Here is a 64,308-nt window from a genome sequence, read left to right as displayed (position 1 = left end):
AAGGAAGGAAAGGAAGGAAGGAAGGAAAGGAAGGAAGGAAAGGAAGGAAAGGAGGAAAGGAAGGAAAGGAAGGAAGGAAAGGAAGGAAAGGAGGAAAGGAAGGAAAGGAAGGAAAGGAAGGAAGGAAGGAAGACCAACCAACCCAAGACTAGGTAATTTATAAAGGAAAGAGGTTTAATTGACTCACAGTTCTGCATGGCTGGGGAAGCATCAGGAAACTTACAATTATGGCAGAGGGGGAAGCAGGCACCTTCTTCACAAGGCAGCTGGAGAGAGTGTGAACAAGAGCAGGGAAAACTGCCTTATAAAACCATTAGATCTCATGAGAACTCACACACTATCACAAGAACAGCATGGGAGAAACCGCCCCCATGATCCAATCACCTCCCACTGATCCTTTCCTTGGCACTTGGGAATTATAGGGATTACAATTCAGGATGAGATTTGGGTGGGGACACAGCTAAACCATACCACCAGCTAAGCTAAATTTTCCAGCTTCCTTCCAATTAGGTGTAATTGTGTAACTATTCTCTTATCAATAGAATGTCAGTGGAGGTAGTTTGTGCCATTTCCAAATTGGGCCCAAAGATATTTGATGTGTCTTCTCACACTCTCTTTCTTCTTTCCATGGCTGGAATCCGATGTGATGGTGAGCAAGTTTTGATCAGAAAGCTAATGACAATACCCCATAGAGTGTAAGTAACTCAATGGAAAGCTCTTAGTCCCCTGAAGTATCAGAATTTTCTCGCTGATTTGGAATAATTATCTGAGATCTCTTATGTGAAAGAGAATATAAATGTTCTAAAAAATTAGCAGATACTTCTATAGCATTGTCATATAACATATATTAACTCTAAATGTTATATATAGTAACTCTTTTAATATTCTTACCAATGCTAGGTAATATTATTACCTCAATTTTAAAGATTTATTACCACCTGAAGGTAGTAGTAACTATTATTACCTAATTTTATTTTTAAACTAAGGCTCAGAGAAGGCCAGATTTGCACAGTTAGTAAATGACTGAACCAGGATTGAAATCCAGAAAATTAGACTCCCAAATCTGTGCTTTTACCCACTGTGATGCACCACCTTCCAGCAATGTCTATGTCCTTTAAACCACTATATCTGGAGTCTTCATTATGACAGCTTAGCATGACCTTAAAAATACAGAAATTTGAACCTAGATAAATACATGGTTAGAGCAGAACTGAGGAAACAGATTTCACACACACGCTGCAAAAATGGGGACTCTTGTACTGTCATCACAAAATATTTTGTGAAACTCTCTCTGGCTGTAACTTGAAAGATTGATCATTTACCCAGAGAGCAACCAGAATGTTGATGTGTGTTGGCCATTCCTTGATGCTTTTAGCAGAGGTCAGTAAAAGAAAAATTGTGTTTTCAAATGAGAACTAGTAGGACAGGCATGGTGGCTCATGCCTGTAATCCCAGCCACTTTGGGAGGCCGAGGTGGGCAGGTCATCTGAGGCCAGGAGCTTGAGACCAGCCTGGCCAACATGATGAAATCTCGTCTCTACTAAAAATACAAAAATTAGCCGGATGTGATGGTGTGTGCTTGTAATCCCAGCTACTTGGGAGGCTGAGGCAGGAAAATTGCTTGAACCCAGGAGGCGGAGGCTGCAGTGAGCTGAGATCACACCACTGCACTCCAGCTAAGGTGACAGAGTGAGATTCTGTCTCAAAAAAAAAAAAAAAAAAAAAAAAAGAAGAAGAGAGAGAACTAGCAGGTATAAAGGAAAAAGCTACAGAGAATGCCTACAAATATGGTGCTATGAAAGGTGTTATTTCTTCTTGACCATGTATTCTGATGACCTCAAAAGAGACAGCATTTCAATGAGAGAGAGAAATGGGTCACGGTAACCAGGAAGTAAAGTTGGCTTTAATGCCATGCTCTGAAATGAAATCTGGGTGACATTGCTGGCACATGAAACCAAACAGACCCAGAAGCCTATTGAGTTTCTAAGGTATTGATATTTCAAAAGCAACCAGAAGCATGGCCTGAAAATGACTTCACACTCTCAGACCTATACCTGTAGGAAATGGACACTAAAATTACACGGTCTTTTCAAGACCCACTTCAGAGGTGGCTTTAAAGCATAACAGACTAGGAAGAATTTCCGAAGGGCAAAATTTGAAATCATAAAGAACATGGGGAAGTACACCATGGTCAGGACAGGGAACCGTCTCAGTTCCTCTCTGGTGGAATAATCTCATTGCTATGCAATGTGAAAAGAAAAGAAATAACTTTTCACTGACTATCAAGTCTATTCCCTTCTTCCTTTCTTTTCCTAAGACTGCTTATTATAGTTATTCTGATCACACTCTAGACGGTAATCTAGATGTGTTGGTGGATAATAATTTTGTTTTCTAGGTTTCCACATGCAGCCCTAGTGGACCTAATGTGGAGGTCAGAACATCACCCAGAGATACTGTACTTTGAAGTGGGTGCAGAAATTGGATGGGGGTTGGGATTTTATCCCTTGGTGAGGGATGAGGGAGTCAATGTGTGAGAGAAGGGTGCAGATGGCTATTTGGTGGTCAAATGGCAGGCACAGATTGCTAATGGCTCACTAAGATTTATTTTCTCTTTTTCCTTGAACATATGTCTCTCCAGTCATTTGACATTACCCATTTCTTTTTTGCAATGAGTTAGGTATGGCCAGGTGGCTAGATTTTACCATTAGAAGGGAATTTGAAGTGCTGAGTACCATTGCTGGTCCTGGGCTTTAAGACATTGGGTACTTCTCCTTTACATTCTCTCTAGTGTTTCTTCTTCCAGTTTGACGGAACACAGACACAGTAGTGACCTAAATTCAACCATGCAGATAACCGCAGTCACCTAGGAATGGTTAGAAACATGAAAGAGCCACTCACTGCTCAAGATTCACTCTCTATGCAGTCCCTCAATGCTCCGTCCCTGGAGGCATTATGAACTCCACCAACAGCTCCCTTGCCTTCGGGCTTCTAGTTCAGAGGGTGGAATAAGTTAAGTCAGGATATTTATTCCCTCCATGCCCTCTGTGCTGAGCTGTCACAGGTTGGCTTCATCTTTCTACCAACAGCCACAGCATCTACTGGGAGGGTCTCCACTTTGGCTACCCTCTTCTTGTGCCAGTATCTGCTTCCACTCCTTATTCCTTCAAACCTAGACATGGAAAGAGCTCTTGGCCTTCCCCTCACCTCTCCTCTTCTATCCCATTGCTAGCACTGGAGTATTGTATTGTGTCTTGTTAATTTCCCTTAGTTTCCCCATCCTTATGTCAATAGTCCCCTTAAAGAACTTCCCTCAATAGCCCTTTTGAGTGTACCTTCTTTTTCCTGAAGGATCTGATGAGTGGGGTCTCTGAATGACCCCCTCAAGAGAAACTCCCCTACTAATAACTCTCACAAGAACTGTTAGATGAGAGAGAAATAAACATCCATGTTTTTTAAGCCACTATATTTTTGTTCTATGTGTAATAGTAATTTCATCTTACCCTAATTAATAGAGTATGATATGTTTTTTTCTAAAAGTTTGTCCATTTCATTAAATTTTCAAATTTGTTGGCATAAAATGATTCATTGACTCCTCTTTCCCTCTCTAATGTCTATAGCATCTGCATGTTTTTTCATTTCTAAAATTGGATATTTGAGCCATTATTTTCTTGATTGTCTCATCACATGGGTATTAGTTTTTATCAATCTTTTTAAAGAATGAAATGTTAAGGTTTGTTGAATCACTCCATTATATGTTCATTTCTATTTCATTAATTGTACTAGTTATCATAGCAAATTACTTTGGAACTTAGCAGCTAAAAATAATCAGAAATGTTTATCATAACACATTCTTTCTGGGAGCAAGGTGGAAATGGTGACCTTGGCAGTCACACATCATCATTTCTAGAGTATCCTATTGGTTACACAGGTCAGCCCTATTTGATGTTGGAGGGGGATATGCAAAGGCATGAATACCAGGAAGTGAGGATGTTGGGGTTCATGTTGGGGTTCCGGTATTGGGGTTAGAGTAGGTAGTTAGGCAGACATGTGCAGGGAAGGAGGGCCTCCCCCTCCCACTGCCCACCACCAGGAATGTCAGGTGACTATCAGGTGATGGTCAGGTAGTTATCAAACTATCTCACTAAAATAATAATTGGATGCAGCTGGCACCAGATAAAGCCAGTCTCCCAATAGATAGAAACTACCTGAAGCTGGTGATCAGCAGCTTCCTGATAAGATCTCAGGATCTTGGCTTTGGTGAGTGGGTCCAAGCATGCGCACTAAGAGGTAAAATGGCAGAGTTTAACTGGTATATAACTGCCACTAGGAACACTTGATTGGTAAGGGAAAAACACCTCAATAAGCATATGAACAACTTCAGTAAACACACTGCACATGCGGCCCCTCCCAAGTGCTGGCAGGCCACTGTGCATGTGGACAGCCTACCCCAAGGGAAGAATCAGGGGAGAAGAAATGCAAACCCCAGAATCACACCAATGTACAAAACCCCCAAGTCAAAAGTCAGATGAGGCACTTGGATCTCTTAAGTCACCCACTTGACCCTCTTCCAAGTGTACCTTACTTCCTTTCATTCCTGCTCTAAAACTTAAACTCTCACTCCTGCTTAAAAACTTAGGCCTCGTCTCTCACTCTGCCTTATACACGTAAGATGAATTCTTTCCTTTGAGAAGGCAAGAATTGAGCTGTTGTAGAGCTGTACAGATTCACCAGTGCAAAAATACTTTGCTACCATGACTTGGATACGTTCCCTACTGGTAAGACACCTCTCTATGCCTCGCCTTCTTAGGCTGGAGGCATCCAACCCCCATACATGGTTTCCTTCTCCCCTTTCACTCTCCTGCTTATTAATTAACCCCCAGAATGGTTCCTCTCAGTCACAGTGGCTCTGGTCCCCATAGCTGATCTCTCAGCTGGCCCTGATGGTGGCTCACAGGGGTGAATAAAACCTTGGAGACTGTACCAAGTAGACCTGAGACACTAACGGTTCTCCTGGATAGGAGGCTCATGAGATGGGTAGGACTAAAGCCTAAGACTGTGCAATGTCTGGGGTTTCCTCTGTTTTTCCTACTAAAATTGGCTCTTTCCCTAAAACCAACACCATCTATTCTCTATTCTGTTTTCTCTCTGTGAACCCTGAAATGGTCTTGCATACCCACCAGAGGGCGGGGCAAGTCTGCCTTCTCCGGACCCTCCCCGCTTTCACTTTGCATGCCACACGACTTCCTTCTCTGCCTTAAACACACACTCCCGATTTATTATTTATATGCATGAAGCTCTTGCTGTGTTTGCACAGCAGCAAAGAGATGGGCTTCCTTGTGGATGTCTGTTGGCTCATTTCTGGGACAGACACCAGAACCCTGACTCTGCCAGCTCCTTATGACTTACCATATGCATTTTGTTTATGTTGTGCTTCAGGGCCAAGTTTTTTGGTGTCTTTTGATGCTGTTTATCCACTGCATAGAATCTTATTCTGTGGCTTTTAAAGGACTCCATCTACTTCCTTTTTTTTTTTTTTTTTTTTTTTTTTTTGAGTAAGCAACCCTTTGGGAGGAAGGAAAATTCTACCTTTGCCATTTGCAAACCCTTATTCCAAGCCCCAAGTCCTCTGGAGTTTCCTCCTTTATGTCAAAAGGACAAAAAAAATGCTGTCCTTTTGAATCCAAGGGATGCTGTTTTTGCAAGCACATGAAGGTTTTCCATGGGAATTCTTCTTCCTTCTTCCCATTTTCTCCTGTAGCAGAGGGATTATCTTGTCTGTTGAAGCATTTGTTCTCCATGTTACCCTGGGAGAATAAGGAACCCCAAATACAAATTTTTCCCCATTCTTCCAATCACTTCCAGACTCTTCTCAATAGGTATAAGGACCTTCAAGGCCATATTTGAAGGGAGGGAAGTCCAACCCCTTGCAGCAGTTGGCTGAAAACCAGTCTTCTCATCTACTTAAAACACATCATTCTCAGCAAACTAACACAGGGACAGAAAATCAAACACTGCATGTTCTCACTCATAAGTGAGAGTTGAATAATGAGAACACATGGACACAGGGAAGGGAACATCACACACTGGGGCCTGTCAGGTCGTGGGGGGCTAGGGGAGGGATAGCATTAGGAAAAATACCTAATGTAGATGACGGGTTGATGGGTGCACCAAACTACCATGACACATGTATACCTATGTAACAAACCTGTATGTTCTGCACATGTACCCCAGAACTTAAAGCATAATTTTTTTAAAAAACCAAGACCTTCTTTGAAAGCCTGAAGAATAATTTCAATGTTTTTACATTTAATTTGCCTTTTTCATTAAAGTTTATTCAAATTTTATGCCCCCCAAAATAGGAATATCAGAAAAGAAATAATCATTTTGTTGCTAGAATGCTCCAAGTGAGAGTCACCATAAGGTCATGGAGACAGACATAGGCCAGTCCAAGGCTACAGGCCCAACAGACAAAAGTACTCATAGGACAGAGATGAAGGCTGGTCCCAGGCTATAGGCACAGATTACCATTAGAACAGAGATGAAGGAAAGCAAGGTTAGGGGTTCCCAGTAAGACCAGTTCATTCTGGACTCCAAGGATTAAGAAGGGGCCCCCTGTTTACTCCAGTATCTCCTCTGTTCTCAAGTGGGTAATCATGATGAGATGGGACCAAGGTTAGGGGTACTTGGTGAGACTGGTTTATTCTGGAACCCTAAGAACGAATTGGGGGATGCCCTGTTTAGGAAAGGATAATAAAGAAATAAGAGGGAATGCCTTCTCTTTTCTTTTTCTCTCCTCTGTTCTCTCTTCACAGATGGGTAATTGCATCTCCATATGACAGGACATACCCCTAGATGCATCCTCAAGAACTGGGAAAAGTTTGACCCCCAAACCCTAAAAAAGAAGAGGCTAACATTTTTCTGTAATACAGCCTGGGTTGAATACAAGCTCAGGGACCAGGAATCTTGGCCAGAAAATGGGATTATAAATTTTAATATGATCTATTCACCGGATTTGTTTTATTGGCAGCAGGGAAACTGGGCAAAAATCCCCTATGTCAGGGCTTCATAGTCCTAAGAAACAACCCTGACTTTTGTCAGCCTTGTAAAATGGATCCAGCGATGATAGCAGCCAGTCAGGCAGCCCCCTCTGGTTGGTTTGGGAGACCATTATTGTGTTTATCCAGGGCGCAAGCCCCAGAGGAACCAAGGGCAGAGCTTAGCTCAAACTCCACTGCTCCTTCTACCCTATTATATCCAAGTTTCCCAGCCCAGACCATTCCCTTCCCTAACCAGGACCATCCTCTGGACACCACCCCCTTAAGTTATGCCCCTTCAAGAGGTTAGCAGCCCCAGTGGAGCCACTAGAGTCCAAACTCCATTCACTATGCAAGACCTGAGCCAAATTAAAATGGAACTAGGGAAGTTTATGGAAGACCCTGACAAATACATGAAAGGGTTCCACAAGGCAGGCTTAACGTTTAAACTCACCTGGAGGGACCTCTCGGTCATACTAGGGAAACACTAAGGGAGAACGTGACTCCATTAAGGAAGTGGCCCAATAATTTGCAAAGGCAATGCATATGACTGACCCTGGTGGCTACTCTGGCGGTGGGGGGTGGGAGTGGGGGCACAACAGTTTCTCAGGTGGACCTCATTTGGGATTACAATACCCAGTGGGGCATGTGGACAAGAAGCCACATATTCCTCTATCTGGTAGAAGGAATGAAAGCTAGCAGAACAAAACATGTGAACTACAATGAATCAGCCTTAATAGATCAAGGCCGCCTTGAAACCTCCACTGCTTTCCTCAGGAGGCTACAAGAGGCCCTAATGAGATATACTAACCTAGACCCAGAGACAACAGAAGGGCAACTGGTCCTAAAGGACCATTTCCTAACTCAGGCAGCCCCAGATGATTTGGAAGAAACTCCAGAAACGAGCATTGTGTCCCAACACCCCTATGCCTGACACCCTCAAAACAGCTTCCTCAGTCTTTTACAACCAGGACCAGGAGAAGAGGAAAGGGTTCAGGAAAAGGAGAGCTGAAAGGAAAAGAGGCAGCTCCAACTATTGGCTGCTCTACGGGTCCATTAGCCCCCTCCAGGTTGCCTCAGACAACTATCCCAGGTAACTGCCATTGGTGCAGGAAGCCAGACCACTGGAAGGTCAACAGCCCCAATGGAACAGATGGGAAAAAGCCCCGCATGGTGTGCCCCTCTGCCACAAGCCCAGCCACTGGATCTGATACTTCCCTGAGGGCCAAAGGGCCTCTGGGACAGAATCCCAACCCCTGATGACCTTGAGCTGAAGGGGCTCTATGCTCTGGCCAGCTTCTGGATTGAACATCACTATTGAGGGGATGGAGCTAAGGGCTGCTTCAGATGTGGCAGGTAGGACTAAGATTTCTTTTGGACATAGGAACTGCCTGCTTAGTGTTTACCTCTTTTTCTGGGCAATTATCCTCAAATCCTTCCAGGCAATGGGGGTAAATGGGATGCCCATAATATAGACGTTTGCTCCTTCTTGGTGCCGTCTGTAGGAATAAATAGTATTTTCTCATTCATTTTCAGTGATGTCAGAATGTCCTATGCTCCTTTTGGGTAGAGATATTTTGTTTAGACTAGGGATTCAGTTAACCTTTCCTCCAGGGCCAACACCCCCTTTCCCAAATGCAATCTTATTCCTCAAGGAAACCACACACAAGGATGAACTGCCCACAGACCTTCCAATTAATCCAGAGGTCTGGGCCCCAGGAATACCAGGAAAGGCCGTAATGGCCACGCCTATAGTAATTCAGCTCAAGGCTCCTTCTAGTTATCCTTGCAGAGGACAGTTTCCTCTTCAGTTGGAGGCCAAAGAGGGACTTCGGCCCCTGATTTAAAAATTTCTAAAACATGGACTAATATGCTGTAACTCACCCTATAACACCCCTATCTTAACTGTTAAAAAGACTAATGGAGAATATAGGTTAGTCCAGAACCTGTGAGTCATAAATGAGGCAGTAGTCTGAACACACCCAATGGTCCCCAACCCTTACGTAATTCTAGAAGTACCTCCAGATGCTCAGTGGTTTTCAGTCTTAGACTTCAAAAATTTCTTCTGTATCCACCTAGACCCATCCTCCCAATTTATATTTGCGTTGGAGTGGGAGAATGAAAAAGGAAGAAGTTAACAGCTCACCTGGACAGTGCTTCCACAAGGTTTCAGAGATAGTCCCCATTTGTTTGGGCAAACCTTGGCTAGATATTTGCAAGACCTAAGTCTTGATGTGGGAGAGCATCTCCTACAGTACGTGGATGACCTGTTAATCTGCTCCCTAACAAGAGAGTTAGGAATCCAACATCTAAATTTCCTTGCAGACAGAAGGTACAAGGTGTCCAAGGCCAAGACACAGCTACTAAGACAAGCAGTCCAATACTTGGGGATAATCCTGACCCCCAAAGAACACAAGCTTTCTACAGAATAGATATAGGCCATCCTTAGAATCCTTACTCCAACCACCCAAAAGCAAATTTGAGCTTTTCTGGGAATCACAAGATATTGCAGACTTTGGACACTGGAATGTGGTGGAATTATTAAATCCTTATATCAGGCTTTAAAAGAAGGGACTAATAGGGAGTCAATCTCTGGGAAAAGAATCAGGAGCAAACCTTTAGGTAGCTAAAAACTGCCCTCTCAAAAGCCCCAGCCCTTGAGCTACCCATACTAACCAAACCATTTCAGTTTTTCATCACTGAAAAGGCAAGGTATAGCACTAGGAGTTCTAACTCAAACCTTTAGGCCAAACATGTTGTAGGTTACTTTTCAAAGAACCTAGACCCAACAGCACAACAGTGGCCACATTGCCTCAAGGTAGTGGGTGCAGCAGCCCTTCTCCTCAAGGGGGCCTTCAATATCACAATGGGACAATCAATCTGGCTCCTAATGTCCCACCAAATAGACCCTTTATTTGATCTAAAAGGATCATAATGGCTCACTGACAACACATTGCGAAAGTACCAAGTCTTGTTGTTGGAAAACCCACAGGTAACAGATGAGCAGTGTTCCACCCTTAACCTAGGCCCCTTACTGCCACCACCAGGAGATGATAACTCAACATATTCATGCTGTGAGATTCTTAATAAAATTTTTGCCAGCTGGGAAGATTTAAAAGATCAGCCCATAGATAATCCAGACAAAATATGGTTTTCAGATGGCAGCAGCTTTGTCAGGGATGGAACTAGATATGCAGGGTATGCTATAGAGGCCCATCACCAAGTTGTAGAGGCCAAAGCTCTGTCCCCAGGGACCTCAGTGTAACTAGCTGAATTCATCACACTAACAAGAGCCCTAAAACTAGGGGAAAGAAAAAGAATAACCATCTACACAGATTCCAAACATGCCATCTTGGTATTTCATGCCCACATGGCTATCTGGAAGGAAAGAGGATACCTAACAGTTCAGGATGCTCCTATTAAGTATGGGCCTCAAATCTTAGAGATACTGGAGGCTGTTCACTTGCCCCAGGAAGTAGCAGTAGTGCATTGTGAAGGATACCACAGGGGCTCCTATGAAACTACACAGGGAAATAGGTTAGCTGACAAAAACGCTGAAGATGCAGCCATATCAAATGATACCTTCATGGGAGACTTGTAACCCTCTCTCCCCAGTGAACTTCCCTTTCTCCAGTACACTAAGGAAGAAATAGACTGGGCCACCCAACATGGGTATAAAGAAGAAACCAATGGATGGTACAGATTGGAAGAATTTTTCCATCTACCTCCCAATGGAAAGCCTCCCAGTGAAATCTTTCCATTGGGAGGTAGATGGAGAAATTGAAAGAGAGATAAGAAATTGGCAGGTAGGTGGAGAAAAGTGTGGGGAATCTTGGTTGATGGGAGAATTGGTTGTGGGTATATGTTTGGTAAGTTTATTGGTTACAGTCTACAGTGAGAGTCACACTGCAAACTGTACTGAGAAGAGCCCCTACATCTATTCCATTTTCTTCTCAGCCATAATGCAAATAGGGGCTATTCCCATTAAAGTGATATTAGAAAAGATGGGTCCAAAAATGGAACCTCCCAATAGAAAGTCATTAAGAGTTTTTACAACTTCTGCCACCTTGCAAAGGACAGTCTAGGGCAAATTTGTAAATAAGTGTTCAGTGGGTAGGGACTAAACAAAACCATTCAACAGGTTTGTCAAGCCTATACCCTGTGTACCATAAATAATTCCCACAGAGGGAAGCCCCCTCCATTAATAAGTCCAATCCAGAGGAGAGGTACATACCCTGGGGAGGACTGGCAAATGGACTTCACTCCCTGCAGGCTTCAGGTATAAGTACCTCTTGGTCTGTGTAAATATCTTCACAAAATGGGTGGAAACCTGCCACACAGGAACTGAGAAGGCACAGGAGGTAGCTAAATTCATCCTAAAGGAACGCATTCCCTGGTTTGAGATACCCAGGTCATTGCAAAGTGACAGTGGTTCATTCTTTATTTCCCAAGTAACTCAACAGGTTAGTAGGGCCCTTAGTAGGCCTTTAGTAGGTATAAAGGCATAAAGTAGGCATCGCTTTGCCTGGCAATCGCAATCTTCAGGAAAAGTGGAAAGAACTAAACAAACCCTCAAACACATCCTCAATAAACTGTGTCAGAAAACAGCACAGCCACGGGTGAACCTCTTACCGTTAGCCCTCCTTCGGAAGCATATTGTCCTTCAGACTCCCTTGCAATTAAGCCCCTTTGAGGCCTTTTATGGTAGGCCTTCCTATATTCGGACTTATTACTAGATGAAAAAACTGCCAAAATCACCCACAGTGTCTCTTCTTTAGCAGGCTTCCAACAGGCTTTCCAGCAATTTTGGCTACAAAGAAACCCAAAATCAGAAGGGGAAAAAATATCAGCCTCTGTATCCTCCAGGCTCACTAGTTCTCATTAAAGCTTGGAGGGATGAAGCTCTGAATTCCCAGGTAACTCCAGTGTGAAGGGGCCTCTTCACCCCCAGAGCCATTAAAGTACCAGAGATTGTCAGTTGGATACATCACACCTTAGTGAAGCCATGGAAAGGCCCCAAAACACCAGATCGGGAAGCAATGCCCTCAGCTCCAGAACACACTTGCGAGGCACTGGAAAATCTGTAATTCCTCTTTAAGTGAAAGATAAGTAATGACCCTCAACGTCCTTTCTCCTCAGAGTAAGATGATCTTAATATTAGAAATCTTACTCGCAATTGCTCTGATTATTATCACTATTTTAACCCTAACTTGTACACCACTAGGCATTCCAGGGGCAGCTTTCTTTGTGACCAGTTTCTCTCTTCACAGTCGCCTTAGGTTGCCATGGGCATGCTCCTGCTGGTTCTCAATCTCACCCCTTTACTGGCAGCACACTACCATCCTGATTTGCCATTATTGGAAAAACCTCAGTAATTGCTCCAAAGCACAGGATCCCCTTACTCCACCAATTGCTCTTCTGCTAAAACACCAGGGAGAGCTTATCCAGCCTCACCAAGAGATTGGACAAGTATAGAGGGAGAACTGCATATTTTCTATCAATGGGAGGCTAATGGGAGATGTTCGGGCCTGCAAATAGCCTTCTTGCAAAAGTAAAGCAAGATTTCCCTGGTATCTGCAAGGAACCTCCCAATTTTTGATCCATCTTTTCTAATATCACTTTAATGGGACTAGCCCCTATTTGCGTTATGGCCAAGAAAAATGAAATGGATGTTCGGGCTCTTCCCAGTACAGTTTGCAATGTTACTCTGACCGTAAATCCTAAGCAACAAACTTACCAAACATATATCCACAACTAATTCTACCATCACACAAGATTCCCCAAACCTTCAAATATTAACTTTCCTCTGGGAACTTTGCTAGATAAATCCACTCAGTTTTGCTAGGGACACCCAAGCTCCTTCAGTAGTCACAATTTCTCATTCTGGCCTGCTGATACAACCAATGCCTGCAAATTACCAACCTCAGCTCTACAGAAGAATGGGTTCTATTGGACCAAACTCAAAATTCTCTTTCTTAGGAAAATAAAACCAAGGGAACTAAACAGAATCAAAGCCCATGCACATAAGTCTTAGCAGGCATGACTATAGCCACCAACTACCTGCGTGTGTTGGCAGCCTTGGCATGTATTGGAGCTGTCCTCACCCCCTTGTTTCATTTTTACATCTCTACTTATCTTAAAACCCAAGGAGCCTTCTATGTTTGTGGCCAGTCAGTTCACCAGTGCCTCCCCACTAACTAGACTGGAACTTGTACTATAGGCTATGTATCCCTAGACATCTTCATAGTCCCTGACAATCTCTCTCTTCCAGCACCAATCTACAGGCATTCTATCTACAGGCATTCCAATTAATTCTCCTTCTCACAGGACTTGGTTTTATAGCCAGTATGGGAACCAGAATTGCTAGAATCACAAAAGCCTCCCTGACCCATAGCCAGCCCTCAAGGGAAATAGCCAAGAACATTGATGCCATGGCTAAAACCTTAACAACTGTGCATGAGCAAATTGACTCTTTAGCAGCTATAGTCCTCCAAAATGATCAGGAATTAGATAAGTTAACGGCAGCACAGAGAGGAATTTGTTTAGCCTTAGATGAAAAATGTTGCTTATGGGTAAATCAGTCAGGAAAAGTACAATATCAGACAACTCCTAAATGGAGCCTCCCGTTTACTGGAACAAGCCTCTCAGGGTTGGTTAGATTTGGAAGGAACCTGGAAATGGTTCTCCTGAGTTATTCCCCTTTTAGGCCCACTTGTTAGTCTCCTAGTTTTGCGCCGTTTTGGGCCATGTCTTCTAAATCTAGCAACCTGATTTGTCTCCTCACACCTTCAGGCCATCAAGCTCCAGATGATCCTCAGTGAGAGATACCATCCTCTCAATATTCAAGAGTCACACTTCTGTCTCCACTGCTCCGTGTCCTCAGCTCCTAGAGGCCCAGCCTCTGTGGCCCTGTTACCTTCATGTATTGGAAGATCCACAATTAAGAGGCCAGGACTCCCTGGAAGCCAAAAATGAGTCTCACTCTGTTGCCCAGGCTGGAGTGTAGTGGTGTGATGTTGGCTCACTGCAACTGCTGTCTCCCGGGTTCAAGCGATTCTCCTGTTTTAGCCTCCTGAATAGCTGGGATTACAAGTGTGCACCACCACACCTGGGTCAGAAAAACTGGGAAAAACACAGGCTCTTCCACTTAATATTCTCCTTCTTTGGCCAAAAACATTGACATTATTGATAAGCTTGTTAGAAATTCAAAAAATTAGACTTTATTCCAGATCTTCTGGGAAAAAACCCTGTATAACAAGGGGCCATTGCAATTCAGAGACGTGGCCATTGTGGCCATAGAATAGTCTCTGGAGGAGTGGCATTGCCTGGACACTGCACAGCGGAATTTATATAGGGATGTGATGTTAGAGAACTACAGAAACCTGGTCTTCCTTGATATTGTTGTCTTAAGGCCAGACCTCATCACCTGTCTGGAGCAAGGAAAAAAACCTTTGACTATGAAGAGACATGAGATGGTAGCCAACCCCTAGGTTTTGTGTTCTCATTTCACCCAAGATCTTTAGCCAGAGCAGAGCATAAAAGATTCTTTCCAAAAACTGATACTGAGAAGATATGAAAAATATGGACATGACAACTTATAGTTAAAAAAAGGCTGTGAAAGTGTAGATGTGTGTAAGGTGCACAAAAGAGGCTATAATGGACTTAACCAATGTTTGACAACTACCCAGAGCAAAATATTTCAATGTGATAAATATGTGAAAGTCTTTCATCAATTTTCAAATTCAAACAGACGTAAGATAAGACATATTGGAAAAAAGCTTGCCAAATGTATAGAATGTGGCAAAGTTTTCAACCAGTCCTCAAACCTTACTACACATAAGAAAACTCATACCGGAGAGAAGCCCTACAAATGTGAAGAATGTGGCAAAGCCTTCGAATGGTCCTCACATCTTTCTACACATAAGATGATTCATACTGGAGAGAAACCCTACAAATGTGAAGACTGTGGTAAAGCCTTTAACTGCTGCTCTAACCTTGCTCCACATAAGAAAATTCATACTGAAGAGAAACCCTACAAATGTGAAGGATGTGGCAGGGCCTTTAAGTACTTCTCTTCCCTTACTACACATAAGATAATTCATACTGGAGAGAAACCCTACAAATGTGAATGAAGGCTGTGGCAAAGCCTTTAACTGCTCCTCTAACCTTATTACACATAAAAAAATTCATACTGGAGAGAAACCCTACAAATGTGAAGAATGTGGCAAAATCTTCAGTTGGTCCTCTATGCTTACTACACATAAAATAATTCATACTGGAGAGAAACTGTACAAGTGTGAAGGATGTGGCAAAGCTTTTAACCAGTCCCACAACTTTTTCTTCACATAAGAAAATTCATATTGGAGGGAAACCATACAAGTGCGATAAATGTGGCAAAGCCTTTATTTCCTCCTCAAACCTTAATAGACATAATTCATATGGGAGAGAAACCCTACAAGTGGGAACATGTGCAAAGCCTTTAAGCTCTCCTCTACCCTTACGAGACATAAGATCATTCATACTGGAGAGAGACCCTATGAGTTTGATGAATGTGGGAAAGCCTTTAACCAGCTATCAACTTTTACTAAATATGAGAATTTATATGGCACATAAACTCTACAAATATAAAGAACGTAACAAAGCTTTTAGGAAGTTCTCAACCCTTATTATACATAATTCATACTGGACAGAAATCCTACAAGTGTGAAGGATGTGGCAAAGCCTATAACAGGTCTTCTTTTTTTCTTTTTTTTTTTTGAGACGGAGTCTCGCTCTGTCGCCCAGGCTGGAGTGCAGTGGCCGGTTCTCAGCTCACTGCAAGCTCTGCCTCCCGGGTTTATGCCATTCTCCTGCCTCAGCCTCCCGAGTAGCTGGGACTACAGGCGCCCGCCACCACGCCCAGCTAGTTTTTTGTATTTTTTAGTAGAGACGGGGTTTCACCCTGTTAGCCAGGATGGTCTCGATCTCCTGACCTAGTGATCCGCCTGTCTCGGCCTCCCAAAGTGCTGGGATTACAGGCTTGAGCCACCGCGCCCGGCCTATAACAGGTTTTCAATTCTTTTGTTTTGTTTTGTTTTGTTTTTGAGATTGTTTCACTCTTGTCACCAATGCAACGATCTTAGCTCACTGCAAACTCTGCCTCCTAGGTTTAAGCCATTCTCTTCCCTCAGCTTCCCTAGTAGCTGAGATTACAACTGCCTACCACCATGCACAGCTAATTTTTTTATTTTTAGTAGAGACACGCAATTTTGCCATGTTTGCCAGGCTGGCCTTGAACTCCTGACCTCAGGTGATCCACCTGCTTTGACCTCCTATAGTGCTGGGATTATAGGAGTGAGCCACGATGCCCAGCCACAAGTTCTCAATTCTTAAGAGACTTGGTGATAATTCATGCTGAAGAGGAACTCTACAAACCTAAGAAATGTGACTGACAGTGTTTTTACCAACACCTCCAACTTCTCTATACATAAAAATAATTATACTAGTGTGAAACCCTAGAGATATATAAAAGGTGACAAAGCCTTTATATGGTTGCCACACTTGATTGTAGGTAAGATAATTCATACTGGCAAAACTCCTACAAGTGTGAAAAATGTGGCAAAACTTTTCATCAGTTCTTATACCTTATTTCACAGGAAAGCTAGTATCCTTGAGAAAAATTGTACAACTATAAAGAATATGGAAAACCCATTAATTCGTACTCACATTTTACTCGACATAAAAAGTTCCTTTTAATAAAAGCATTAACAATGCAATTACAGTCAAGAAATCTTTCAGAAAGTATAAGCCTTTAAAGTGAAGAAGAGTATTGGGAAGACAACTATTACAAATATAAAGGGGGTTATAGTACATTTGCTTGTATCACAGATCCTATTGCACACATTTTTACTAGAGGAAAACCCTGTAGCAGTTGCTCAAGCTTTATTCAACATCAGGGAATTTATATTGGAGATGAGTCTTGCAAATGTAATAAGTTTAGAAACACTGATTTTTTTCCCAGAAACTACAGCCTAGAAAACACCAGAGAGTTTATACTAAAATATAAATTTGCAAATGCGGTAAATATAAAAAAAATTAATTCAAAATAGAATGTATTTAAATATCAGAGAATTTACAGTAGAATAACTAAGGCACTGACACTTCAGACATTACACTAAATCAGAGTGTTGGGTATAAAAACAAATCCACAACTACAGTTTTTAGATACATGATTTGCATGTAACTTTAAAAGGAGTGGATTTTTGGAAGCATTGTAATTACATTGAAAGTATACTTGTTTCCTTGAACAAAATTTTTTTTAGAACTGCAAAAAAAAAAAAAAAGACTCACACTTCTACAGAGGACCACTAGACTGTCCATCAGTGAGACACGAAAGAAGCGAAATCCTGCCCCTGTCTCCCTTGGACCTCGCTGGATACCACTTTCAACAACCCACAAAACCACCCTGCCCTGACAGCAAGAGGCCAAGACCCACAGAACAATCATCACTATCCTTCTGTCAGCAGGAAGTAGTTACGAAGACTGACCTTTCTTTGTCCATTTTCCCAAAGAACTGGGTTAGGAATGTTAGAGTAGGTAGTTTGGCAGACACGAACAGGGCAAAAGAGGCACCCATCCCGCCGCTGCTTCCATGAATCTCAGGCGACCATCAGATGATCAGGCGATCAGGTTATGGCCAGGTGGTTGTTAAGCTGACTCACTAAAATAGTAATTGGTGGCAGCTGATGCCAGGGACAGGCAGGTTCCCAGTAGATTGAAAACACCTGAAACATGATCAGCAGCTTCCCGATAAGGTCTCAGGAGTTGGGTGAGTGGGCCCGAGCATGCACACTAAGAGGCAAAATGGTGGAGTTTAACTGGTATACGAGCTTCCTCTAGGAATGCTCAACTGGTAAGGGAAAAATGCCTCAAGTGAGCACACACAAAACTTCAGTAAACACATTGCATATGCAGCCCCTCCCAAGTGCTGGCAGGCCACTGCACACGTGGAGATCCCACCTTAAGGAAAAATCAAGGAAGGAGAGCTGCAAACCTCAGAACTACGCCAATGTATAAAAACCCCAAGTGAAGGATTGGATGAGGCACTTGGGTCTCTTAAATTGCCCGCTTGACCCTCTTCCAAGTATACTTTCTTTCCTTTCACTCCTGCTCTAAAACTGCTTAAAATAAACTCTCATTCCTGTTCAAAAACTTGCCTTGGTCTCTCACTGTACCTTATACCCCTTAGGTAAATTATTTCCTTTAAGGAGGCAAGAATCAACTTGCTGCAGACCCATATGGATCCACCACTGCTAACAATCCTAGAGCTAACTACCATGTTAGTTTTTTTTTCTGATGTTTACTATTTCCCTTCTTGAACTTTCTTTGATCTTACTTTGCTGTTTTTTTCTATCAACAAAAGGATGACATTACCTCTTTAATATCAGTCTTTCTTCTTTTCTAATATATTCATTTAAGAGTATAAATTTTACTTAAATTTAATTTTGGTTGTTTCCTATAAGACTTTATCTGTTGGAAAACTTTCATTCAATTAACATCACTTTCTTATTTCCATTTTACTTCTTTCTCTTTTTTTACTCACGGATTATTTAGAAATGTTACATAATTTTTCAACATGCAAATTTTCTAGGTTTGTAAAAAATTGAATCTAAGCTTGATTGCATTGTAGTCAGACAATAGATACTATTATCAAGACTCGCTTGATAGCCAGGTATATAGTCAATTTTTGTAGATGCTCCTTGTGAGCTTGAAAGAATGTGTTATCTGCATTACTGAATTACTTGGCAAAAGGTTCTATATAATTCTGTTAGGTTAAGTTTGCTAATTGTGTGTTTTAGGTGCTCTCTATTCTCACTAATCTTTTAAAAAAACTTTTCTAGTTCTACCAATAAACAATGAATGCAAGTTAAAATCAACCATGATGACAGTATGACTCTTTGTATTTTTCTTGTAGTAGTTCAGCAAATTTTTGCTTTGTATATTTTAAGGTTGTATTAGAAGGAAAATGTACACTTAAAATCACTCTACCCCGTCTCTACTAAAAACACAAAAAGTTAGCCAGGCGTGGTGGTGGGTGCCTGTAGTCCCAGCTACTTGGGAGGCTAAGGTAGAAGAATGGTGTGAACCCAGGAGGCGGAGCTTGCAGTGAGCAGAGATCACGCCATTGCATTCCAGCCTGGGCGACAGAGTAAGACTCCATCTCAAAAAAAATAAAATAAAATAAAAAAATAACAAACATAAAAAGAAAATCACTATATCTTCTGGGTGGTCCCTTCTATCCGTGTTAAAACTTTTACTCTCAAAATCTATTTTGATTGATAACAGTATAGTTCTTCCCACCCTTGACTCCTTTTAAGGTCTTTGAGTTTGATATTCTGCAATGTCACCAACATATGGCTAGGTATGCATTACTAAGTCTCAGTATGATTAAAATATTTTCTCTACCCTCCTCTTTTCTTTTGTTCCTTTCCTTCTGGGGATCCAATTTGTCCTATGCTAGATCTTCTCACTTTTGGCCTCCATGTCTTTTTTAGAGTTTCCATCTCTCAGTTTCTCTGTGTTACACTGAGTATAATCTCCCATGAACTATTTTTCATTTCACTAATTATCTTTACAGATCTGCTTCATTTCCTGTTAAATTCATCCATTAAAGATTTTTGTTTCTCTCTTTCATTTTCTTTTCTTTTCTTTTTTTCTTTTGGTCCCTAATGTCCTTGACACAACCCCACATTGCTTCCTAAAAACTGACCTCAAAAACTTAAGAATGAATTCAGGTCCCTTGCCAATAATTAGCCAAATGCATCACATAATCCATGACTTTATTTGAGCCTAAGCATGTTTTGGCCTGTCTTTATTTGCAACCTACATGGCCTCACTAGTCATCCACCTTTAGAGGGTGTATTTAGAGGCTTTGTGTGGGGCCAGGTGCAGTGGCTCATGCCTGTAATCCCAGCACTTTCGGAGGCTGAGGCAAGTAGATTGCTTGAGCCCAGGGATTTGAGACCAGCCTGGGCAATGTGGGGAAACCCTATTTATATATATATATATATAAGCTGGGTGTGGTGATGCACACCTGCAGTCCCAGCTACTCAGGTGCGGGGATTGCTTAAGCCCAGGAGGTCAAGGCTGCAGTGAGCCATGATCACACCATTGCACTCCAGCCTGGGTGAAAGAGAGAAATCCTGTCTCAAAAAAAAAAAAAAAAAAAAAGGCTTTGAGTAACTATCCCAAGGCATTTGAGTCCTGAAGATTAGAAATCATCCTCATAGCCTTTCCAATGGAGTAACACTTTTGGTGTGCTTTGAAATTAAAAAGTGGAAAATGTTTCCCTCAGATTGTGAGAGCCTTTACAAATGTATATTTGAACAATTTTTAAGCTGCTGTACCTCAATAATAAAATGTTTCCCGGCTACTCATTAAGTTTTAAATTTCAATTACTAGATTTTCATTTCTAAAAGTTCAATTTTATATTTTTCAAATCTGCTGCAATTTTTTAATATAATTTACTGTATCCTGGGTTTAAAATTGTCTTTTATTTCTTTAAACTCTGTAGGTATAGTTATTGAGCCTCTATTTGATCATTTCTGTATTTGGGGTCTCTGCAAGTCTGTTTCTGCCATCACTTGTTTCTGCTGGCTTTTGTTTCTCCTGCTCTATTTCTTTGGTTACTTATTTATTTATTTATTTATTTACTGTGATTTGTTGCTCATTGCTTAGATAATTATTTGTTAGGTTTCTTAAGATCTAGGATAAAATCCAGAGAGGATATGTGTTTGTTTCTGCCAGGTGAGTAAATATACTACAAATATGGTATGACTTTATACTAAATTTATAGCTTGAGTTTTTTTTTTCCATTCAATTAGTGAGAATTTGACTCAAAATCTGAGTGATGATAAGCAGATGGATATCATCAACAATCTTGAATTTATTTCAGCAATATTAAACTAATCAGCAATATTAACTTTATTTCTTCTACTTTTTTCAGTCTCAAGACAATTTTCATTTTAGGTTTCTGGGAGTGGAAATATTGAACGGGTTTATATTTATTTCAACCTTAGATGAATATTGAGCCCTTTGGGGTCAGAGGGTTTTGGTTTTATAGGCATTGGTCCCTTATTAGACTCCTCACTTTAGGATGAATTGGGATTTGGCTTCTGTTCCCCTTGCCCTCTGAGACATTAATACCCAAAGCACAAGATCAATCAGTTAAGATGCCCTCAGGGCAAGAGCAAATTCATCTGGCTTACCTTTCTGGATTTCTGGTTTCCTTTAAATTATGATTTGCTGATTCCATATTATCTTGTGATATATTTGATGCTTTCAAAAATATTTTATCTATTATCTTTTGTTGTTTATATTAGGCTGTTTTGTTCTGAATTATTTAGCCTGCTGTATTGCCAGAAATCAAAGATGTCTCTTTAAGATATAAAAAAGTTTATGTCATTTATTTTTAAAAGTTCTACTAGACTTTGAATTTATTGATTAATTTGGAGAGAATTTGTATCCTTATAAGTTCACCTTATCCAGGAGCCTAGAATATGTATTCATATATCCAACATATTTTCTAGATCTTTTATTAGAGTTTGAACATTTTCTCCATAGAGGTCTTGTGTACTCTTGGTTAACATATTTCTTTATTAAATGCTGTATAGCTTTTCTTGCTATTGTGAGTGCTATCTTCTCTTTGATTCAAATTCATAGTTTTCATTGCTATTAAATATTATTATTTAGCTTGTATCAGGCAACACTGTTGAGTATCCTAATGGTACATCTCTTGGTTCTATTGTTTTACTTTCAAGTAGGTGATTATGTAATCTACAAATAATAGTTCTATTTCTTCCCTTACAATTCTTACAGTCCTTATTTCTTTTTCTTTGTTTTTTGAGACAGGGTCTTTCTCTGTTGCCCAGACTAGAGTGCAGTGGAGTGATCACAGCTCACTGTAGCCTTGACCTTCTGGGATCAAGTGATCCTCCCACCTCAGTCTCCCAAGTGGCTGGGACTACAAGAATGTGCCACCATGCTGGTTAATTTTCTGTATTTTTAGTAGAGATGGGATTTTGCCATGTTGCCCAGACTGGTGTGGAACTCCTAGACTTAAGCAATCTGCCCTCTTTAGCTTCCCAAAGTGCTGGGATTACAAGTGTCAGCCACTGTGCAGAGCCTATTTCTTTTTCTTATCTTATAGCATTGGTCAGGACTTCCAATCCTATGTTAAACAACAGTCATGGTAAAATAGAGAATCTTTGTCTTATTTCCAAACCCAAAGGAAATACCCCAGCATTTTGTGAAGCATTAGTTCCTGCATTTGATCACTTTCCCCAAAAACTAGAGTGGTTTCTGCTACCTGAAACTAAAACCTGTTTGATGCCAAAGGAATATAGAATGAGAATTTTTCTGTGATTATAGAATCAGCATCGAAGGGCTCAAAGATAAAAACAACAAAGCACAAAGTACCCCACATTCTAAAAATAGCTGAAAATACTTGAAGTCAAATATCACAACCAAAGCTTGTTTGTGGCTCCTGGAAGAGTTCACCTACCCCTAATCCTCACCCTTGTATTCCCAATTCATGTCTCTGATAATTAAGCAGAAAGACTGGGGAAGAGAAGATAATTAATTATCAAAATACAGCATTTATTGTGAGGAGTGATTCTTCTCCTTCCCAAGCCAAATGAAGGAAGAGGCTCAACATAATCACATAAAGATTGGGAGTGCTTACACAAAGGGAAAGTTGGTTGAGATAACTGTCTAGGCTGCAGGCCTGTTGGTAAACCTGTGCCTCCCTATGAAGGGGAGAAAAAACTTATTGAAGGGAGATAACAAGGCAAAGAGAGGAAGATAGTGGGACAATCAGCAACCCTATCCTTTGGAAAGAATGGGTAAATTGCCTACTCCAGGAGGAATCCAAGCTTCAACCATCTTGCCAGGGCCTCTCCCAAAGAGAGGACACACTGAGTAAGGGGATCCCAGTAGCTGAAGTTTGAGAGTGACCTACTTGGAGCAAGAGCAGGGGTGAAATGTAAAAGAGATTATGCTGGATCTTCCACTGGCATTTCCAGGAGAGGGCCAACTTAATAACCCATTGGTCTTAGCCATAGAACAAGCAATAAAAGATAGTAATCACATGTCCATTAGCAAAAGACTTTAAGTCCTTTCCACTCTATCCTGTTCCAATTCTGATAAAGCTAAAACCATAAAGTGTATCAGAACTTATTATTTTCCAAAGCCTCATGTAATTGTATTTTTGAGTCCCCACACATTGTTTGGAAGCACAAATCAATATATAAAGCAATTCCAAAGCCCCCTCCTAATCCCGGGAGTTTTGTCTAAAATCCAGGAGGGAGAGCTAAAGCATCATGGGAGACAGCTGGTCTTTGATGTCACCGTCTAAACTTTGGTCTCCATTTGAATCAAATGACTACTTATTTTCTTTTTCCTGACAGAGAAACCTTTTTAAGTCTATCAGTTCTTTCTCTGCTAACCCCCATTACCTTCTGTGCACATGGGAATTTGCTTCTGAGCCAAGTTCAAGTGCAGGTGTGATGCCATCCCCAGTAAATCACACTAGCATTTCTTCTCTGTTTTTCCATCAGGCTGAGCACAGAGAATCCCTAGGGCTTTGTGACTTTCCCAGGCCCTCCCAGGGAAAGGACACATTAGTCCCTCAGCAATCAGATCACCCAAATTTCCTGAGGGGTTTTATCCCCCAGCCTTTCTAACTTGGCCTGAGGAGAAGGCAGAGCAGGATCAATTCTCAGGAACTCACCAGCATCTAAATTATCTTTGTTTTTTCCTATCTCTCTTTATTCTCCCCTAGTCTGGTAAACATTATCTAATATAGTAAATATGAGGGTTAGGGACTAAAACAAAGACTATTATATTCTTCAAAACTGATTCTACTTATTTTCTTAAATTATGTCTTTATTTTTTTTCTGTGTTCTCTTGATAGCTAGGCTTTTGAAATTTAAAATCTGATAATTGACTATAGCATTCTGCTGAATGTTTATTCCTCTTTGAAGCAATGAAAACTATAAAGTCTTATAGTCAAAATCACAATGGGTTACAAGGGGGAAAAGGGAGAATTTTACCCTGCAAAACTTTTCAGCAAACTTACGTATAACTGAGCAATGTAAGGATGTAAACTGGTCTCCCCAAATCTCTATCCCCAAAAGAGAAAAAGCATCAACAAACCACTCCCGAATAAAAGTCACAAACAGGGAAGGGAGGTGCTTGGGTGCTCTTACTTTCATTAATGGTTTGTTTGCTAAAAGTTGTACTGGTTTTGGACCAAAAAAGGACACTTCTATTCATTCTCATCAAACTAAGTTTAAGGTTGGTCTTTATGATAGTACATTAGGCCAGAACCATTCTACTCATTTCAGATTCCTTAGGGCCAAATTTACTGGAGATTGCTTAATAAGTGTTTATTGAATTAACCAGAAGAGCAGGCTAAAAGCAGTCAAAGACAACTGCCTTAAGGCTTCATCTAAGATTCAGAGCCCAGTAGGTTAGCAAAACAGTTGTCCCTCAATAACCGTGGAGGATTAATTCCAGGACTCTGATGGATGCCAACATCCCTGAATGCTCAAGTTCCTAATATAAAATGGCATAGTATTTGCATATGATCTATGTACATTCGCCTATGTAGGTAATATCTAGATAACTTATAATACCTAATATCGTGTAAATATGACGTAAATATGTGTTGTACTGTGTTGTTTAGGGATTAATGACCAAAAAAAGTCTGTACATGTTCAGTACAGATGCAACCATCCATTTTTTTTCCAAATATTTTTAATCTCTGGTTGGTCGAATCCACGGATGTAGAACTCACAGTTACAGAGGGCCAACTGTACTTTAGATACAAGCATCAATACAAATAACAGCCTATTACAGATAAGCCCCGTCTGCCCTAAGGTAGCCTCTGAGGCCCATCTGTCAGATTTCTCAGAACCCGATTTCCTATGTGTCAGTACCCTGGGAGAATGCAAGTTCTCATGATGCTAATTCTTGCTTTATCTGCAGACTGGAACACTTAATTAACAGTCTATGCCCAGCACAACTTGTGGGAGAGAACAGGGGTTGTAAATACGTGAACATTAGCTTTTCTCTTGGTCTGGACTGTAGGAGACCCAGAACATCAAAACTGTAGGAAGAAACTTGGACCCAGTTACCAAGGACCTCTAGGTGAGTTGGAGACCTCACTGGACATCGTCCACATGTTTTATTGTAGAAAGAATACTGGGGCTGCTAACAAAGAGCTGTAAAGTTTGGCTTCTTGTTGGACTGTCATTAACCTGACTTGCAATTTGATGGCTATCATGGAATCTCTGTCTGCTCCTTTACTTCTATCCATAAGAAAAGCCACACTCACTGGTTGTTGTTTGCTATTTACTTGCAGTTCCACTTATACAATTATCAGCTTACTTTTACCAAATATGTAGACTTTTTTTTTTTTTTTTTTTTTTTACCATCTAGCGTCTAGAGCTCACAATACAGAGTTTTGTGAAATACGGTGCCTATGAGAATTTTCCCACGGTACACGGAAGCCACAGAGGTGCCCTGAAGCACAGAGCCATTGTTGGCATACACGGTGCTCACCCTGGGTTTCTCAGACAAAACATTCTGGATGCGAAGTACCTGTTAAGAAAAAAATCACTTATTAGTATATTATGTGAGTAAACAGCTGTTTCATGATGTTGTCCTTCCCAAACATTCCAGGATGAATCTATTTTTCAGAAATCAGAAGCTAAAATCTGTATATCTTCAATAACTTGTTCTTCTTCTGATGAAAGTACTAATGTCATAAAGATATCTATGCACCAAAGTGAACTGGCTTTCTGACATTAGCCAAATTCTCAGGGATGACTTACACAATATTTATAGTGCAGGCATCCCTTACAGAAGGAGGTAAGACCCAGTGGATACTCTTATTTAGTTCTCAAGTGGATAGCGGTCATCCCTCTGTGGGAAGAATCTTACCTTTGAGATTACAGTATGGGGAGAGAAACAAGACAAAATAATGAAGAAACAACCAGTTATCCAGTCAACCCAACCTGATGGGATGGCAATCATCACAACTGGAGCCCCTTCACATCTGCAAAGTGGCTAGAAAGCATAAATAATGGATACTACTTTGGAATTCCATCTGACACATCACTGCCTAGTACTGTTATTGATCCCAGGATTAATACACTTAACTTTGCTAATCAGTATATATTTAAGCACTCAGGCTTCCAAATAGCCTGGATGAAGTTCACTCAAACAAAATACGATTGGAATTAAAGGAAAACAATTAGAAATTTATGAGGTGTGAGTCTATATTGATATCTCTTATTAGAATTGAGTTTGTTATTTTTTTTTGTCTTAAGGGAGATCCTTCATCTCAGGTTTGTTACACAAAAATACTTAAGCTTTGATTTCATGTAGAAAACATGAGATTCAACCGAAAGTAAAGGGTGTCATAATTGTGACAAAAAAGTCTTATCTAAAATTTTAAGACTTTTTTGTCACAATTATGACACCCTTTACTTTCGGTTGAATCTAAAATTTTAAGGCCGGGCGCGGTGGCTCAAGCCTGTAATCCCAGCACTTTGGGAGGCCGAGACGGGCGGATCACGAGGTCAGGAGATCGAGACCATCCTGGCTAACACGGTGAAACCCCGTCTCTATTAAGAAATACAAAAAACTAGCCGGGCGAGGTGGCGGGCGCCTGTAGTCCCAGCTACTCGGGAGGCTGAGGCCGGAGAATGGCGTGAACCCGGGAGGCGGAGCTTGCAGTGAGCTGAGATCCGGCCACTGCAGTCCAGCCTGGGTGACAGAGCGAGACTCCGTCTCAAAAAAAAAAAAAAAAAAAAAAAAAAAAAAAAAAAAAAAAAAAAATTTAAAAATAATTCAACTTGAAAATAGAGGTATGAAAAAGATCCTAAATAATTTTCCAATAATCCTATGTATCATATTTCATTTCCTTAAGGCAGACATTGTGGTTGAGCTTTTGAAGGAAAGTTTTGTCTATCACTCTTAGGGGTATATATCTGAGGCAAGGATTGCTTCCTAGTTTAAGGTAACAATTCTGGTTCTAGGCTTAGGCTGGACTTGTGTTTCTTTTTACATTTCTTGTGTTCTTTTTAAGAAGCTGTGACTAATACATTAATAAAAAAAGAAAAAATCATATTTTTAACTGAAAAACAGCAATATTGGAAGTAGAAATAACTGTATGTCCTAATTTACCCACTAGACCAATTACCGGGTTTGAATTTGAATTTCATTTTCCCAAATCCCCAAATATGGATTCACACATTTTAATTTTTTTCAAACTGTACTTTCTCAATGAGGCCTACCCTGATCCCTGACTTTAGTAGTAGGACTTGCCCATCCTCCTGAATATAGTAATCCTGATCCCCTTTACTCTGCTGAGCCTTTTTTCCCATAGAATTTGCCATCTTCAAAGTTACTATGTAATTTACTTATTTCTTATGCTTATTGTTCATTGTTTGTCCCCCTTTCTTCAGATCAGGGATCTCTGTATATTTTTTCTGATATATCCTAAGCATAAGAACAATGTGTGACACAACATAGGTACTCAATAAATTTTTGTGAATAAATTTCTGAGTATGTGTGCCTAGAATTTATAACTATATATAAATTCATTAAAGATTTTTAAATTGTTAACCTTAATGCCATAGAAAATGTACTATCTTATAATGTTGTTTTTAATGTAGAAAATTCAATGGATTATGCTATTGTTTTAGAAGAGATATTTTAAAATAACATAAATGATATTTTGAAAATAAGACAATTTTCAACACCATCATATAGGTTAGAACTTGCAGGCAAAAACTCATTTTATTTTGAGATGACAGTTATTTAAATCCTTTTATCTGAGCATCATGTTGAACAGTGTGAAAGAAGATGGTACCATATATAACTCTCTGTCTAACTGCAAGACCTGCTCAGAGACTATCTCCTGATTGGAAACATGATATGGCAATCTGGGTCAATATGAATAATTGAGCTTATGTTTTTCCATTATTCCCAATAGCAAGAGTTATTGAAGAGTTAATGGTCGTCTAAAAGAGTTAACGAACCTTATCTCCCTACCTGTCAAAAGCTTTAGTTTTCTCATATGTAGAATTTCTTTAGTTCTATAACACCACATACAACCGGCTTAAATTCTAGTCACCCCAACAAATTTGTTCTTGCAGCTTTGCCTGTGAGCTCAGAGAGGCATAGGAACTTACTTCTGATCCTGGAGGGTCCTCAGGGTTATAGATCAGCAGCTTCATAGGATTAGGATGGCATCCTGCCAAAATGTCTCCCGTGGCAGGATCGACAGTCAGGTTATCTACTAAGGTGCCCAACTGTATCACCTTACAACAAAGAGGGAGTAGTGAAGACATTGTCTCAACAATTCTCTGCTTTCTTCCCTATTCATCCCCACAACCCCTACAGCTCCTTCTGGCACCTAAAATTGGTATTTTTAGGGGGCTTTGCTTCTGTATTTTAGAAACGCATGCATAATCTCACTGGCATTGCTCTCAAACAGCCGTGTTTTCCTCATTCAAGGGGCACATTCCTGGGTCAAGTATGGGACTAAGGTAAGAAGTCAGATTGTGTGGGCCAGACAGGGTACTCTTACCTTCAGTTGAGTTAAATCCCAGTTATCATGTTTTTCCATTATGTGAATGTTCTTAGCTGCTACATCAGCTACATAGACATACCTTTGAAGTAAATGACATTTACACTTAAGCAAGTGGTAATGAGAGACAACACTCACTTTCATTTTGGAGAAGAGGTATAAAAATTCACACTCCTTCAAAGTACAACTGCAATCCTTTTCTAAACCACAGTTAAATAAGATAATGGAGTAGTATTTTTAATATTCTTGAAGTGCTTTAAACAGGCTTTGAATATGAGTTATGACCATAATGAAACTGGTGTTTCTACATTACATATATAGGCTCAATCTTATTACTTCAAAGTCACAACTTTTTCCTTAAATTGAATGAAAGTAAGTGAATCTCCTATAAGGCCAAAAGTATATATACTTCTAAAAACTAGTGCTTGAAAAGAAGTATCAAATGACCATAAAATTCAATCACAATATTTGAAAAGAGGAAGGACACTGAAAGGTGTTTTCTACAGGGATCATCTCTGTTCATTATCTCAAATACACATGTTAATATTCAAGGTACTTCTCTTTATTTAAAAAAACCTTCAATTTTTAAACCCTTTTAAAAAGTGTTTTCTCATAAAATTTCATGCTGTTTAAAATAGTGTTTTCTCATTGAATAGTCTGCTGTTGTAAGTCAGTAAGTCTGAAACTTCTACAATCCCTATGCCCAATCTAAGGTAGCCTTCCCTCTCTCCTAAGAGCTTTTGTGTAACTGAACTTAGCATAAGTGGTCAAATACTTTCTAGTCTCATAAGGGGCAGAAGTATTGCTCATTTATCTTCCTTTTTAGTGGGTTAGGAAAGTGTGTTTCAAGAGTTATGTAAAAATTTGGAATGAGGTCCTTTTATGCTTAAGTCCACGTCCCTCCTTTAACTAGGAAGAACCTGAAGTCCAAGGAAATAAATGGATTGCTTAGGATCACAGATTTAGTGCAAATCCTGGCCACAACTGATCCCTCCACACATATATTCACTATGTAAGCCTACGTAAGGAAGTAACTACCTCGTAAGGAAAGGAGTCCACCAAAAAGTCAAGGGCAAAGGATAGAAAAATACATACAAGAGCTTACTTCTGGTCTGCTGAGACTGTGATCCCATTGGCACTACAAAATCCTTTGGCCACCACTTTAACCTCTCTTGGGCTGTAGAAAAGAACATAAGTCCAGCGAAGATCCAAGATCATCTCAAATAATGACAGGAAGGAGTTGGTAAAATAGTGGTCTCTGGTGGCATAGAACTGTTCTGGTCCAAGTACCACAATGTCATTCACACTAAAGTGAAAGAGAGGTGGAAAAAGAGACCCATGAGTTATTTAAATATCCTTTATCCTTGTCAAAATCACTCATCTCTACATAGACCAATACGTTCATCAATTTGAAAAAGGATACATGAACTAGTATGGATTAAGGAATTCCACAGAAAGTCATGATTCTGCATTGCCCTCATGGGTTTTCTTTAGTCATTTATTATTTTCTCACTCTTCCCTTTCACAGAAGTCAGTGAAAAGAAATAAATTCACAAATGAATCTCAAACTCCAAAATCTGTTGACTTGTACATGTTGATCATGGTTATCTGTGACAGTTGTAGTGCAGTTCACTGATAGCTATGGTTATCCTCCTTCAGGAATTACACTTCCCCATCCCCTTGCAGTTAGGCACAGCCATGTGACTTGCTTTGGCCAGTGAAATGAAATGAAATGAGGTGAGTGGCTTGTAGATGGAAGATTTTAAGAACCAGTGCTTGCTTCACCATGTTTCCCCCATGTTCCCACAGTAATGATAGAGACTGTGGTCCTCCTACGGCCCTGAATGAGGATAATATGAAACTGAGTTCCTAAATAACCTACACTGGATACATAGCATGTATGAGCGAACAAAACAAACCTTGGCAGTTTTGAGCCATCAGGATGTTAGGGTTTTGCTGTCCTGTTATCAGAGCATAACCCAGTTCATCTGGACCTTTATATTTTCTCTGAGTAGATGGAATTATGAGTGATATTCTTTCTTACATTCTTCAATATCATTGACATTTTAAAATGGAGCAAGTCTTGTTCTTACAATCAGTAAGAACAATAAAGTCATTTTTATTTTTGAAAAGAAAAAAGTGACTTGAAAAAATAATGCTTAAACATTTTTAGATTAAATTTTAGGGAGGAAAATTTGGGTGAATCAGGAAATACTTTGAGGTTTTGATATATAATGATTTTCCCGAAGTCACCGGGCTACTCACCTTTTGCATCTCAGCTTAAGCATTCCTTACTCCAAAAAGTATTGTCTGACACCATAAATTAGGTTAAAGTGCCTCATAATTTGTTTCTGTAGCTCTCTGTTCTGCCCCCTTGTAAGTGCTTATCAATGCCTGTGCCAGTGTACGTACCCTCAGGCTCCTCTTTAGATCCTCATAGCCTCACCTGCCTTGTTCCAGCTGCTATTATTTCAACCAGTTCTGCACAGGTCTGACATACTTCCCACAGGGGCAGCCTAGCAGTGTCTCAGCTCATGCCTGCTGTGGGCCTCTTGCCTCCCACTTCCAGACTTCATGTTGACATCGAGTCATAGGATACCACAAAACTAGACTTGCACGTGCACAACCACCAAGAATGTGGGAGAATGAAGGTCTCTTGAGGCAAATCTTTGACTAACAGGAGATGGGGCCAGTGGATAAACCCTTCTCCCTTTTTCTCCTCGACCAGATTGTCCTGAGATGCAGCTTGCGTTGATTACTGGAGGATAAGCCCATGATTTCATGCAGTCAGTTGTACTTAGTAGTGGTTGGCTTAATGACGCCTTTGCTGGACCTCCCTCACTGTGTGTTTCCTAGCGCTGGCACAGCAAAGAACCACAAACTCAGTGGCTTAAACACCAGAAATGTACTGCCTCACAGTTTTGGAGGCTAGAAATCCAAAACCACATTGTTGGTAGGGCCATGTTATCTCTGAAGGTTCTAGGGAAGGATCCTTCCTTGCCTCTTCCAGCAAGACATTCCAGTAGTCCCAGGCATTCCTTGGCTTGTAGATACATCACTCCAATGTCAGTATCCATCTTCACATGACATTCTCCCTGTATATCTGCCTGTCTTCTTGCAAGGACACCAGTTCTACTGCATTAAGGGTACTCTATTTCAGCATGATTTTATCTTTACTAATTACATCTGCAATGACTCCATTTCCAAATAGTGTCACCTTCTGAGGAAGTGGTGGTTGGGATTTTAACATATTTTTTGGCGGGGGAGCAGAGCAGGGAGGGCAGGGGGACACAAAATTCAACCCATAACATTCTCCCTTCCTTGCCTCACACTGGTTTCTTAAGTCTGCTTCCTGGGATTGTACTCCCTAATGAAGTGGCCACATATCAGGTGTGCCCTCAGGCTGCACTTTCTGGGAGACTGTTCCTGTGAGATCCTATGCTAATGCAGTTGATCCTCACAATCCACCAGTTATGTAAGTCAGGCAAATGAGAATCCCCATTTTGCTCAATAAATTGAGGCACCAATTAAGTGACTTGACACAGTTTCCCAGCAACCCTGTGGAAGTCCTGTTCTCCACTATGGCCTCAGAACCCAGCACAGTGCATTAGGAGCAGAGTTCAATAACTTCAACCTCTCTTACTTCTACCCTCTGCATTTGTTTCCCTCATATTCTATGGGGAGAAATTAATACATGATGTTGAGAAAGAGAGCAAAGGAGAGAAGATGAACTTTCTTTTCTTTTCCTATTCTTCCATCCCATGAAATAGTTTACTGTTTTGGAGTCAGTTTTTTTAGTGTTAAGCCCATTTGGTAAAAGATGAATTCTTTATTGTTTGCTACAGCCTTTAAACAGGCAGCCTGTCCACTGAAAAGCCTGTTATTTTAATGAATGCAGGAAGAAAGATGTTCATTGCAACTGAGAGCTCAGGTTTGAATTCAGATGGATATAGGTTTACACTCTGTTTCTGCCACTTACAAATTGTGTAACTTGGGCAAGTTACCTAACCCAAACCTTCTCTAAGTCTTAGTTTACCCATGCCTATTATTAAAGGCTTTGTGAGAATTAAGTTAAATTAAGTATTCTAGCATAGTGCCTGGCACATAGTTGATGCTTAACAAATGTATTTTTTATAAGTGCCCACGGGCTTTTAAAAAATTCTACTTTAAAGCTGTAATTAAACAAAGAAGTGGCTCCTCTGGAGGTTGGTTATAACACCCGGTGGGCGAGGCTCACAGAACACAGCCTACCAGGACAACCAAAAAAGGGTGTAGGTGTTTAAACAGAGACCGATAGTAGGTATTGAGTTGCTGTGGTAAAGGCGATGGAATTAGAGCTGCGAATCTAATTGAGCACCTTTATAGGATTAAAATGCTTTCAAAATGCTGGAAAATAAAGGCATATTCAATACCTAACAGGCAATTTCTAGTGAGGTGCTGGGAAGAGTCACCATGGGAATCATTAGAAAGCTTTAGAAAAAAATCTAAAACAATTTCAAAACAAAAGTTTAAGAAAGCCTGCTGAACCAAAGAAAACAAAGCACACAGCAGAGGTGCAAAATAAATAGAACTGCATAATACTTTCATTCCATACCTTTTGAGAAGTTCGTGTTTTATAGTTTTCAGGTATACCAGAGAACGTTGTTGTTCCTCAAATTTAAATATCTCCACAGTGGACTTCATGTGGGGATGATTCACAACATAAAGATACACTGTATGGTCTACATGGAAAAAAGGCATAATTTCCAAGTAAGTTACCTCTATCACAACTAATATTAGACTTGTTTTAAAACTTGGTCACTTCCAAAAGTTTTCTTCATACATCTTGCATTTGACTCTCACAGTCTATCTGATAGGTAAGTCAGACAAATACCAGAATCCAGATTTAATTGAGGAAATTGAAGCTCAGGAGGCGAATGACCCATCAGCAATGTCATCACCACAAAGTGGCAGAGCCAAGACGTTTTGCCATAGTCACTTCACCCTTATATGCATATCCTGCCTAACAGGAGCCTACAGAACTATAATGATGCATAAACAGGAATGTGGTTCCCCAGACGGCCCTTCAGCAAGAGAAGTGAGTGCAAGCAAACAAAACTTTGCTGAGATGTTGTGTGTGTGCAATAATTATCTGCATTGCAACAGAAGCTGAGTAAATGTCAGGGCAGTGTAAATACCTTAAAATAAGCAACATTTCCCAGCTAGACAATGAATTTCTGACACAAGCCAACATAACAATATTTAGTGAGCCCAATGGACATGGCATGTAAATACGAATGCAAGATAAAACAAACTAATTCCAGGTAGTACCCACCTCAGAAATGTCACCTACCCATTTCAACTGGAATGTGAACTGCTGTGAACAGGATTGAGGGTAGTAATTTGGCCTCTGAGAGTGCTGTCTTCTGACTTATCAGGAGTTCTAGGTTTGACGAGCTCTGGAGTTTTAAAGGGTCTGGCCCCATTGTAGGACTTGATCTGTATTCATCTTCCCTATTCCTTTCCCAGATGGAGTTTTTAAGCACGTGATAGAACAAGCCCAAACCCTGAGATGCAAAATTCATAACCAGGACCTCTGAAACACACTGGGCACTTTGATGCACATTAAGGAAAGGTGCTTGCTCACAGATGAAATCTTCTTTCTGGTCTGATCCAGCTCTGTTCCAAGGCTCAGGGCTTGGCAAACAGAACATGGGTTGGATTTCAGCCCCAACACGGACCTTCAGTCTTTTGCTAGACACAGTAGTGAACAATCATATGTGCTGCCCTGGTTTTATTTCTTCTAGTGCATCTACTGAATCCCTCTTCCCAAATAAGACATACTCAGTGAGAATACTTTTCTTCTCCATCTCCTCATTCCATCTCTATTTCTATGTGTAATATTTTGGCCTTATGAATTAAACACACAATTAAGGGAGATGACAAACAAATAAGATAAGCTGTGAATCATAATATACTCAACTTATGGAAGCCTGATTATATGACTGAATGTTATTGTGTAAACGTGTCCCATCTCGAAAAAAACAAAACAAAACAAACAAACCAAAAAAACACAACAGCAACAAAAAAAGAAAAAAAGCCCCAACTCCACCTCTACCTCTACCTCTAATACTACCCCATGCAATGAAATAGTTTCAGGTAAATCTAATCACTTATTATACCATCTCCAATGAAGAATCTTATGTCTTATATAGTGTGAGGCAAAACAGTTGTGGTTTTAAAATTATTTAAATAGAGCCCTAATCTCACTTTAGTAAGACACAGGATTAGAAGTGAGACCTCTTCTGTCTGAGTTCTGGATCAGCCATTTACTAACTGCAGAAGTGAAGTCACACTTTACTGTATTCCTCTAAACTTCATTGTATGCATCTATAAAGTTGAATATTATTATGTGCTCTGCCTGTCCTATAGGGTTCATTTATTTATTCATCTAATATGCGTTCAGAGAGTACCTACTGTGCATCAGATACATTCTAGACTCTCAGAATCCAGCAATGGACAAATCACATATGCTTTTATGGTGATTATATTTGAGAGAGGAAAACAAGGAGGAAAAATTATTAAATAAATTAAAACAAAGAATACTACAGTTGGGAGACATGTTCTTCATAGAGTGTCATTCATTTGAAGAGTAAGTGTTAAGTTTAGGAACTTGCTATAGAGCAAGAGCAGGAGAGGGAAAGAAAATTGGTATCCTTTAACATTAAAAAAAAAATAGTTACCTCTGTAGGCTGGGAGTGGTGGCTCACACCTATAATCCTAACACTTTGGGAGGCCAAGGCAGGTGGATCCCTTGAGATCAGGAGTTTGAGACTAGCCTGGCCAACATGGTGAAACCCTGCCTCTACTAAAAATACAAAAAATTAGCCGGCACGGTGGCGCATGCCTGTAATCCCAGCTACTTGGGAGGCTGAGGCAGGAGAATTGCTTGAACCCGGGAGGCAGAGGTTGCAGTGAGCTGAGATTGGGCCACTGCACTCCAGCTTGGGTGACAAGCAAAACTTTATCTCAAAAAATAAAAAAAGTTAGTTACCCCTGTAATGAATGATTTTTAAAAAGAGGTACATTGAGAAGAAATATAGAGAGGTACACAACCTGGAACAAGATGGTGGGAAGGCTTCCCTGAGAAGATGATATTTAAGCTGAGGCTTCAATGATGACAAAGAGTGAGCCAGAAGTGGCACAAGGACATTCCAGGCAGAGGGAACAGCAGATGTAAAGATCCCGAGGCATGAGACACTTCATTGAATGAAAAGAAATCCAGTGTGGCTGGTCCAGAGAGTCTGGGGGAGAATGGTTTCCTGTGAAACTGGAGAGCGTACAGATGCCAGAATGTACAGGGGAAGCACCCAGGAACACAGGCCATTCTGGAGATTTGGGGTTTATCCTCAGAGTGATGGAACAACATGGAAAATTTGATGAAAAGAGGGACATAATCAGATTTGCATAAAAAGCAATCCTTACTATGACAATGAATTGAAGTGGTATGAGAAGGAAGGTACAGTTGGGGGCCCATGCAGAATCAGGGAAGACATGCTGGGCCCTTGGACTGCTGGTGGCAGTGAGGATGGGGAGAGGTGGACAGATATTTCAGACTGGAGAGATATTGGAGAGATACATCAAACAAAACATTATAATGAGTTGATCGAAAGGGCCAGGGAGAGGAAGTGTCAAGGTTGGGCTCAGGATTTTATTTTGGGAAGTAAAGACACCATTATAAATGAAAATAGTTTATATATTATAAACCAATGAAAAATCGTTAGATTCAATTATCTTTTAAAGCAGAGCTTGCTAAGCAAATAAAAAGTGTATATAAGATTTCATGGAATTCTAGCATTTCAATTTGGCCCTCCTTTCATGTGGTCACTGTTAGTGAGGTTTCCCTGTTCTTACTTTTCTTCATGCTGTATAGACCCACAAATATTTTAAAATTAGATGTTTGAAACTATGAACTGTGAAGAAGTCAAAAATAATATTGGAAACTGTTGTTTTTAAAGCATATATGGTATGTTAATAACTGTTATGTTTTTTATAATATATTTTTGAGATATAATTCACACACCATTGAATTCAGACTTTTAAAATGTAAACTTCAGTGTGTTTAAGTATATTCACAGGGTTGTGCAACCATAACCACTATCTAGTTTCAGAACATTTCCATCACCCAAAAAGAAATCACCTACTCATTAGCTGTCATTCCTTCTTCCCCACTCCCCTGGCTCCTGCCAACAATTTTTTCTGTCTGCGAATTCACCTATTCTGAACACTTCATATATATGGAATTACATAATATGTGGCTTTTAGTGATTAAATTCTTTCAGTTGGCATTATATTTACAAGCTTCATCCATATTATAGCAATGCATGAGTAGTTCATTTCTTTTTATTGCCAAATAGTGTTCTATTGTATAAATGCCTATCACATCTTATTTGTGAATTCATCAGTTGATAGACATTTGGGTTATTTCCACCTTTTGTATTAGCAGTAATGCTGCTATGAACATTTGTGTACAGGTTTTGCATGGATATGTTTTCAATTCTCTTGAGCATGCACCAAGGTGCAGAGTTGCTGGATTGTATGGTAACTCTATGTTTAAAATGTTGAGGAAATGCAAAACTGCTTCCCAAAGTGGTTACATTATTTCACAATCCCACTGGCAAAGTAAGAGGGTTCCAATTTTTATACATCCTTGCCAACATTTGTTATTGTCTGTCTTTTTAATTATCACCATCCTAGTGGGTCTGAAATAGTATCTCATTCTGGTTTTGATCTGTATTTTCCTAATGACTAAGGATGATGAACATCTTTCATGTGCTTACAGGCCTTTGTGTATCTTAGGAGAAATGTCTATCTAGGTAGATACTTTGTCCATTTTAAAATTATATGATTTGTGTTTTGTTGTTAAGTTGTAAGAATTATTTATATTGTCTGAATACAAGTCTCTCATCTAATATATGATTTACAAATATCTCTCATTCTTTGGGTTGTTTTTCACTTTCTTGATGGTGTCTTTTGAAGCACAAAAGCTTTCAACTTTGATGAGTCTAATTTGTTTTTTTCCCCCTTTATGTTATGTTTTTAAATGTCTCACAGTTGTCTTTAGTGACAACTAAACTAAAGGGTCTTTAGTTTATATGTTAGATTTCTGAGAATGCTATTCAAATAGGTTGTGACAGTCAAACAAGAAGACAAGCGAATAGAAGGAAGAGGAGGAGACCACATAGGGCCAAAAATACTAGTGTTCCTTCTTTAATGCAATGGTTACAATGTTTTATACCTATCTATCATTTTACAAAAACATATGTGTATGGTAAAATATCATCCTCTCTCTTTCTAGTACATAAATATTGAGGGGCTGGAGATAAATGGTTTCTATTTCCCTCATTTCCCCCTTATCCCTAAGCATACAGGCTTTACCTTTGTCGATGAAAATACTGATCCCATGTGGATTAAATAATTCTTTGTCAAATCCACCACTGATTTCTAGTGCTTGTGCCCTTGGATTTTGTTCATTCAGATCCATCAAGAAGATTTTTCCTGGCTCATCTGGTGCAAAGTTTGGCAGGCCTGGATATTTTAATCCCTTTTAAAAATAAAGAACAAGTGTGCACACATATACATATCAAAACAATATTTTCATATGGAATTTAAAATCTCAAAGCCAAATAAGAATGTTCAAAGTGCTAAATTTCATTTAGATTTCTGGGCTTTTTCACTCTGTCAGCTGTTTCCATGATCTGATCTGGGGTGTTACTGATGTCATCTAAACATTGGCTATAAACACAGAAAGAACCATATTCAAGATAAGGAAGAGTTTTTAATTTAGAGAAAAGGAATTAAGCCAAAAAATATAACGGAAGAGACTAGGCTGTTACTTTGTGTGAATTCCTTCACATGCCTGTACCTCACATTCCTCATCTATAAAATGAAGAAGTTCAAATACATGATTGTAAGATTATTTCCAGTAGTGGTATTCTATAACTAACCTTCCTCAAAGCAGAGAGAAGGGGTGTATAGTTTAATTGTATCGTTCCCATTCCTACATTGATTATATCATGTAGTGGCAAACAGTAGAGCTGGCCAAGAATCAACATAAGGATACCAGTCTTATAGAGTTGACTATTTTTGACCTATTTTGTTCCTGTAGGTATGTCTGAAAATTCTGACATGAATGCTTTACTCATATATCACAAAAAGTTTATTCCAGTAACTTGGACAGTGGTCCTTTCTACTGTTAGGATCAGGTAGCTATCAATCAACAATAGGCATCCTGAATGCATGAAGCCTTTGCTGCATCTGAGTCCACTGTGACAAACCTTGGGGTTGGTTTATTCTACACCAGTTACAAAACAGTCCACTTCCTCTCCGTGTCCCCCATCTATCACTGGATTGGATATATATCAATATCAAAAACTTTATATCTTCTCTGCTACCTTTATCTTCTTTTACAGTCTATTGCAATTCTGTCTTTCCTATTTCACCTTGTCTTTCTGCCTCTTTCCCTCTCCCTGTCCTTTCTACACACACATACACATACACTTATAATACTATTACCGGCTCTTCAAACTTTTTTTTAGAACAGTCCTTGTATGCCCAAATCATATGCCCAATGTTGTCTGGAGGAAACCTGGCTTTTCCCAGACAACACTGGCACTACTGAAGCTCATCAGAGGAGGCAATGTTCCCTCTTTATTCTCCTTAAGTCAGCACATCTGGAGAAGGGATTGGCATGTCCCTAGCCACAAACTTCTGCTTCCAGACCATAATTCTGTCATCATCAATAGCCACACCCTTTGCTTCCTTATCACATTATGTTCCAACTCCCTTTGCTTTGGTCTAGTTCTTATATAGGGCAAGTTTAAAATCAGGTTGAAAAACTCCACTACAAAGTCACCACCCTAACTTCAGCCAGACGTTTAGTACTGTTTATTGATTTTTTTTGGCTCATTATGATAGGCAATCTATTCGATTTCCTCATGTCTCCCTTCTAAATTTATTTCATTATCTTCTAGAGTAGGGGTCCCCAACCCCTGTGCCACAGACTGGTACCAGTCCATAGTCTGTAAGGAACTGGGCCACACAACAGGAGGTAAGCTGTGGATGAGTAAGCATTACCGCCTGAGCTCCACCTTCTGTAAGATCAGCAGCGACATTAGATTCTCATAGGAGTGCAAACTCTATTGTGAACTGAGCCTGCGAGGGATCTAGGTTGGATGCTCCTTATAAGAATCTAATGCCTGATGATCTGAGGTAGAATAGTTTTGTCTTGACCATGCCCTGCTCCCCATCCGTGAACTGTGGAAAAAACTGTCTTCCATGAAACTGGTCCCAAAAGATTGGGACCACTGTTCTAGAGCCCATACTTTCTTCCTCTTTATTATGAGTGGATGACTTTACTTACTACTTCTCTGAAGATATCATGTCATTTAACATGAATTTCCTATAATTCTTTCCTTTCTGTCCCAGTAATTCTTCTTCAGTTTTATTCATTCTCTTCCTTTCTCCCTCTTTTCTCAAGGAAGGAGTGTCCCTCCTCTGTTCTTAGGTTACATCCTTTACCTGCTTTCTTGGTTCCCTGTTCTCTAGGGTCTGTCTCTAGAGATTACACCTTCTCTCTCTTGCTTTACCACTCATTTTTCACTAACAGCTTCTTCTTTGGCCTGAAAAATTACAAGGTTTCCTTCCCTGAAATAAATATTTTTCTAACTTTACTGCCTCTTCATATATGCATTTCTCTCTCTTCCCCTCACCATCAAATTTCTTAGAAACATCACCTGATCTTGTTGCCTAATATGAACTGCTCCAACTCTCAATTCCCTGAAGTTAGTATTCTACACCCACCAGTTTATAGAAATACCATTATAAAGATCACATAATGGTCTCCAAATTACTTTATTTTGATAACTTTTCTACTTCTTATCTGTTTCTCTGTGGCATTCGACACTACAATATACCTTCTTCTTTCTTATCAAAAAGTCAAAAGTAGAGTTCCTAGATAGAAATCCTGCTCCTCTTCCTGACTCTTAGATTTCTGCCTCCTTCTGTTTTTAATCCATCCCTCCTCCCTTCTCACTCTATACTCTTTCCTTGCAGATCTTATACATAAAGATTCAGGTATTTCCTTCATAACAAGGACTTTCAAGTCTGCACATTTATTTGTAACTCTGTAACTCTAGCTTGCATTCCCAACTTCCTCCCAAAGGGCAGCTCAAAATCAAATAGTCAAAAACAAAATCAACATTCTCCCCTCGAATCCATCCTCTCATTTCTTTTTTTTTTTTTTTTTTTTGAGACGGAGTCTCGCTCTGTCGCCCAGGAGGGAGTGCAGTGGCCAGATCTCAGCTCACTGCACATCCTCTCATTTCTATCTATTCTTCTCAGCTAAGGACATCACTATGCTCCCCAACATTGGACCATAAAATTCAATTTTCAATCCACTCTTTCCCCCATAACCAATTTGTCACCAAACTCAATGGCTCAGAAAATAGTAGCACTGGAGAAAAAAATTATATATATACGTTAAAAATCAAATATATATAATAATTATATATATAAATATATTAGGGGCATTTAATCTCACATCTTCCCTTTCACATGAGGGAAATGAGGCCTAGATGAGTGATTTGCCTAAATCACTCAGATCATTTATTGTTCAGCCTCTCTCCCACACATAGAGAAAGGTTTGGAAGTAAACAATATTGCTCAGGAAGGCAGCTCAAGACAGAACACATTGGCAAGTACCTTGGTAGCTTGGGGGAAGGTAGAGCATAGCCAGCTAATGCAAAGACTGGATGTTACAGAAATAAAATAATCTGATAAAGAGATAAGGGTGGGGCACTGCAAACAAGCTTGGTCTAGAGTAAGTGTGATGATCGAAGAAACGCTTCTGATAAATGGCTTCACATTCACCTAGTTTTCTGTGTAAAGCAGTTAGGTAGGAATTTGTGGCAGCAAACCAACTATGTGCTAATGACTGTAAGCAATTCTTTTCATACCATTCACTGGTAAAAATGGTGAAAATCATCATCGAGACATGCAGGAATCTTATTTTCCCAACAAACTACAGGTATATGTGGACAATCAATGAACTCTTCCACTATCCTCATCCATCACCACATGCACTCAGTAAATATTCGAGGACTTGCACACGCCTGGTAGTATGTTAGGTGTTGGGCATGTCAATGCATGCTCCAAAGTCTTGAGTTCAAGGATCTTGAAATCTAGAGCAAGTACATAAGTATGGTGTGGTCTATAACAGCCTAAACTCAGGCGAATATTCAAGAGGGAACATTGAAGAGGCACCTCACTCCACAAGAGAGTGCCAGGGAAGACTCTGCTGAGGAAGTAAAGTGCCACCGCAATGAACCCTCACAAAGAAGTAGGAGTTAGCTGGCAAAGTGTGACGAAGGGAGTAATCTTGGAGTCAAAGATAAGCGTGTCAAGTCCCAAGACAGGGGAGAAAAATACCCTGTTTGCCATCCCTAAATAGACTAGAAATATCTATTGCACAGAATTATTGTCCAAATCAGCAACTTTCAAACATCTTCTACGATGGCAAGAAAGGGTAAAAGGAGAAACCAAAAGAACAAGGTCCCAAATTTATTATAGAGCAGAAGGATTAGAAACAAGCAAATAACATAATCCTTATCCTATAAGTTGTTCATTTACAAAAGGAGATTCATTATTAAAAACTTCATGTTAACATTTCTCATAAACTTGTGATCAAAATATATACTTCCTGTATAGCAATGATTCAGAACTTTTAGTTCCAGTGAAAATTAAAAAAAAAAAAAAAGAAGAAGAAAATATACAGTACGAAGGACAAACATTATTTCACAACAGCAAATAAATCTCCTAGCTATAGAATCATCACTTTTAGTGGTGTATTTAGCATAACATTGAAAATTTAAACTGGAAGGAGGCTTCCAAGATAGCTAAATAGGAACACCTCCGGTCTGCAGCTCCCAGCAAGATCAACATAGAAGACGGGTGATTTCTGCATTTCCAGCTGAGGTACCTGGTCCATCTCATTGGGACTGGTTGGACAGTGGGTGCAGCCCATGGAGGGCAAGCCAAAGCAGGGCAGGGCGTCGCCTCACCTAGGAAGCACAAGGGGCCAGCAGATTTCCCTTTCTTAGCCAAGGGAAGCCATGATAGTCTGTACCTGGAGGAACGGTATGCTCCTGCCCAAATACTGTGCTTTTCCCACAGTCTTCGCAACTAGCAGACCTGGAACTTCCCTCCCATGCCTGGCTTGGTGGGTCCTACACCCACGGAGCCTTGCTCACTGCTAGCGCAGCAGTCTGAGATCAAGCTGTGATGCTGCAGCTTGGCAGGGGGAGGGGCGTCCACCATTGCTGAGGCTTGAGTAGGTGGTTTTGTGCTCACAGTGTAAACAAAGAGGCCAGGAAGCTTGAACTGGGCAGATTCCACCACAGCTCAACAAGGCCTACTGCCTTGCTATAGATTCCACCTCTGTGGGCAGGGCATATCAGAACAAAAGGCAGCAGACAGCTTCAGCAGACCTAAACGTCCCTGTCTGACAACTCTGAAGAGAGTAGTGGTTCTCCCAGCACAGCATTTGAGCTCTGAGAACAGACAGACTGCCTCCTCAAGTGGGTCCCTGACACCTGTGTAGCCTGACTGGGAGACACCTCCCAGTAGGGGCTGACAGACACCTCATACAGGTGGGTGCCCCTCTGGGACGAAGCTTCCAGAAGAAAAACCAGGCATAAATATTTGCTGTTCTGCAGCCTCCACTGGTGATTTCCATGCAAACAGGTTCTGGAGTGGACATCCAGCAAACTCCAACAGACCTGCAGCTGAGGGGCCCGACTGTTAGATGGAAAACTAACAAACAGAAAGGAATAGTATCAACATCAACAAAAAGCCCATCTACACCAAAAGCCCCATCTGTAGGTCAGCAACATCAAAGACCAAAGGTAGATAAAACCACAAATATGGGGAGAAACCAGAGCAAAAAAGCTGAAAATTCCAAAACCCAGAGTGCCTCTTCACCTCCAAAGAATCACAGCTCCTCGCCAGCAAAGGAACAAAACTGGATGAAGAATGAGTTTGATGAGTTAACAGAAGTAGGCTTCAGAAGGTCAGTAATAACAAACTTCTCCAAGCTAAAGGAGCATGTTCTAACCCATTGCAAGGAAGCTAAAACCCTTGAAAAAAGGTTAGACAAGTGGATAACTAGAATAAACAGTGTAGGGAAGATCTTAAATGACCTGATGGAGCTGAAAACCATGGCATGAGAACTTCCTGATGCATGCACAAGCTTCAATAGCCAATTTGATCAAGTGGAAGAAAGGATATCAGTGATTGAAGATCAAATTAATGAAATAAAGTAAGATGACAAGATTAGAGACGAAAGATTGAAAAGAAAAGAACAAAGCCTCTAAGAAATATGGGACTATGTGAAAAGATCAAATCTACATTTGATTGGTATTCCTGAAAGTGACGGGGAGAATGGGTCCAAGTTAGAAAACACTCTTCAGGATATTATCCAGGAGAACTTCCCCAATCTAGCAAGTCAGGCCAACATTCAAATTCAGGAAATACAGAGAATACCACAAAGATACTCCTCGAGAAGAGCAACCCCAAGACACATAATTGTCAGATTCACCAAGGTTGAAATGAAGGAAAAAATGTTAAGGGCAACCAGAGAGAAAGGTCGGGTTACCCACAAAGGGAAACCCATTCAGACTAACAGCAGATCTCTCGGCAGAAATCCTGCAAGCCAGAAGTGAGTGAGGGCCAATATTCAACATTCTTAAAGAAAAGAATTTTCAACCCAGAATTTCATATCCAGCCAAGCTAAGCTTCATAAGTGAAGGAGAAATAAAATATTTTGCAGACAAGCAAATGCTGAGAGATTTTTGTCACCACCAGTCCTGCCTTACAAGAGCTCCTGAAGGAAGCACTAAACATGGAAAGGAACAACCGGTACCAGCCACTGCAAAAATATACCAAATTGTAAAGATTACTGATGCTATGAAGAAACTGCATCAATTAATGAGCAAAATAACCAGCTAACATCATAATGACAGGACCAAATTCACACATAACAAAATTAACCTTAAATGTAAATGGGCTGAATGCTCCAATTAAAAGACATAGACTGGTAAATTGGATAGAGTCAAGACTCATCTGTGTGCTGTATTCAGGAGACCCATCTCATGTGCAAAGACACATATAGGCTCAAAATAAAGGGATGGAGGAAGATTTACCAAGGAAATAAAAAGCAAAAAAAAAACAAAAACAAAAACAAAAAAAACAGGAGTTGTGATCCTAGTCTCTGATAAAACAGACTTTAAACTAACAAAGCTCAAAAGAGACAAAGAAGGCCATTACATAATGGTAAAGGGATCAATTCAACAAGAAGAGCCAACTATCCTAAATATACATGCATCCAATACAGGAGCACCCAGATTCATAAAGCAAGTCCTTATAGACCTGCCAAGAGAATTATACTCCCATACAATAATAATGGGAGACCTTAACACCCCACAGTCAATATTAGACAGATGAATGAGACAGAAAGTTAATAAGGATATCCAGGACTTGAACTCAGCTCAGGACCAAGTGTACCTAACAGATATCTATAGAACTCTCCACCCCAAATCAATAGAATATACATTCTTCCCAGCAGCATATCACACTTATTCTAAAATTGACCTCGGCCGGGCGCGGTGGCTCAAGCCTGTAATCCCAGCACTTTGGGAGGCTGAAACGGGCGGATCACGAGGTCAGGAGATCGAGACCATCCTGGCTAACATGGTGAAACCCCGTCTCTATTAAGAAATACAAAAAACTAGCCGGGCGAGGTGGTGGGCGTCTGTAGTCCCAGCTACTCGGGAGGCTGAGGCCGGAGAATGGCGTGAACCCGGGAGGCGGAGCTTGCAGTGAGCTGAGATCCGGCCACTGCACTCCAGCCCGGGCGACAGAGCGAGACTCCGTCTCAACAAAAAAAAAAAAAAAAAAAATTGACCTCATAATTGGAAGTAAAACATCCCTTAGCAAACGCAAAATAACAGAAATCACGAACTGTCTCTCAGACCAGTGCAACCAAATTAGAACTCCAGATTAAGAAACTCACTCAAAACCACACGACTACATGGAAACTGAACAACCTGTTCCTGAATGACTATTGGTTAAATAACAAAATGAAGGCAGAAATAAAGATTTTCTTTGACACCAATGACAACAAAGACACAAGGTACCAGAATCTCTGGAACACATTTAAAGCAGTGTGTAGAGGGAAATTTATAGCACTAAATGCCCACAAGAGGAAGCAGGAAAGATCTAAAATCGATACCCTAACATCGCAACTAAAAGAACTACAGAAGCAAGAGCAAACAAATTCAAAAGCTACCAGAAGGCAAGAAATAACTAAGATCAGAGTAGAACTGAAGGAGATAGAGACATGAAAAACCCTTCAAAAAATCAATGAATCCACCCTTCAAAAAATCAGTGAATCCAAGAGCTGCTTTTTTGAAAAAAAAAATCAACAAAATAGACCACTAGCAAGACTAATAAAGAAGAAACAAGAGATGAATCAAATAGATGCAGTAAAAAATGAAAAAGGGGATATCACCACTGATCCCACAGAAATACAAACTACCATCAGAGAATACTAAAACCACCTCTACACAAATAAACTAGAAAATCTAGAAGAAGTGGATAAATTCCTGGATACATCCACCTTCCCAAGATTAAAGCAGGAAAAAGTTGAATCTCTGAATAGACCAATAACAGGTTCTGAAATTGAAGCAATAATTAATAGCCTACCAACCAAAAAAAGTCCAGGACCAGATGGATTCACAGCCGAATTCTACCAGAGGTACAAAGAGGGGCTGGTACGATTCCTTCTGAAACTATTCCAATCAATAGAAATAGAGGGAATCCTCCCTAATTCATTTTATAAGGCTAGCATCATCCTGATACCAAAGCATGGCAGAGACACACCAAAAAAAGATAATTTTAGGCCAATATCCCTGATGAACAGCGCTGGGAAAATCCTCAAAAAAATAGTGGCAAACCGAATCCAGCAACACATCGAAAAGCTTATCCACCACAATCAAGTCAGCTTCATCCCTGGGATGCAAGGCTGGTTCAACATATGCAAATCAATAAATGTAATCCATCACATAAACAGAACCAACAACAAAAACCACATGATTATCTCAATAGATGCAGAAAAGGCCTTCAACAAAATTCAACGGCCCTTCATGCTAAAAATTCTCAATAAACTAGGTATTGATAGTACATATCTCAAAATAATAAGAGCTATTTATGACAAACCCACAGCCAATATCATACTGAATAGGCAAAAACTGGAAGCGTTCCCTTTGAAAATTGGCACAAAACAAGGATACCCTCTCTCAGCACTCCTATTCAACATAGTGTTGGAAATTCTGGCCAGGGCAATCAGGCAAGAGAAAGAAATAAAGTGTATTCAATTAGGAAAAGAGGATGTCAAATTGTCTCTGTTTGCATATGACATGATTGTATATTTAGAAAACCCCATCATCCGGGTCCAAAATCTCCTTAAACTGATAAGCAACTTCAGCAAAGTCTCAGGATACAAAATCAATGTGCAAAAATCACAAGCATTCCTATACACCAATAACAAACAAACAGAGAGCCAATCATGAGTGAACTACCATTCACAATTAGAAGCGGAAGCCCAGTCAAATAGAGCAATGATGAGAATGGATAGCAATAGGACCGACCTGGAGACTAGTGTAGGAATCGAATGGAAATCAATACACATTTATCAAGACCCTACTGAGTATGCCACTACCCACAGGGAGTTGCCCACCATGAGGCAGTCAAAGCTGGGCATTCCTGCAGTGTTCTAATTAGCCCTCCAGAATCCTGTTTTGGTTTTTTTAGTTGACTGGTTTACCCATAGGTGGTATGAGAGTGTAGGGATCCATCTGGCAGCTCCAGTGGACAACATTAATGTACTGTCTATACAGCTATGGACGTGAGCATCAGAGCAGCATGGAAAATACTCACACTGGAGATAAAAGCCAGCCCACTAGGAAGTATATCAATATCTTCAGAGCCATTTTCTGCAAAAGAAGGGTAGAATCAGAAAAATGCATATATGAATGCTCAAAAAAATACATCTCACAGTCCAAACTACAAATATCTTTTGGAAACTTCTTTTGGAAACTGTCAACTTGTTCAACCATTTACTTGGGAAACTATATTAACTTTTGGGAATCTCACAGGCATGCTACTCTACAGTAAAACTTGAATCAGACTCCTCAAATACTAAATCATTTTTTAGAATCCCATTTTCAGGAGAAAAAGGCAAATACCTAGAAAATAAACTCATATCCTAGATTTACTCTTTAAGTAACAATTTCCAGGGCATGTCCTGAGAGATTCAGCTTTATTCCCCATAGAAGGCTGGTCTATAGACTCAATAATAAAATCAGAAAGTCATAATCGTGAAGGTCTTTTATTACAGGCCTCTCTGCCAAGCATTCCTTCTCTTCCAACGTGAAGCCTAAAACACTATCATTATACAATTATATTGGGAAATTATTGAGTAATAAAATATTGAGTACAAATGAATATGAAAGATTAGTGAGAATTAATATGAAAGTTTAGTCAGATCTTTTTTCTCATTAAGAGCTAGTTTTCAGCATTTTTTTCTATGGAAAGAGACATATAATAAGTAAGTTTTGACTGAGAACAAGATGAAAAAGGAGCTGTCATGGCTTCTAGTAGGAATAGAGATCTGCATATGATGTGGTTCCAAGTAGACAGAAGTGAGATTATCTAGTGTGGCAAACTATAGTCTACAAATATGTCAGAACCAATATGTATCATCGCCACTTGTTCTTAAAATGTAATGTTCAGACTCTTCCAGCAACAGGTAAAGTCTATATTCTCTCCTGTTGAAGCTGGGTAGAACTTTGTAACTGCCTTGACAAATAGAATAAGATGAACGCAATGCCACATAACATCCTAGGCTAAGTCACAGTCATAGCTGCCACTGGCGCTCTCTCTCTCTATTTCTTAAGATATGCACCTTGGCAACTCTGGATCAAAACGTAAAAAGTCTGGCTATTGTAAAACTACAGAGGAAAGAGTACAGAGGAATCACCCAAAGTGGAAAGAGAGTCAGCATTATCTTTAGCTCAGGCCATAGGAGCTAGAAATGACTCTAGTTTCCAGCCTTTGAGTCATTCTAGCTGATGTAAATGAAACAGAGTGGACTGCCTACACTGTGCCCTGTCAACATTGCACATTATTGAGCAAAATAGTGGTGGTTGTTTTAAGTCACTAAGTTTTGGGGTGGTTTGCTACACAGTCATAGTTATTGGAACATGCAGGGAAATGGTTACCTAGAGTAGTGGGTTACTAGAGTGTCAAAAGGCAATGGGGGAAGTATAGGGGAAAATATGAAAAAGAAAATTGCAGAAAAGTCAAAGAAGATGCAAACTGAAATCAATAAAATGGTGAACAATAGGCACTTAGAAGTTGAGAAAGATTTTATTTTATTCAGTATACTGAAGGTTGAAAGTAATCCCCACCTAGAAATATGAAAATCAAATTAACCAGAACTTCCCATTTCCTAAGTATTCCAGTTAATCAAGATTTACCTACATATGGTACCTTGATAGCTATTTCCACACAAAATGACATAGACATCAGAAGAATACAGCAAACTGAATAAAGTCATTTAAAAAATTGCATTGAATATTTGTTGGTTATTTTCTAGTGTTTCTCCTTCTTCTCTGCACTCCCCTATTGGTTTCCCTGTAACTTAATCTCATTCCCCTCTCTGTCCTATAGGTGGATATTTTCCAGGCTCTGTCTGACCATGGCTCTTTCTCATGGCAAAGCATCCATTTTCCCCACATGATGCACTCTACTCCCACATGGGTCGTGGCAGATGGCTTCAGTTTCCACCTGGATGCTCTTGAATCCCCAATCTCTAAATCAAGCTCAAAGCTTTCTTCCAAGTTCCAGACCTTTGTATGAACCTGCATGTTGGACATTTCTACCTGGGTCTTTTATTTCTCATATTCCACAGGTCCCAAACTGATCTGAAAGTTTCTGCTTCGAATCTGCTCTATTTTCTATATTTCTACTTCAACAAATGGTGCCTCCATTCCACAAACACCTAGAGCAGGAAGCTTGGAGTTACCTTTGATGCGTTCCTTTTCCTTAATTTCCAAATCCAGCTGATCACCAGTCATTCAAGCTCCAGGACTTCCTCTTGGATTTCTACAATAGTTTCCCAATAACTCAGCTTTGCTTCCCTGAACCCATTCTCTGCACTGCTGAGAGTCATATTTTAAAATTTAAAGTTGACCTTGTTGATCCCCTGCTTAAAACCTCCCAGAGGCCCACTAGGGCTGACAGTATAAATACCAAGCTCTTTGGTCTAGATCCCAAACATCTTGGCTCCAGTCTCAGTTACTGTGGCCCCACTCTCTACTCTACATTGCAGCTGTGCTGTGGTACTTACTACTGTCCTGTGAGTAGTTTGTGAAATGGGCCAGACTCATTCACCAGCATGTCTGTGCATATGTTGCTTTCTCCTTGCAACACTCAGACCTTTCCCATCCTAACCTTACCTCTACTTGGCCAAGGCCACAGGCTCCTGGAGGTTTGGGGCCACCTTCTCAACCTATGCAAACTTTCCTGGTTTCAGCATCCATTTTATGTATTAATATGGTCATCTGTGACTATGTCTACCATGATCTTTTTCATACTGGGCTGCACCCCTCTGTTTACTTGTTAGTTTCCTACTAGATGGTCTGCTTTCTGAAGGCAAGAACTGGGTTTTATTCAGTGTTGTATCCTTATACTCAACATAATACTTGCCTCTTCACTGCAGAAGCTCTTAATAAAGCTGGCTGGTTCAAAAAAGAAATAAACACTTTTTGTTTTTTGAACTTTGTCATGTATTGAGGTTAAACTATCGAAAAGTGGGTGATGATTTCTGAGTCCAAGATATCCTGAATTGTGTTTGGTTCCTCTTCTCTTCCAAACACAATTTTACATGTCTCCTCTGACAGCATAAACCTACTTCAATAACTCACCTAAAACAGAGTGGGCATTTTTCAGACGTGTTGTGCCTGTCTTAATTTACTTGCTCCATCCGGAGCATGGGAAAGCTGGTGCTTTGCACTCAGCAGTGGAAAAGAATTACCACACAAGATTGCACAGTGTCACCACCCCTTCTTCCCACCTACACTGTGCCTGCATGACAGGCCCCATGCATCTCAGCAACAATGGCACCTGTGGGAGCAAAAGCCTCCAGGATACCTTCCTCTGAGACTTTCCCACACACTTATTAGTCTATGCACAACTATCATTAAAACCCCAGTGCTAAGTCTAAAATCAGACTTATGAATAGGTGCCTACTGCTTCTTAGCCTGTCAGCCCTACTACTACTTGGCATAACTTCATTTCTTTACTCTTTTCTTCATTTCTCCAGTCATCCCCTACAGGCACTCTGATAAAGGGTCACATCAAAACATTACTATCAGGTAATTTTATTATCGTCACTTCACATCTTGGAGAGAAGTTTCTGATAGTCAGTTAAGAAAACACATGGAACCTACTATGGTGTAGAAGCATATCTTGGAGACCTGGGAAGCTATAGAATGGAAAGAAGTGGAAGGGAAGGCAGGTAGGTATTAAATACACAGGCCATCTACTCAATAATCCTGCCCAGTGAAAGCCCTACTGAAGTATTCATATTTCAAATGCAGCTTTGATTAGATGCCAAGAGCAGCCAGATAACATCCTGGTTAAAACAATCCTTGACCCTCAAAGCCTTGGAGAAAAAGATGAACGTAATACAAAAAGATCTATGAGATATGATTTCCGGAGAAAGATATTTCATCTTTCAACTTTTCTGCCCAGAAAAAAATACTGGGGAAGAAAAACAAAATAAGAGTTTCTTCCACCAATAAAATAAACCTCAAAAATCTGGGTCTTAAAAATACAAATAAGAATTTTTCTCCAGCTCTGTTACAACCTACTATACCCTACCTAAAATCCTTCAGCAGCTTTTCATGGCTTTATAAAGCCTCTACTCTTCAACTAGTTGTGACTTGTAAGTATTATCTTATCAGTTATCTTAATTTAAATATCTAGCCTGCCTTGTTTTGATTAACCTATACCTAGTAATATTTCAGCTGTTCGCATCTCAGATTTTCTGTTTTCCTGCTGTTGTAATACTTTCCTGAAGCTTCCATAATAAAAAATGTGTTGTCAGTAGATAAGAAAGGTGGTGTTACACAACAGAGAGTACAAAGGCATAGAAGGAAATGGTCTTGGCTCATAAGCTAAGCCCATCACCCCCTAGTTCCAGACCATTGAGCAAACAACTTAATTCTTCTGTATGTCAATTTCCTAATCTGCAAAGCATAGATAGCAGCATCCACTTTACAAATTGGTTATGAGGATGATGTAGATGTTTGTAAAGGACTCAACAGGCTGCTCATAGTCACCAAGCCTTTGATAAAGCAGCTTTTCAAAAGATATATACCAGTATTGTCCTACTGACGCATGACCCATCATCATTCTAACTTGTTTAGTTCACCAAATATATGCCAATAGACATGAGAAGTAACATGGCATTTTTTTCTTCTGCTCCCAGCCTGCTTCCAACTAAGTCATTTTCTTCAAAATATTTGGAAAATCAGAACATTGACCTAAGACTTACAATATTAACTCTAATTTTACCTTCTCAAATCTAGTTGAGTGATACAATTCAAGAGTCAGACTAGACCTTACCAATCATCTAATCTAATTACACCTCTTAATTATTTGCAGGCTTATATATTTTGAGAGTTATTTGTATAGTGAATATGAATACTACTACACCACAAAACAGTAAACAAATGAGTAAATGTCACATTTTCTTATTTTTAAAATTAAATAAATCACTCTGATACCCCATTCCGCTAAGTTGATGGAAAATCCAATCTGAGTCATTACTGGGTTTCTCTGTTAGGGTTATGAAATCATTTTAGGTGGTAGGTTCTAAACCTAAGCAGAATGTTTTGGAAAGGCCATCTGGCATTCATTCTATACTATGTATCATCGAATTATTCATTGCCAGTTACTGGTCCCTTTTATTTAGACAATTCTGCTACTTCCATGTCATACATTGACACAAGGTCTTTACCTTAGCTGGAACACAGGGTCCAGCATCCCTAAAGATACCTTGCAACCATTCCTTCTGAGGTCCTGCTCCTCTCCCAGAATGCTGTCAGCCAGTGGGGTAAGGGTCCCCATTATTCAAAGATATCCACATATTCATATCCCTTCTCCATCAGAATCCCTTGAAGGGGCTCAGGTTCTTAAAAACAATTCAGGAAAGGGAGTTTCTTTGGTTTCTTCTGCTTTCCAGCTGCTAGCACAAACCACCTCTAAGACTAGGGAGTGCAAGGTTCAGATTACTTTATTTTTTAGAAATCGAGAGGCAAAAAAGGCAGAAAACTCAAATTAAAAGGGCACTTTTTCTGTATTTTTTAATATAGCAATAAAATAGAAAATCATATCCCAAAATAAGCTATCCCATCACATTCTAATAAATAAGTCACAGTCCTTGGCCCTAGGGAGTTTACAATCTGATAGTGAAAGAGAGAACACTGCCAGCTATAATATAAGGCATGTGGCAGGTGTCATAAGTGAATCGGAGCTTCAGAGTGCAGTGAGAATTCAGCAGCTGATTTCAGCAAGCAGAGACGGAGGAATAAGTAATTTTGGAGAGAATTTCATAAGCAAAGGTGAGAAAGTGAAAGAACATATTCTCAGAACAGGGAACACAATCTAGCCTGGTTTTATTTTATTTTTCTGTTAGCAATGTCAGGAAGAATTGGAGGTGTGGAGCCCAAATAAGCAGCTGTGGCATTAGTTAGTAGGTGAGATTAGCCCATGTCTCACATAGAAGCATGAGGGACAAGCGGGGAACAATGGTTCCTGGATTTTGAACTGAATCTTTTGAGAATGAGGGTACCATACACAGAAAATGTCTAGAGGTAGAGCTGGTTGTGGGTGGGAGGATGAGAGAGAAAAGGACAGAAATGTAAAATAGATTTCAGCTTAGGGAGAGTTTGAGATGGAGCTACCCTTTGACTGACTAAAAAAGAAGGGCTGCAGTTTGTAAGGTTAGGGACTGGGCCGTGGAATTTTGGTGATTTTTTTTAAAAGAAGGTAGGTAGGCTGTGAGGTTCCTTCTTTTTTTTTTTTTTTTTTTTAAAGACAAAGTCTCGCTCTGTCGCCAGGCTGGAGTGCAGTGGCGCGATCTCGGCTCACTGCAACCTCCGATGACTCCCTGGTTCAAGTGATTCTCCTGCCTCAGCCTTCCGAGTAGCTGGGACGACACGCACCCACCGCCACCATGCCCGGTTAATTGTTGTATTTTTAGTAGAGATGGGGTTTCACCATGTTGGCCAGGATGGTCTCAATCTCCTGACCTCATGACCCGCCCCCCCGGACTCCTAAGTGCTGGGATTATAGGTGTGAGCCACTGTGCCAGCCGGGTCTGAGGTTCTTGAGGGGAAGGGCTAAGTCATATTACTCTTGGTACTTGTAGATAAATTTTGAAAAAAATAACACTTGAAGCCAGGAATGACAACAAGGAAAGGGAGGGAGGAAGGAAAGAAGGAAGGAAGAAAAAAAAAGAAGGTAACAGAGGACAAGGAGAAGAGTGAAATATCACAGACAGGAAAGGAGAAGCATTCAGTGAGGGGAAAACCAGGGTGTGGTCAATGACATTCTTTAGGTAATGTGGAGAGATGTCAGTAAGGAAATGTGCTGAGAAAAAGCCACAAAGGATGTCATTTAGGACACCCCTAAAGACCTTGCATGAGGCAGAGTGGACGGGGCAGATGTCCCACTGGGAGGGCTTAAGTAGTGACAGGTAATTAAATGAGCTGGTACGGCTCAGTCAGGTGGATGGAGACAAAGAAGCTGTGCTGGCTCCTCTTGGTACTGTCACATACATACCAAGTTCCTCAATAAGGCGGCAGTTTTCAGGTTCTACTGGCTCCACTTCTCGAGAGGCACTCATCCTTTCTCTGTAGAAGATAAAACCCAATCCTGGAAATCAAGGCACAGCGTTCAAAATGTACGTTTAAATGTGGACTTCAATCATCTTCGTGTTGGTTAACTATCTTTATCATAATTTATGAATGATATAACAATTAAGTAGGTACCTCCTTTTATGTTTATTTACATAATGTAGACATTATATGGGTATTTTACCTATATCAGCTAACCTTACTCAGTTATTGCTGAAAAACTATATGATTCTACATGGAAAACATTCTGCTGCCCAAATAAAAGACACTATTTAATAGTATGAGTAATTGAACAATATCACTAATTTAAATGCACAAAATAGTCCTACTTAATTTTCTAAAGTATCGTCTGTTATAAATCTGCACTTAATCCCCTACAGTCTTGCCCTTTGAACTTCTCCTTCCAAACTGCTTTCCCAAAATTCAACAGGGTATGCTAATAGTCAAACTCTGTCACTTTTGCTTTAATTTTTAAATTTTATGCTGACTTACTTTTCAAGTATGTAAATTCATTAAACCAACCACAATTTAAACAATTGGCCAATTTATTTTTCAATACAATTTTCTTGTTTCCAGAGTGAAATGGAATGTTTCCACATTCTTCTAATATCAGGGATAATTTAAAATTTGTATTAAAGTATATTCAGGAAGACTTGATACTTACCTTACAGTCATTTATTTAAAAAATACCCCTTAGATCTACTTTATTATTATTACTATTATTTTATGATTCTCCATGCGGTTGCACTGGGAACAAATGTAACAATAAAACTCTCAAACTGGAAGTATTACTAATAGGCATTAGGCACCTCAACAGATTCTAGACATAATCCTCTGAGAAGGCCAGCTTCTACTAAGAGAAATACATAAACACTCAAAGACAACTGAAAGCAAGCAGAGGCTTTCGATCCACTCATGAATGTACATTACCACTTAAAGATTCTTCTTTCTAGCCCAGTATTGACTTTTCCTGAGACATTTCTAGGCTGGCTACCACCATTGTATCTTCCACTTCAAAAAGTCAAATGCCTACAAAATGCCAGTTACCAACTGCAGGTTTCAGCTGGTTTGCCCTGCTATCTGGCCAGTTCTTTAAATCTAGGAGAGGTTCCATAACTCAGTACTTCTGTGTGGTTAGCTAGACCCGAGCAATGTCTCAGTCAGCCATAAACATCCAACTGGTAGCCTGATCCTCTCCCCAGTCCAGCGTTTCCAATGGACATCCTTTTTTCCCAAGCGGAATGTTGAGGGTGAGCTGGGAAAAGGGTCATGACGTTCAGAAAGTAAAAGGGGGTCATGATCTTCAGAAAGTAAAGGGGGGTCATAACCTTCAAAAAATAAATGGGAGTAAGTCGGCTGGGCAGTCTTTGAAAACGCAAGTAGCTCACTTTCCCCATAAGCGAGTCTCAAGGGGCAGTTTGCTGGGTGCCATGGAGGAGTGAGGTTCCAAAGCTGCTCTTTCCTACTCGCTAGGAAGGGGGCGCCAGGCAGCCCCTGACCTCACTTGGAAGAGGAGAGAAAGAGAGTCGAGGACGCCCTGTCAAGATGCCACTCACCTAAACGCCGAGAACATCTCCCCGACTAAGGACAGGCCGACCCCCAGCAGGACCAGCGCCACCAGCTTCCCCATGGTCTCGGGTGCCCAGAGGCGACGCGCAGCGCCGAGAGCTCCCGGAGGCGCGGCGGGCGGTTCCTGCCTCGCCTACGGATTGGGGCCGGCTCGGCCCCTCCCGCCCGCGCCTCCCACTCTGGTAAGCGGCCCAGGTGCGGCAGCAGGGCGCCGACGAGTCCCGCCCAGCCCCGCAGCCCGGGTTCAAGGCCAGCTTCACGTGCACGAGTCCTTGTTTTTTGGGCGAAGGTCAAGACTCAACGGAGAGGAAGCCCAGGACCAAGTCGTGGAGGGAGTTTGCTCCTAAAACCCGCTAAATCCTAACTCAGTTCCTCAGATGGCCTGAGAGGGAAACCGGAGGGGCCGGGAAGGGGGAGCTCCAGTTCAGGACTGGAATTCCGGACTTCTGCAAGGCAAGACGTGAGGTGATGCTGAATTGCTCCCGAGACACGGGAAGGGCGAAGGTAATCGAAGCGAAGAGCTTTAACTCATCTTCTCCAAGATTTGGGGCACGGGAACCTGTCTCCTGACCTTCGTGCCCTACCTCGGAGTGTGCTGCCCAGACGGACTTGTGAATATCTGTGTCTGCCCCCAGAGTTAACCGGAGAAGGAAACACCAGGAGAAAAGAAGGAAAAGACACAGGAAACGGGAAGAGGAGCAGAGGCGATGAAGGGGAAGGTCGTTTCCTTGGCAGGGTAGGACCTCTTTCTTCTAGGTCTTGAGTTCCTGCCAGGCAAGAAATGCTCTTTCCCCTCTCCTGATGAAGACCAGGTTGGAGGGGGAGGAACTGAAGATGAGGGAAGACAAGAAGCATTTCGGGCAAAGTAGCATCTTCAACCATGATCTATTTTTATTTACGGACAGAAAGAAACATTAGTTCCGTTAGGTTCCACTGAGTACACTATTTGTTGAGAGAGCAAGATTTGCCCATCCTGGGGGTATTAAAAAAAGAAAAGGTGGTCCCTGACCTACGGGATACATGATTCTACTGTGAATACATAATTACAGGATGAATAATGAAGCCCACCACTTATGCAGTACTGACTGTGTGCTTTGCCTGTGCTGACACCTTTACCTATGTTAACACATTTAATTATCAACACAATCTCTGGGGTGTGGGTAGCCTTAACCCAGTTTTACAGGTGAGACCTGCAGCACAGAGCGCTTATGTGGCTTGCTGTAGGTCACACAGCTATCAAGCAGCAGACTCCAAAATCTGGGCCCTTAACTGAGCTGCCTCTACCATGCTGCCTCTAGAAAAGCTATGGAAGAAGGGTTGTATTAAAAGCACAGTGTAACGTCTTGAATTGTATAGATAAGAGTTCTTGTTAAGATGACTAATGTTAAAAGAGTGCAAGCAGAGGAGGAATCGAAGTTAGGAAGGCACACAGAGCTGAGGGGCCTGGGCTGTGGTGTAGACGTGCATGCAGGGTTTGGGAGTCAGGCTGCCTGAGTTTGGATCCAGCTTAGATAAGGTACTCAGCTTTATTAAGCTACAGATTCCTCTTCTGTAAAAGAGCGTCCACCTCACAGGTAGCTTAAAATTAAATGTGATAATGAGTGTCAAGTGCTCTGCACTGTGCTTGATACGTTTTATGAAGTCAGTAAAGATTAACCACTAATTAATTCTGAACTTTGCTTGAGATTGTAGGCTCCTGTGGGAAGGACTCCATCCCATTGATGGCTGGGTTTTCCTGTGCCATCCATAGAACTTTGTGCTTAATAATGGCTCAACAGATATGATTAGATGGATGGATGTAAAATATGGACTTGGGAGAAAGAAAAATTAGAAGAATAAAAAATAAATGGAGTGGATAATGAAATAATAATAGTCACATTATTATTTCACTCAGCACATGCATGCCTTGTCACATTACTTCTTATTAACCTTACCTTCAAAGAAGTAAAGTGAATTGCTTGCTGCAAGTTTGATGGGACTAAAAAGAAGGAAAGTGAGGCTTAGAGAGGTAAAGTAATAATTCACTTAAGGTTACATAACTAAGAAGTGTCAGTGCCTCCATGTGGACTCAGATCAGGTGACTCTAGAGCTCATGTTCCTTATCACTGTGTTTGCAGCATAGCATGAAGACAGGGCTAAAGAAAGAAGCATATTCTTGGGCAATTGATTGAAGTTCTGTGTTAGCTGTAAGTTGTTTAAAAATTTTTCACTTTAGGCAGAGGAGTCTGTGTGTGTTTGTGTGTGTGTACATTAACTTTAAACCCTAGAGGTGGTTAGTTTTTATTTGAATACCATAATCAGTAATTCAAATCCCCAGCATGGTAAATTAGCATTAAAGAATTCCAAACGTTGGAGGCCACTGTATCAAGCATCACCATCTAAATCTGCTCTTAGCAACAGGCCAATTAGCAAATTGACTTGGTCAAGAGGCCACAGGTACATCAGTATTGTAAAAGAGGTTTGTTGACTTTCAAAGAGCAGGACAGATAAATTCAAAAGGCCTCAATTCAAGATCCAATTCCATTTGTAGTTGGCTCTTTAATCTTTTGAAATCACCCATCACCACCTCTGGACCCTTCTTTCCTTACATGTATAGTGGGGCTTTCAAAGAGCTAATGTAGACCAAATTCAATGCTATACGTTTAAACAGTAAGTAACACAATACTGTATGTAGATCTAGGGAGCCCAACACCACTGATAATCAAAATGCCATTAAGGGGGATACAGAATATACATGTGGTATAATCCTAAGGTATAAAATTAGGGAAATTACATATTATACACATATATGTGTGTGTGTGTGTATATATATATGTAAACAATCTAGACATAAACTGAAGAGTAGTTACTTTGAGAGCAGAAGATTGGGGTCATGGAGAGTGGGGAGGTCAGTGAGTATGGAAGGAGACTTTGCTTTTACTGTATGACCCTCTGTGATGTTTAAAATTTTCAAACTTTATATCTTGATCATGTTTACAATCACTACATTTTTAATTTAAAAAGATTGTTTGTATCAGTGAATCTTGCCGAGAAAAAGAGGTGGTGATAGAGAAGAAGAGCAACAAATCAAAAGAGATTACGATTATATCGCAATAAAGCTGTTTTTTAAAAAGAGGATATGGATTTTAGAACACTAGAAAACATTGTCCTAAGCCATAGAAACCACTGTTTAAAACCTGGGTACAACTACATGTCATTAATGTGTCTTGTGCTGCTCAGGAGAGAGAAAAGCTAGAGGACCAGAGATTTGTATTAAGAAGTGACTTCTATTATTTAGAAAATTTATTATTTTAAATTTGTACTTATTTATTACATATTTAGGTATCTCTGAATTTAAATAAAATTCTTAATTTCATTCTGAAGATGCACTTGATAATGAAGTCAGGTAGTGAAAGTCTGATACCTTGTTTGGTGACTTCCTGCAACCCACCATGGGGAAGGTGCCCCCAATCAGGACTTCAGGTGCAGCCTGTGGTGTGCTAGGAGTCATCTGAGCTGAGTGTATTTAGCAGGAGGAGCACCAGGGTACCAGCAGGCTCACATTTCACTATATAAGCACCAAGTGAATGGGGGGAATCCTTGAGGGGCACACTTTGCCAGGAAGGTTCTTTCCAGATTTGTCTTCCACTTTAAGTGTCTTCAGAGGATTTTTCATCAATATCTGGTAGTCCCTCAGTAACTCTAGTTTGGAACACACCTCAAGGTAGATTCAGCATATTACATTACTTGATTGAACATGAACTTGTCAGATTGTATGACCAGGAAGAGTTAATTAAGTGGAGACAGGGTGGTGAGGTTCACAGAAAGAGGTCAGGGCATCGGCAAGTAGGGGAATTGGAACAGAAATAGTCCAGTACAGATAGAGCAGCGGTTCTCAAACTTCAGCAGGCCTAAGAATCACCTGGAGGGCTCCTGAGAAGAGAGATTGCTGAGTCCTAGACCCAGAGTATCAGATTTGTTAGATTTGGGGTGGGGCTTGAGAATTTGCATGTCTAACAAGTTTGCAGGTGATGCTGATGCTGCTGGCCCAGGGACCATGCTTTCAGAATCACTGAGCTTAAATGATTGGGAGGAAGATGGTGAGAATTGAATCTGGAGAGGAAGGGAGATTGTAGGCCAAGTTAAGAAACTTGAATTATATTCTAAGGGGCATTGGGAAGCCACTGGAAGTAACATGTTTTGGCAGGTGTTTTAGAAACATTGCTCCACAATGATGAGAGTGGATTATGGAGCAGGTGGAGCACTTACCTTTCCTGGAGGCTGGGAGATAATTGGAGGCCTTTCTGGGTGAGATATGTGAGGGTGACTGGAAAAGGTGAGGAGATTGTTTCTCAAAGTTCTTATAATTGTATGGTTTTGAGAAATGCTTAGGTGGAGGGACTGGCAGTTGGTTGGATATGAGCAAAGAGGTGGTGAGGGAGAGGGAGAAATGAAGAAAGGTGTCTAGGCTTGGAGAATCTGTTAAAGAGGGCTGTTTATATGGATATGGGGGCCAAGAAACAGAAGCAATATTAATAGAAAATCAAGGAGTTCATTTTAAAAACAAAATTTAGAGAAATAGCCTCATTCTGCCACCCAGGCTTGAGTGCAGTGGTGTGATCATGGCTCACTGCAGCCTCTACTTCCCAGGCTCATGTGATCCTCCCACCTCAGCCTCTCATGTAGCTGGGACTACAGCAAGTATCACCATATATCTTATATATAACGCTGTAGTAATTTTTTTTAAGTTTTTTTTTTTTTTTTTTTTTTTTTTTACATGGAGATGGGGGTCTTGCTGTGTTGCCTGGGCTGGTCATGAACTCCTGGGTTCAAGTGACCCTCCTGCCTCAGTCTCCCAAAATGCTGGGATTACAAGTGTGATCCACTGTGCCCAGCTTCAGAGAGTCCATTTAAAGTTGTGGTTTCCATTTTATATTATAAGAGAACTCTGGAGAGTTTTCTAAAGTGGAGTGACAAAAGTCATGTTTATCTTAATCATCATTTTCAGGCCTTGAATCAATTCATGTAATAAATGTATTTTTTACATTAGCCCTTTCTTAAGAAAGGTCTGAATAATGTCTTCTGCACTCAATACTACCTGTGATGGGAGAACCAGGTTCCATGATTTTAAAAGTTTGAAAATATCTGTACTGCTTTCTCTTCTAATGGAAAACATCCTTTCCTGGTGTTTTCAATCCCTATCAAGAATTGCATAATGGATGATTTAGTTATGAACTGGAAAAATAATTTCCTCCTTTACACATGAAGAACTCATAGAAATTCATAGAACAAGGCCAACATCCTTGAAGGAAAAAAAAAAAGTTCACAAAAAAATAAATACAGATCTCCTTAAATATCTCAAAGTGTACCTAACTCATAAAAAGAGAATGAAAATTAAAATACACTAGAAGAAAAGTGCTGAAAAGCAGGCGCAGAAAGCTAAGAGAGAATGCTACTGGGATTCTCCCACCCAGCTCCTTCTCTCACACCCAGAAATTCTTCCCTGGAAAGCAGCATGAGTAATGAAAACTACAAGTAGTCACAGAAAGGTAGAAGTGGCTGGTGTGGTGGTGGGTTACTTTTAAGCTGTTACTTTTTCATTGCTTTGCTGAGAAGAGTAGATACTCACTAGCCTAGATTGGCTGTGACTCCAAGATAGGATTCAAACTGAGCAAATCAAAGTCCAGAGAAAATAATCAGCTTTATATGAGTTGCAATTAAGGATTAATCCATATGCAACATGAAAAAAATACTGTATTATAGCTTATATTTAATCTTACTCTTTGTATTAAGTATTCATGTTCACATTTCATCATTATAAAAGAGCTGAGGTTTTGTAAAAAGTAAAAAACAATTACTGTCACTAAACAGAATCTTGGAGTAAAAATAATTAACACATACTCACACCTGTAAGACCTATATTCACCTCATGGTGTCATATCCCAATCACAGTTTCAGTTGTTTTCAACTGTTCAGCTCAGTATAAGATCAGAGAGAGGGCACCATAAATAAGTGCACAATATACTAAGAGCTTGATACAATTCCTCATGGTCCAGAGAGGTCAGAAATCAGAGATTCTTATTTTTTTTTTATTTCTAAGATAAATAATACACGTGCTTTTTATAAATTGTTTTTGTTTTTGTTTTTGAGACAGAGTTTGGCTCTTGTTGCCCGGACTGGAGTGCAGTGGTGTTATCTTGGCTCACCGAAACCTACCTCTGCCTCCCAGGTTCAACGGATTCTCCTGCCTCAGCCTCCCGAGTAGCTGGGATTACAGGCATGCACCACCACGCCCAGCTAATTTTTGTATTTTTAGTAGAGACGGGGTTTCTCCATGTTGGTCAGGCCAGTCTCGAACTCCTGACCTCAGGTGATCTGCCCACCTCAGCCTCCCAAAGTGCTGGGATTACAGGCGTGAGCCACCGCGGCTGGCCATACATGTGCTTATTAACTTACATATACTTTTGTCCAAATAAAAATTTTTTAAATACTTGCATGCTTTATTCAAAATACACTGTGAGCACATGTCTATGCTAATATTCTGTAGTATCATTCGAAGTGGCTATATTATCTTATAGAGGTGCCCTGATTTTGCTTTTAAAAATAAATATCCTCTGCAGAACACACTGTCAAGAGAATGAGAAGACAAGCAACAGACTGGGAGAAAATATTTGCAAAAGACATACCTAACAAAGGATTGTTATTCAAAATATTCAAAGCACTCTTAAAACTTAATAAGAAAACAACAATAAAAAAAAGATTTTAAAATGAGCCAATGGTACAAACAGGCAGCTTATCAGAGAAGACATACAGATAGCAAACGAGCATAATAATGTTCAACATTATATGTCATCAGGGAATTGCAAATCAAAATGAGATACCACTTCATAACAGTATAATCTAAAACACTGACAACACCAAATGCTGGCCAGGATGTGGAGTAACAGGAACTCTCATTCACTGCTTGGTGCAAATGCAAAACAGTGTAGTAACTTGGAATAGTTTGGCAGTTTCCTTAAAAATTAAACAACTTCTACCATATGATCCAGCAAATTGTACTCCGCAGTATTTTTTGAGGGGGTAGTGAAAGAGTACAGGTGTAGAGTTGTTACCTGGGTATATTGCATGATGCTGAGGTTTGGGATATGGATGGTCCTGTCAACCGTGATGAACATAGTACCCAATAGTTTTTCAGCCCATAGCCTCATTCTCCCTCCTGTCTAGTGGTCCCCAGTGTCTGTTTTTCCCATCTTTGTCTGTGTATTCTATGTTTAGCTCCCACTTAAAAGTGAGGACATGCAATATTTGGTTTTATGTTCTTGCATTAATTTGCTTAGGATGACCTCCAGCTGCATCCATGTTGCTGCAAAGGACATGGTTTTATTCTAAAATTTGTAATAAATGCAATAGAAACCAACTTTGTTTTATGCCTACTGTATTCCAGTACTTTTTATAAATGTAGCTTTTTAGATATTCATTGATATAATCTCATAAAATCTAAAACATCTAGTTCTTCATTTGGATCCCTAGGTCTGCAATATTTAATCTTGCTATATTCATCTGTGACTTAGCATTTTCCCATGGATAATGTAAACAAAAAAGAAAATTATTTTAGCATGAAATAAATCCAATACAATATGTAACAAACTAGGTAAATATATAAATAATTTACCTAATTAACACAGGCCAAATGGATACAGGCCAAATTTAAGACTACTACTGAAATTTACATTTAAAAGCCATTAAATGATTCATCTAAAAGCAGAACTCAAACTGATATCTACAAAACACGAAGAAACTGTGTACATTAGGAAAAAGTGAGTAACAAAATACTAGTTCGTTGTATGGCAGTAGTATCCTGTAGTGGTTAGTGGTACAGGCTCTGACATCAGAAATAGACTGAACATCTGTGAAATGTTAAGTGATATAATATCAATACTTACAGCTGCAATTAAGATTAAATAAGATAACAAATGTAATACTTTCAGTGCATTGTTTGGCATAT

The 64,308-nt window shown here is 40.2% G+C and overlaps 1 protein-coding gene and 1 pseudogene across 4 annotated transcripts; one reads left to right on the top strand and one right to left on the bottom strand.

Moving 5' to 3' along the window:
* Nucleotides 1-12,681: 12,681 nt before the first annotated feature.
* LOC112621652 lies at nucleotides 12,682-15,647 on the top strand (annotated as a pseudogene).
* Nucleotides 15,648-25,417: 9,770 nt separating this feature from the next.
* Nucleotides 25,418-56,402, bottom strand: PON3 (paraoxonase 3). Of its 4 annotated transcripts, XM_025378544.1 has the most exons (10): nucleotides 56,312-56,388; nucleotides 54,682-54,752; nucleotides 47,707-47,762; nucleotides 43,353-43,496; nucleotides 38,092-38,257; nucleotides 33,269-33,395; nucleotides 29,780-29,980; nucleotides 28,675-28,756; nucleotides 28,277-28,405; nucleotides 25,418-25,676 (listed from the first exon to the last, which is right to left on the bottom strand). In XM_025378544.1, the coding sequence occupies exons 1-10, from the start codon at nucleotides 56,383-56,385 to the stop codon at nucleotides 25,518-25,520; spliced, it is 1,209 nt and encodes a 402-aa protein (XP_025234329.1). In that variant the 5' UTR covers nucleotides 56,386-56,388; the 3' UTR covers nucleotides 25,418-25,517. The 4 variants fall into 4 exon arrangements, with proteins under 4 accessions (XP_025234329.1, XP_025234330.1, XP_025234333.1 ...); XM_025378545.1 differs by lacking the exon at nucleotides 43,353-43,496 and having other exon boundaries at nucleotides 56,312-56,402; XM_025378548.1 differs by lacking the exon at nucleotides 43,353-43,496 and having other exon boundaries at nucleotides 29,780-29,851; nucleotides 56,312-56,402.
* Nucleotides 56,403-64,308: the final 7,906 nt, after the last annotated feature.

This window comes from Theropithecus gelada, chromosome 3 (assembly GCF_003255815.1).
Source record: "Theropithecus gelada isolate Dixy chromosome 3, Tgel_1.0, whole genome shotgun sequence".
NCBI classification, from domain to species: Eukaryota; Metazoa; Chordata; class Mammalia; order Primates; family Cercopithecidae; genus Theropithecus; species Theropithecus gelada.
This window is presented reverse-complemented; position numbering and strand designations above follow the sequence as displayed.

What these genes read in the sequence shown, in the direction of transcription:
- PON3 (XM_025378544.1), bottom strand. Translation starts at nt 56,385, where the DNA reads ATGGGGAAGCTGGTGGCGCTGGTCCTGCTGGGGGTCGGCCTGTCCTTA. An exon ending in GGGGCACCCACCTGTATGAG is followed by an intron (nt 38,258 to 43,352) that starts GTGTCTGTCAGC and finishes TATTTTTAAAAG; the next exon opens with GGATTAAAATATCCAGGCCT. An exon ending in GGGATTTAACTCAACTGAAG is followed by an intron (nt 28,406 to 28,674) that starts GTAAGAGTACCC and finishes CTTTGTTGTAAG; the next exon opens with GTGATACAGTTGGGCACCTT.